This window comes from Akebia trifoliata, chromosome 13 (genome assembly GCF_017979445.1).
Source record: "Akebia trifoliata isolate Shusen 1 chromosome 13, ASM1797944v1, whole genome shotgun sequence".
Lineage (NCBI taxonomy): Eukaryota > Viridiplantae > Streptophyta > Magnoliopsida > Ranunculales > Lardizabalaceae > Akebia > Akebia trifoliata.
The window spans coordinates 3146790-3210095 of NC_141387.1; the positions used below are offsets into that span (position 1 = coordinate 3146790).

The window sequence follows — 63306 nt, forward strand, 5'->3', positions numbered from 1 at the left end:
TAATTTTGGAGGGGGTGTGATTTACGGGTAACCGATGTTGAAATGGCTGCAGTCAAGCAAGTGAAGGAGCTTTTGCCAGAGACCATAGGAGACTTCCACAACAATGAGGAATTTCATTAATCCTGATTCGACTGTTATGTTATTTCTTTGAAAGAATGCAAGTTTGGGTTATATTTATATAACTGACGGAATTAAGTTGTAATGTATTACTATTTTATTTTTAGATGGACTTAGAAGTTCACATCTTTTGATGCTTCAATGTTTATCATGAATATTGCTGTGCAAGACTTTGAGATCCCCCGGAATGAAAAGTTTACCTATCCCATCCTAAGTTAATTTGTTTCTATATTGATTGAATTGGTACAAAGCGAACAAGTGAACAATACAGTTCATTTTGGGTTCATGAAATACAACGAACCATGTACCAACTAATTTGCGAACCCAATTGTTGTTCTTCTCAGAAATTTTAAATTGGACTCGATGAACTGCTGAACTCAGTAAAACAATTGGGGGAGAACCGAAATACAATGTATTTTCTCGAGAAATTTGATTACATCTCTTTGCCATCTTTTATATATATATGAGAAGCAACGAAATAACTCTACATCATATTCAAGTGCCCATGGAAATTTATATACACTGTCCTATTCAGTCCCAACTTGGTGGAATAAAGGGGAACAACCTTACAAGAATCCCCAAGACTTCTATTCAGTGGTTCAACGGTGTCTTGGAACAACTGGAATGTGATCTAACTATCCAATTGTACCATGTACAATCCCTAGACATGTAACATAAGTGAAAATAATGAAAATCAAGCACTAATACAACAACCGAAGCTCTTTTAATTTGTTAAACTTCCAATTTGATTACAAACAAGCACAATAATCTTGGAATTGCCCATGGGATTAAGCCCCAAGAATTACAAAATTTCTATACGCCTTATCTAAAAGTCCAAGATCTAAGGAATTGTTATGAAGCTAGGGGATGTTGTCTCAATGGACTCTATTCTTGCTTCCTGAGATGCCAATATGTTGCTTAAACTGGCAAAAAAAAAAAACCTCAAAATCTGTTCTAAACTTTCAATTTCCACTTATAACATATCCACATTCTTCAATATTTCTTGCAATATAAATGAAAATCATAACTTGCAAACTCAATTGGATAAGCTAGTAAAAATAATTAAAAACAGTATAAAACAAATGATAGCACACAATATGAAAATGAATAGTAACAAACGGACTTATGATTGTATCAGATCAAGGAGCTAAATAAAAACAGGAATTGAAGTCTTTTGTTGAACAGAAAAATAAAAAGCGAAAACCCATTTCTATCATTGCCCATAAAGGACATTTTACTTATCAAAATGGATTTGACTTACAAGAGCTAACATGAACAAAATAGCAATTTCACTCTGCATCAGAAGGCATTTTTAAGCTCGAACGACCGTAACTTTTCGACCTTGCAAGTCCTACAAGCTCTTTGGCTTCCTCAACTTTCGACTCCTTCACCAACCCATCGACCACTACCTGCAACAACCCTGCATCAATAAAGCATCGATGACTCAAACTCTCTTTGCACATCTTAAGAGCCAAATCAAACTCCCCCTTCTCACAAAGACAAGGAACAAGTGTCTCATAAGTCGGTCGAATGGGGATGCAATCATTTTTCGATAATTCACTATAAATCTTCTTTGCTTCCTCCAAATTTCCATCATTGCAGTACCCTTTAATCAAAGCATTAAAACTAAAACTATCGGGTTTCAATTCTCGAGTCCTGATCTCTTCAACTAACTTAACTGCCTTTAATGTCTTCCCTCCATGAACCAATCCACGCAACTTCGCATTATAAGTTCGAATATCAGGGGTAATGTCACTCTTTTCCATTCTAGCCCAAATCTTCTCACCATCCGAAAACCGCCCACTGTCATAAATCGCATTTAGAATCGTATTATAAGTAATCAAATTGGGTTTCAATCCATTCTTCTCCATCTCATCCAACATCGAAACGGCAGAATCCAAAGAACCCATTTCACAGAAAGCTTTAATAATGATATTATATGAATACAAGTCTGGGGTTATCGACAAATTCGATGGGATTTCTCGAAATAGCTTCTCAATTTTATCAAAATTCTTCGATTCAACACAAGCAGTGAGAAGGGCATTGAAAGATTTTACCGTACGATCGCATTTTAAGTCAGGCAATTCGTCGAACGTCTTTGAAGCATTATCAAACATACCCGCTTTTCCATAAAGAGTGATGATTCGAACAGCAAAACCTTCAACAGAGATCTCACTATACTTTTTATGGCCTTCGAGGATTTCTTCGATCGATGAGAAGTGCTTGGCGGAGGCGAGACGACGAACTGTGACTTGGTAGATGCGATGTTTGCAACGAAATCGATAGGATTCAGAGGATTTCTTGAAGTTCTCCACAAGTTTAGTTAGATTTCTCTCTTTGAAGAGGCTGTCGACAATGGTGTTGAGAGGGGAAGACTTTGGGTTTGTGGTAGAGAGAGAAGTGCAGAAGCTGCGGTAGAGAAGGCGAGAGAGAGAAGACATGGTTGTTCAAGTTTGCTCACAAATAAAGTTTGGAACTTTTTTTTTCCTGTTTGGAAGAAAAGGGGGGTTTAGGGTTTTAGACAAACGAGGGCTTTGGGTCTTGAGGGTGTTTGGTAATGGGTTTGGAGTTGTTGGATTACTAGACCAACCGAGATGCATAATTATGCAATGGACAACTTCATATTTGCAACCAAACAACCTCCTTGTGGATTTAGAGTTGGGTATTGGGAGGGGGTGGTGTGTTAGTGATGTTAATGGATGGTCGTAATTCAAATTCATAAAAATCAGATATTATCTGAAAATTTCGAATACATGATTAGAAGTTGGATATGAGTCATGATGATTTGACTCACTTTGGACATCCCCTTCACATAACTGCGAATCCTTTGTTTCGGGATACGCGAGAAAGACAAATATTTATGATTTGTCCGGTGATGTGTGAAGGAAAGTTCGAAGTAAGTCAGACTATTAGTATTCTTTAGATATCTTTTACTTTAGGATATGGATTTGAATGTTGGTACATCTAATATAATATGATCTGATTCGAAATATTATTTTAATATAACAATTATATTTTTGTTATAAATAATGACAGAGATGTCACAATCATCTTGAATGATTTTTTTTATTTTATATATATATAGGTAAATAATCATTTCATTAGGTGGTCGAGAAAATCGATAAAGAAATAGTACAAGGCAAACAAGGAAAAAAAAAGGGAGTCAAGGGGGATCAATACAACAAATTTGTTGTCACCTAACCAAGAAATCTTCAACCCCTTTAAACTCCTTAAAAACCTAGCACCATAAAAATAGAAAATGCAACACCATTAGAATGATGTTGTCCCCTGCCTCGAAAACACCTTCAAAATCCGTTTATTATGTTTCTTCCAAGTCCCCAACAAATGGTGAAGGGGATAAAACTCCACAAGAGTCTCTTTGAATTTTTAATCGATTGCCCTCAAGAAGCCCAAACCTCAAAGACTTCTTTGATTGACCATGGAAGGCATCCATTTACCCCAAATAGGCTCAAGAAGTAGCTCCACACCCGACTTGCCAATGGACAATGAAGCAGGACACGGTTCGCGTACTCATCACTCCGCAACACACGAAAGACAAATACTGGGCCCCATACCCCCCCCCCCCCCCCATTGTTTCTTATATTCGTCGATAGTTAAAATTCTCCCTAACGAGGCACACCAAATAAAAGATGCCACACTTGACAAGACTCTAAGGCCCCAAATTGCAGGTGATGGGAATTTCAGTAATAGGTGATTTACTAACAAACCATAAAACAATCTCACTTAGAAGGTCTCATCCCTTGCACTTTACCAAACGTTTTTGTCCTGCACCCCGTTTCTCAGCTCAACACCTTCCAGTCCCTTAAGTAGGCTAGCAACAAATCAGTGCTACTCTGATCTGATTCCAATTTTTTAAAGATGTAACTGATCCGAACAAATCAATGAATATGTGAATTGAATCTAATTCGTTTCATTTCATCTTTAATCCAAAATTGGTTCAATTTTATCCAAACATATGCTTTATTTTCAAATTATTAATGTTCAAAATTTTAAAAAATCTACTTTCTTATTACAAATATATAGGGGGAAAAAAAACTAAAATGTTTTATCTATATGTATTTATATGAAATCAAGAATAATAAAAAAAATTATTAAATCAGATTGGGGTAGATTCGAATCCAATCCAAAAATTTGATTTTTCATGTTTTTTTGGTGAGGACAAATTTGATAGATTCAGACATCGAGTATATTTCGAATCATTGTCAGTCCTACCCTGAAGCATAGAAATAATTAAAGTTAGTTCCTAATCATTGAAGTTTCTTCTAAAGCCGAAATTCCAAGTCCACACATTCCTTTCCACTTAAAAAAAGAAGCCACCTGTAAACCCTTTCTCTAGGATAACCCAAACAACTCGGGAAACTATAAGGCTCAAGTTTGAGTTTACCATTAACTCTAGTTTGCCCCACCCACCCAGTAGTAAATCCTAGCTATACCCTAGTAAGATACAATACTCCAAGAGTCTTGTTGCTTCGCCCTTACTAATTGAGCCTATAGGTCTGGAACCCTCGTTGTAAAAAAATCTATCTATAGTAATATAAACTATAAAAAAAAACTAATTTTATTTATTAAAAAAAAAAAAAAATTACAAGTAACAAAATATGCAAGAACCTATAATTTTGAAGAGTTTTTACAACAGTAGCACAAGATACAAATATTATAAAAGTAGACTATTTGCTTGAAAATTTTAAACTAAATTGCCCACCCATTATAATGATAGAATGATGATGAATAGTGTTGATAAAAATTCTTATTAGTTAACTTTAAAAAATTTAAAATACCCTTTACTTATTGTAATATATTCTTACAAGGGAAGCTTTCGAAGGCCCTAAAAAGGGCCAAACATTTTGAAAAATAGGGGTTACAAGTTTTGGAATGGGTTGATTTCTTGTGAGGATGATCTCTATGGTTAAAAGTTTAGGAATAGGCTGATTTTTTGTTAGGATGATCTCCTCATCATAGAGACAATCCTCACAAAAAATCAGCTTGTTACGAAACTTCTTACTTATGCATTGAAAAAATGTTTGGCACAATGTTTGGCTTTCTTTAGGGCCTCCGAACGCCACCCTTCTTACAATTATAACGCAACAAGGGGGTGAGTCTTACAACGAAAATCCAATTAAATAATATTTTAACTAACAAAAGTCTTGTCGAATCTTAGGACTAGCTATATCACAAGGAATTAAAAGGCCTTAACATACTAATGTATCCTTACTTTTAATTTTTTTTTTATTTTAAATAAAGATAAAAAGGTTCTATACTACTTATCTAACATGACAGTTGCATTCTATATGGAAAAAATTACTTAAATGACCCTAACAAAGGGATTTATCTCTAAATAGTCCTTAAGTTTTGCATGAGCATGATAGGATATTTAGTAAAAAAATTTATTTCTTAATGGTCCCTTCTAATTGATGAATTCACTGTTTTTGTATTTACTATCTAGTTCACCACTTTTTATTTATTGTAGAACTAGACATTTTTTTTTTATATAGTGTCAAGTTCACAATTTTTTACTGTCGAACTCACCACTGGTAAAATCCACTCATTTTCAATTTTTAAGGTTTTTTTTAAAAAAAAATACTAAAATACATGGAAAGATTAACTAAAAACTTAAGATAACGAGTTGTTTAGATGATTTTAACCCAAAAGAACCATTATTGATCAATTTTCATCTAAAAATTAAGAAAAAATTTGAAAAAATCCTAATTTTTTACATACATCTTCAAAATGTTTGAAAAAAATCATTGAAAATGATTTCTTCTTCTTTCTTAAATCCTTTCCGATGGAGTGGAATCCCAAAATTCGATTGAGATGCTAAAAATCCAATTCTTTTTTGGATGAAAACAATGAGTTTGTCCAATTAGGACATTCAATCGTGAGAAAAGTGGGAGATGAGGTCCAAGAACTATTATGAAAAGAAAATTTTATTTAATTCATGGACTATTAAGAGACCACTCAAAAGTCAGAGAATATTTAAAAGAAGTGTCCATCCGCCAGGGTGATTTAAGTAATTTTCCCTTCTATTTGTCACATCTAAAGATGAGGACTTCGTTTTAAATGATTTTACCATTTTTTTTTTTCATCTAAAGCCAATTGGTTCCATGATTATATACTAGTTTTTAATTGAGAGCTCCTATTGGCACCCCCAACTTTACTTATTACACCCTATTTTTTTAAATTATTTATCACACCCTATTAAAGATTCATGCATTACACAAGTTTAGTTAAAGTTAAAACACCATAACACATTCAAACAACAAGAGTTGTTTACTATTGAGATTAGACTCATATAAAATCATAAATCTAACAAATAATAAAAAAAATAAAATAAAAAGAAAACTGCTATTGGCACTCCAACTTTTACTTTTTACAAAGTCTTAGGGGTTGGCTGTTCGTGAGCCTATTGCTATGTCTGTGGTTAGTGATAATGGGTGGCGTCCCGCATCCATCGAGACCAAGTTAATCAAACATGTTTCAAGTTCATGCATGATGAAGAATCGTCTAAGCAAAATTATCAGAAAATCTCTCTTATTCCCTACCCTTAGTCTCTTATCCCACCAAAAAGGAAGATTCATTGGTCACTCTATCGATTGGTCTTGTGATTAGACGGAGAAAAGATAGCATTAACATCAATTATAATTATTTGAAGAAAAATAAAGGTGATGTAGACATTATCCTTCACGATTGATTTTGTCAATATTAGAGACACCCTTATTAATAGTTGAAATATCTTTTTTATCTTCAACTTCTGAAAATATATGATAATTTCAAAGTTGTTGGGTTTTTCCCTAAATCAATCTTTAAACTCTTCAATCTCAGAGAAATTATCTTTAAACTCTTCATTCTTGTCTTTAATCAATTATTTTCAATCTCACCTTTCCATCTTATAGAAAAATCTAGAATTTTTCTATACAAAATCAGTCATCATTTATTATTTTCCCCAAAATTACATTTGTTCTTGAAAGTTTTAAGTTGAAGTAGGTAGAATTTTCAGGTCGAAGATAATGATAAGAGATTTGACCCAATATGATGACTTTCTTTTTGAAAAATCCATTCCCGTACTTATCCAACATTCTATCTTGTTATAAAGATTTTAAGATTGAGTGAGGATAAAAAAATATTACCTTATTGTAGATGACACATTTTGAGAAGAAATTCAAAGGATTTTTCGCTATAGATTAAATTTGAGTGTTGTAGATGCGGATTTTCGCTCTACTTTGAGATATGTGTCGCGACCTCGCGATCCCCTCCCCTTGTTCTCCTAGGTGCGCCTGCAATAACACCACTCCGACGTCCAAGTCAGAGATTTAGTACAAAAAATAAGTGAAGTTTGGAGAGGGGAGAAAATCATACCTTTTAGTTCATTTGTCCATCTATATATAAAGATGGATCCTAGGATTCATTTTAAATCACATTACCAATTTTACCCTTCTCCAACTTAGAAGGAGATTTTGGGGCGTACCTCGTAAATATTTTGTATTTTCCATCGAGCTTACCCTCGTATATCCATACCAAACTCGAATCCCTAAGTGCCACGTGTCACCCCTCGGTTTCTAGCGAGAGATATCCTCCACAATACCCCCTCTCGGGGGTTTGGACTTTTAGTCCGATCACCCGAGAATAAATGAATGGTACTATGTGACACGTGGTCACGCACCCCATAAATTGTCATTTTCTGATTATTGACTACGCTTGGTGCCATCATAAACCCGATCTCCAAAACCAATAGATATAACCCCCTGTGGTCAGGTTTGGAACATAAATCAATTTAACCTACCCCCAATGTATGGACTTGCCTCCCTTATGAATCAATTGTTATATATATATATATATAAACACAGATGAGTTAACCCGACCCTCATTGATCGGGCTTGGTTCCCTTCACTAGTCAAGATTTTCATTGTGTGCCGACCCCCTTACGGTCGAGATTTGCTCTTCTCACGAGCCATGATTTTCGTTAAATAATAGAAGAACCGACCGAAGTCCCAGATCGAATTTGGATCCTAAAATAATCCAAGACTTTGATGAATGATAGAATAACCGATCGAAGTTCGAGATTGGGCTCGATTCCCCTGATAGGCCAAGGCTTTGATAAATGATAGAATGACCGATCGAAATCTTAGATCGGGCTCGACTCTTAGGTTTTGATAAATAATAGATAAACCGATTGAAATCCTAGATCGGACTTGGATCACAGAATGATCCAAGACTTTGATAAATAATAGAATAACCGATCGAAGTCCCAGATCGAGCTCGACTCCCCTGATGGGCCAAGGCTTTGATAAATGATAGAATGACTGATCGAAGTCCCAGATCGGGCTTGGCTCCTAGGCTTTGATAAATAATAGATAAACTGACTGAAATCCCAGATCGGGCTTGGATCACAGAACGATCAAAGACTTTGATAAATAATAGAATAACCGATCGAAGTCCCAGATCGAGCTCAACTCCCCTGATGGGCCAAAGCTTTGATAAATGATAGAATGATCGATCGAAGTCCCAGATCGAGCTCGACTCCCCTGATAGGCCAAGGCTTTGATAAATGATAGAATAACCGATCAAAGTCCCAGATCGAGCTCGACTCCCCTGATAGGTCAAGGCTTTGATAAATGATAGAATAACCGATCGAAATCTCAAATTGGGCTCGGCTCCCTTGATGGGCCAAGGCTTTCCTTGTAGGCCAACCCCCAACAGTCGGATTTTGCATTAATTAGTCCCGCATGACCGACTTAGGATATGGACCACACTCCCTATATGAGTCGAGTGTGGCACTAAATGGTCTCGTACGACTGACTTAGGATATGGATCGGACTCCCCATATAGCACTAAGTGGTCCCGTACGACCGACTTAGGATATGGACCGGACTCCCCATATGAGTCGAGTGTGGCATTAAGTGGTCCCGTACGACCGACTTAGGATATGGACCGAACTCCCCATATGAGTCGGGTGTGGCATTAAGTGGTCCTGTACGATTGACTTAGGATATGGACCGGATTCCCCATATGAGTCGGGTGTGTGTCAAGTTCTTCTGCTTCTTGCATCTTTAAAGTAACAGTAGACATGCAACAATAATAATTACACAAACTAATAAGGCAATTAGTTCTCAATCCAATGTTGTCGATCTACGTCATTGCTTAAAACAATGTGGTTTGACCGAATCTAATTTATAAATCAATCTCTTAAGTCAAACTTACTCGGTTCGTTGAGTTGAGGTTAGTGAGTTGGGGTTGGTTTCCCATATGACTCGGTTAGTCGGGGTTAAATTGAATTCCCACACAGATTTTCCCATAATCCATTGAACTATTTGACTCGGATGAATTCCTAATTACTCGTTACACTATTCGACGGAGTCACCTTATCTCAATAAAAAATTTGAATTACAAACTTAGTAGCTCGACTTAGTGGAGTCCCTCAACTCATCGAGTTTCTAATTAATAAATTCAATTCATTGGAATCTAGTGACTCGGCATGTCTGGCTTAGTTAAGCCCTCAATTTATACCATTTACTAACTTAATTGGGTCCTGACGACCATCAACATAACATTTGATGCAAACCCCTTACCTTTATATTACGACTCTACTTATACCATACGATTTGGTAAGTCGGATTCGGGTTAAGTCTTCAAATTACATCACTCTGCTCGATCAAAGTCCTAAAATTTGACTCTTGAGTCGAGCTTGCACTTAACCCCCCGAGTCACTCATATGTTGAATTAACTCGAGAGATAAATTGAGTCACGTGGCGCCTTACTATGGGCGGCACAATACGTTGATTGACTTGATTGAGTCAACAATTAAGTAACTCAATGCGATTTGGTGGGAATTAGGAGTCCTATCCCCCCCTTTTTTTATTATAGAAAATGTGCCCACACCCCAATATTCTTTAACCACTGACCTCACTTTCCTCTTCCAATATTAAGAACAGATTTCCATACAAAAATGATGTATAATCAATGCACCAAATCCAAACCCAATTCCCACTTTAAGCCATTTTTTATACTTCTGCTTGATTTGCTAAATGGTTGCTGATTTTAAAGAACATCAACAATTGATGTGGATGCATCACAGCATCACTCATCAACTCTTGATGAGCTGTATACATCAAACCGACTTCCACTCTTTTTTTTTGTTTTCTACTTACCATTCAAAATGCTTTAAATAAGAGGTAAGTAAAAGTACCTGCATGTCATTGATTCACTGTACCACTCCTTAACACATTTCCTATAATTTGATCATAAATCCTGACGATATCATTGCTTCAGCTTTTCTTGTAGATGAAGTCACCAAGGTTGGAAACCGCTATTAATGGCTACCTCTTCTATAGTAGGCAGATCTTATAGATAGAAGAAACAAAATGCCGATGCTTACGTCTTCCACCTCTCAAGTTGAAGCTCCATGATAAGGTCCCAATTATTCGATTTTGGGACCGTAATTGCATTAAGATTACCATTGCATAAATGTTAGTTCTTTTAAATAATTACAAAATTATTTTATTTATCCAAATTAATAAAGCTAATGATATATTAGTGTTAATTGTAGCGCACGTGGAAGTCAACAAATCGCGAAACAATTACGGTTACAATACACGAGTCGAAGGGAAGTTTCCAGAAAAATCTCGGTCGATTTGGGCGCCACGTCACCGCGCCGCGGCTAGGCATGACCGCGCCGCGGTCATTTCGAGGAATTTAACCTCGAGATTTTTACAGAAGCTTCGGTGGTTGTAACTGATTGGGTAGTTCGAAGCAAATCATCCGAAAAGTTAACCCGATTGCCCGAATACGAACATTATAAATTTGAGGGTTGATTTTAGAGAAGGGCTCTCCTTGCTCTCTTCTTCTCCAATTTTTGATTGTTCCTCTCTTTAATTTGCTGTAATTTTCTATTGAGAGATCTCTTGAGTGTAGTGAGAACATCAAGAGTGTTCAATTCTTTTTCTTTGTAAATTGTTGGGAGAGCTATAAAAGAAGAATTCGGATCGATCATCATCTTCATCTTCTTCACCTATTCTCTCTTTTCTCTTTTATTATTTTTCTGCAATTACAATGCTTGCAATGATTGGCTAAATTCTCATTAGAGAAGTTAAGGAAGCCATAGCAAATTAATCCCTCTAGTGTAGATTTAAATTCTTGCTTGCTTACATGTTTTAATTCCGAAAATTCTATTATGATTAAGGTAATCCAACTTATAATTTTGATCCAACTTAGATAGCCATTACTTAGATAAGTTCAAGAATGGCTATGCTATGTGAATAATCAGAATATAAATTGGGCAATCTCCATCATATTAGGATTTTCATGAATAGCTTCTATTTTCTTTCAAAAATTTAATTGATCCATCTTCCGATCTTCTATTTTCATGAGCAATGACTTGCTCCATGGATTGAGTTAATTTCAGAATTTATCTACACTATGGATTACTTGCAAAGGTTTACTTGACCTCTCTAATCCCTCTCTCTTAGAATTTTAATCTTTATTTTCTGTTTAGATTGCAATTTAGTTTCTACTACAACTTTGCTTTGTTTTTAAAACTAATCTGTTTTTGTTTCTAAATTCTGTTTTGGCATTTTTATCCGAATGAATCCTTGAATTCTCATTGTCCCTGTGGAACGAATTCGACTTGCCCAAAGTCTATTTCTTAATCTTAATCTCTGCATTTATATTGCAAGCTTTACAACCGATCACTCCACAAGAAGTCTGAAGGTTAGTCTGCCAACGTGTTTGATTCATCGTTTGCAGCACTACCAACGATGGGGTTGGGATAAATCATCCTCCATCATTACCCATTGATTTGTAATTCGGTATTAAATCCTATTCCAATATGTTGGTTGCAAATCGATTCTAGTCGATTCGGTCCAAAACCGACTAACTTAATAGCAGATTATAACATTACAGAAAGCAGTTCAAGTACCTCTAACAGATAAAACTTCCTCAATTTGGATAATTACATTCCAACAATAATAATAAAAAAATATTGCACTCCTTTACTTCTTCTTCCCCAACCATGCTCACATAAATTATTGTTTCTTTCACTTTTGTATAGTCTAATTTATGTGCAAACATCACAAATTCTTTGTAATCACCATGTATCCGGAGTGATAAATCGAGGAATGACTAGTTTTAACAATTTTAAGGTCATTGTGAGACTTAAGAAATTCAATGGAATCCATGTCGACACTTCGGGCTGACCAATGACGATAGAATTCCAAGGGATAAGATCCAAGCATAATTAGCTTTTATCAATCACAAGAAAAATAGAGCACGATGGAAGAAGCCATGGGAAGATGAATAATCCCCTAAATTATAAGATTAGCATATCGATTAAAAACAAGTTTAAAAAAAAATAAAGATAAACATGGTAGTGTGCAACTATTCAGTCCCTTTTTTTATATGGAGGGAAATCTTTGGATTTGTTTGATAGTATTCCTCAAAACAGTATTTCAATAGATAAACCTAAAAGAGAATGATCAAAACATCATAGTAAAATTGAAATATTACCAAAATGGCACACTATCAATTTTAATCCTGAAAATGGTATTACTGTTTTTGGAATTAAAATATTTTGCCAAAACGGTAAATTTGCGAAATGAATAAGAATTCTTTTTTCCTATTAAACAAAAAATTAAATATATACTTTCCTTGTTTTAATTTCAGTAAAACAGTTAAAGAAGTTATGTTTTATAAAACAATGAATTTTTTTCCCACTTTAACAAATATATTTTAATTTGAAAATGATAAATCAGTGGGAAGATTATAAATAATCTCCTTATTTACTATAAACGTTTACACACACACACACACACACACACACACACACACACACACACACACACACACACACACACACACACACACACACACACCACACACACACACACACACACACACACACACACACACACACACACACACACACACACACACACACACACACAAAGAGAGTATTAGCATGATGTAACATATAAAGGTTCCAAGTGGGGAAGATGGTTAAGTGCATGGGTTTTGATAGAACCTGGGTTCGAAACCTGCCATCACCCACTATAATCTCGTTTTCCTAGTGAAGAAAAAGAAAAGAAAGGTAGGGGTGTCAGTGTAGGCGTTGTAGGTCTGAATTTGAATTGTAGATCAGGCCTACTTAAACATTGACAAGAGCCAAGCCCTGGCATGCCCCATAGAATGATTTTCATGTTCTAATTTGGAACTCCATCAAACGACTAACACATCCATACAAAGAAAGCTTGAAATATTTTAAAAACTTCGGAGGTCTTCTAATTTGACCAATAAGAGTAATTGGTTGAAGCCAAAAAATTCCCATTTTTTTAATATTATTATTTCTACTATAATTAATGGTCATAACCAGAGTTTTTCTTTTCACTTAGGAAAAGAAGGATGATTTAAACCGATCGAATCAATGAAACCAAAACAGTAGGATAAAGAACGTACTAGGAAGTATTCTACTCCAAGAAATGGAGAATCTGTAAACATCCATTCCCATGTGCTTCAGCAACCTCACATCTTCCTGTAATTATAATAAGTTGATCAATGTCGTTATTTAATACAATTTATCTCAAATATATATAACAAAAGCGGTTTCTTTGTGACATTTGGTTATTTTGTCCACTTTTTCATTTGAAAAATCCTTTATATTATCAACTAAATATCTTACTATGATCCATGGTAGCTTTTATCTCAAATGACCTAAAGAGTGTACTTGCTATATATGAATTTACTTAATTAATTTTACTTTTATCCACTTAACATGAAAATTGCATTTGAAGTGGAAAGTATCGAATAAAAATAAATTTAAATGAATAAATTACAATAAGCAACCAGTTTGGTTAAAAAGAATTTCATACAAGATATTCTCCATCTTCATTATAACTCTAAATGTTAACAGTGTTCAATATAATGAATAGAAATAAGTTATTGTAACACAAAATTTGAACTCTGCCATTTATAAGGGGATTTAAGGCTTTAATTAATAGGGTAAATACTGTAGCAAAGTGGACCCAACAATTGTGTTTTATGTATATAATATTGGTTCATTGGACAGCCAATGTTAAGGAGCCAACGCTTTGTCCTATATTAGTTAGAAGTTTCTCTATGCTTTGGAGATCATCCTCACAAAAAATCAGTCCAACTTGAAACTTTCAATCCCAAAAAGCAGTTTACAAATTAATGGTAAAAGTTGATAATCCATGATTCTTCAACTTGTAAACTAGGGTTAGAAGTTTCGGAATGGGTTGATTTTTTTGTGAGAATGATCTTCTCACCATGCAGATCATCCTGTCAAAAAATCAGTACATTTCGAAACTTCTAACAGATATAGGACAAATTTTGACTTTCGTTGACTATTTTTCTTTTCTTCTTACCGTGGGTATCCTCTCCCTTCAGGTGAGACTACTCCCACGAACATTGGCTCTCTAATATATATGGTCAGGTTTTGGTGAGTCATGAGAAAATACATGAACCCAATTGTGTAAATACGAAATCCAATGATTTATGTTTATAAATATACTAATAACACACATCTTGAGGATGCTTATCACGAGGATACATTTTTAGAAATATTAGATCCACTTCATATTTTCTTTTAAATATTGGATTTCTTTTGAAAATGATTCTATTGCTTAAAAAATGTCATTATTAGACAAGAAGGTACTTACTTCATACTTGCGATAGGAAAGAGTTGCTAAGTCATATTTACTTCGTATTCCTCTGAACTCTAAACAAAGGATATTCCAAGTTAGCCCAAATGTAGATGGAATTAGAACACATGTTTTCTAATGATTAGTACAATTTTGAGTCTTTTACTAGGCAGACCACAAACCTAAGTAATATTTGTATATTCTCTCCAAAAGCTTAAAAAACTATCTACAAACCTTACTTTTTAAATTAGTTACAATCTATCATTTTAATAAATTAATTTAATTTACTAATCTTCAATTTATTATTTTGAACCTCACCTTAATCCCTTCTAGAAAATCTTAGGGATGTCAAAACGTCGTTGCTCTCTTTTTGCGTTGTTTTAGGGGGCAATGGTGAAATAAGAAAAGAAAAGAAAATAACCAATCATGATATTTCAGATTTACAATAAAAAAAAAAATTATTATCTTAATGATCCATCGAGAATGAGATGCATGTTCATCTTTTAAAATAAATAAGGGTTGTTTTAATTAATTTTAAGGGAGAATATGTAAATAGTGCCTCCTTAGCATTTGAAAAAAAAGAGTAAATGGTGCCTGGGTTCGAGGTCCGACTAAAAGGCTATAATTTCCTCACCGATACATTTTCTAGGAAATTCCCATCTCAGCCATACTTAGAATCAAAGGAACGAATGTAAGCATAGCTTGTGACTAATGTGTACTACATATAAAAACTAAAGGAAATAGGATAGCACGCAACCTCTTTTAGTAGTAATCATAGAATCCCAGGTGCTGGATCCTCTGTTTCCAATGTGAGCTGGTCCTTCTGTCTGCACAATCCCCCAAAACCACTCGTTTGAGTCATAATATGGTTTAAAAATTATGTTACCTGATTCGTGGGTTCACTCAGTTCAAATTCGGGTTCAAGTTCGAGGTTCAGGGTTCATAGTTCATCACTCGAGAATGAACCTGATTCATACGGGTAGACAGAGATAAGGGCATTTGAAGGTAGAAGTGATGAATAGAGGTAAAAAGGAGATAAAGATGGCAGATTATAGTAAAGTAAAAATAAAGTGTGTTCGGTTATTTTTCATTAGTCTATCAATAAAGACCAAGGCCAAAGGGGTATATTATTATTTTGAAATTTTATGGAGATATCTCAAATATTAAAGACATGTAGAGGGTGTTGTTAAAAGTTAAGTAGAAAGGTATCAAATTTTCCCGTTTTTAGTCCTTTCATCTCTTTCACTCATTATAGTTTAACCTAAAAATTTACGCCTGCGTATGATCGTTACACCTTACACTTGATTTAACAAGCACGTACGCTTAGGTTCGCTACACATTTTGATAACTTAAAGACCTCGTGATACTAGAAAAATGTGGCCTCGAGACTTATAAATAATCACATTGGGACTGAAAGTAACCTCATGCCGAAATTCATAAAATTTGTAAAAATTAACAAAATAACAAAAATACCCCTCATGAATCTCGTACCTCCGAAAAGTTATAAAAATATCTTCATCGCATTTAAATTTAACGGGACTCAAATTGGTGAGAACAAAAAATTTTACGAGAAATCACAAAAATGATTGAAATACCCTTCGATGTCTAATTTTTACCTAGAGACCTGGATTACTAGAAAAACATGATTGACCTTCAATTTTCAACAAATTTACGCGCATCAAGAATCTAGAAAATTCACACTTAGGAAATTTGAAAATTTTCACATGCAATGATGAAAACTAAATTGGAAATTTTAACCTTAATTAAATGATCGAATTGGACAATTTTAATTTCAATTAAACGATCAAGTTGAAAATTTTAAAGGAACCAAATTGGAAAATTAACCTTGATTGACCATTAAAAATAAATAAATAAATAAATAAATAACAATTGAAATCAAATAAAAATCTTGAAATCAACCAATCAAATTAATTTTTTTTTAACCAACAAATATTCAAATTTAATTTAAATCCACCAATCAAAGAAACTAAATCGGTCAATCAAATCGAGCATTAAATTGTTAATTACATAAATCGAACGATCAAATCAAACCAATACTTAAATTTTAATCTTAATCGTCCAATCAAATTGAAAATTAAAATTAAACTTAATTTATCAATAGAGGACCACCGAAATGTGAATAACATATGATCAATACCCATCTTGTTTCACAAAAAATGTGGAAAAAAAAAATTAGAAAGTGAAAAAAAAAAAAAGAAACAAAAAAATTATAAAAATGAGGGTTCTCTATGTTTTGGAGAACCCTGACGTTTTCTCTTTTTCTCTCTTTCTCTTTTACTCTCCGCGCTCTTTCTCCTCTACACGTTCCTTCTCCCCAACCCCTTAGCTCGCTTTCTCTCTCTCTCCCCTCTTCTACAATCTCTCTTCCTTTACATTTTTCTTTCTTGTTCCTTCAAAGATATAAAAGAAAACAAAAGAAAAAGAAGAAAAATAGAATAACAAAAAATAATAATATAGAAGAAGAAGAAGCTCCAAGGACCTATATTCTTCATCTTGTCCTCCCATCATGCCTTTCGTAATTACCTCGGATCGCATTTGAAGGAATCTTGCACAACCATTTTTTTATATGAGTTTAGCTTCTTTGCTATACTTCGGTTTTTTTTTTTTTTTTTTATCTTGAATGTTATTTTTTTATTATTTATTCTTCTTTTTCTTTCCCTTATTTTTTTTTTCTAAATTGATATTCTTGAGTTTCTTTTATCATTTTAATTCAAGTGGTTATTCATATTGATTTCCATCAATTTTATAATTTATGAATGTTTATAATTTTCAAATTTTATAATTTTTATATGATATTGATTTTCATCAATTTTGTGATTTATGAATGTTTATAATTTCCAGATTTGATAATTTTAATATGATATTGATTTTCATCAATTTTGTAATTTATGAATATTCATATTTTTTAGATTTGATAATTTTTATATGATATTGATTTTCATCAATTTTGTGATTTATCAATATTCATAGTTTCCAAATTTGATATTTTTATATGATATTGAGTTTTATCAATTTTGTGATTTATAAATGTTCATATATTTTTAAGATCAGATAATTTTTTATGACATTGATTTTCTCCAATCTTGTGATTTATGTATATTCATATTTTATTTATTTGTTAGTTTTGTGCGATATTGAAATTTGCAAATTCATGGAGTTATCGAATATTTATAACCTTCTAATTGGAAAATTCATATTCATAACTTTCTAATTTTAAAATTTTCATATTCATAAACTTTTAATTTTGAAAGTTCATGCTCATAATTTCTATTTAGAAAAGTTTATATTCATAAATTTCTAATTTTGACAGTTCATATTCGTAGTTTTTTAATTTGAAAATTTCATATTTATAATTTCCTAATTTGGAAGTTCATTTTTAATTCGGAAATTTTATATTCATTACTTTCTAATTTGAAGTTTCATTCATAATTTTCCTAATTTATGAATTTAATCAAAATCAATGGTTTCCAATTTAGAAAATTCATATACATTCATATATTCTTAATTCAATATTTTTTTTTTACTCAAAGTGCTTATATCTTATCAATTTGGTAATTTGGATTCATTATTTTTCACACTAGATTTTAGAATATAGGATATGATTAGGACATTTTCATTTTATGCAAAATTCAAGGAATTATATTATGTTTAGAAAAATTTTAGCTGTATGATCCATTTAACAAATTCCGCATAAATTGATGATGATTCGATTTTAGCTCGACTCTAGTCTTTGCCCGTTGACCATATGATAGTTTTGGATCACAATAGAGACCGATCATCTCGATCGAGAGGGTTTAGTGCCTAACACATTTCAAAAATTGTAATCTATCTTCTTATTCGTGGATTGATCTGGATTCGTTTCAAAGTTATTTTTGGTTCCTAAACCTAAACTAGGTGATGATTCACAATTCTAAGAAAATCCCCTATTTATCAATTGAATACCATTTTACTATTTGGTGAAAAAAGGTCGAGGCGATTTTGACATCTTCAAATATTTGACAAAATCCTTGAAAATGATTTCTTCTTTTTTCTTAAATTCTTTCCAATAGAATAGAGTCTCCGGAATTTGATTGAGATGTCAAAAATCCAAAAAAAAATTTAATAAAAAGGATGAGTTTGAACTATTAGAACATTCAATCGTGACAAATGTGGGAAATGAAGTCCAAGAAGTGTTATAAAAAGAAAAGTTTACTTAATTCATGGACTATTAAGAGACCACCCAAAAGTCAGAGACTATTTAGAAAAAGAGTCCATCCGTCAGGGTCCTTGAAGTAATTTTTCCTTTTATTTGTCACATTAAAGATGAGGACTTCGCTTTAAATGATTTTACCAAAAAAAAAATTCATTTAAAGCTTAATTGGTTCCATGATTATATACTAATTCTAAATGGGAGCTGCTACTGGCACCTTAACTTACTTATTACACCTTGATTTTTTTAATTATTTATCACACCCTATTAAAGATTAAAACAGACCATTCATACATTACTCAAGTTTAGTTCAAGTTATTACCATTACAAAGCACCGTAACACATTCAAACAAGAACATTTGTTTGCTATTGAGATTAGACTCATATAAAATCCTAAATCTAACAAATAATAAAATAAAATAAAATAAAAATAAAAAGAAAATTGCTATTGGCACTCCAACTTTTAATTGTTACAAAGTCTTATGGGTTGGTTGTTCGTGGGGCCTATTGCCATGTTTGTGGTTAGTGATAATGGGTGGCATCCCATCCATTGAGACCAAGTTAATCAAATCTGTTTCAAGTTCATGCATATTGAAGAATCGTCTACGAAAAATTACCAGAAAATCCCTCTTATTCCCTACCCTTAGTCTCTTACCCCACCAAAAAGGAAGACTCATTGGTCACTTTGTTGATTGGTCTTGTGATTAGACGGGGAAAAGATAGCATTAGCATCAATTATAATTATTTGAAGAAAAAATAAAGGTGATTTAGACATTATCCTTCACAATTGATTTTGTCGATATTAGAGACATCCTTTTCAACAGTTGAAATGTCTTTTTATCTTCAACTACTAGTGAAAATATATGCCAACTTTAAAGTTGTTGGGTTTTTCCCTAAATCAATTTTCAATCTCAGATAAACTATTTTTTAAACTCTTCATTCTCGTCTTTAATCCAACATTTACAAACTGACCTTTACATCTTATAGAAAAATCTAAAAGTTTCTATCCAAAATCAGTCATCATTTTTTATTTCCCCCAGAATGACATCTCATTATTGAAAGTTTTTAGTTTAAAGTAGGTAGAATTTTCAAGTTGTAGATAATACTAAGAGATCTAACCCAACAGGATGACTTTCTTTTTGGGCTCGCACTTATCCAAAATCCTACCTTGTTATAAAGATTTTAAGATTGAGTGAGGATCAAAAAATATTACTCTATTGTAGATGACACATTTTGAGAAGTAAATAAAGGATTTTTCGATACAGATTAAATTTGAGTGTATTTAGGTAACTTGCTCATGAATCTCCAAATAGATGTTTAACTTATTTATTTTTTAGTTATTGCACAGATAATATATAATCCACTAACCCTTGAATGTTTAGTCCACGGTACACCTCTTGACAAATTGATATATCAAAATTCATCATCATTAATTAATGACTTTAATCCTTGGATTTAAAGTAGTACTCATTGATAATCTTTAGTAATATTGGACTTGACTAGCTTTTCTATGTCACATAAATTTTCATCGATTAATCGATAAACAATTTGATAGTAAAGTTTATGGGTGATAATACCATAGACGTGGTTCAATTCCTACCCACTACCGAGTTACTAACAAATCTTATTAAAAATAGGTGTACCTATACTCACCACTCCCAACCCTTTCCCCCTCAAAAAAATAAAAATAAAAATAAATAAATATAAAGGGTTTCTTTGACAAGGAGGGCCATTTAAAAGAGTAAATTATTAAACTTAAAAAAAAAAGAAGACATAAATAAAAAGTAGGAGGGCTTTCTATCTTAATATTTTGAAACAATTCATCTTAATCCTTTACTAATTTTCCTACTTTCGCCATCTCCAACACTCTTTTGGGGTCTACTAATGTCTTAAATCATTTTAACACACAAAAACTTGGAGTTTGATAGCAATCTAACTCTTGAAGCACAGGATATGACTCTATCTGATAAATGAGAATCTCCAAGTTTGGCCACTAACACACTTTCCCAAGCACAGACAACACCACTTCCCCATAAAGCGCTGATCAGACCGCACGTAAATCATTAAACACAATTACACAATTATCCCTTAAAAATATCTACTTATTAGCAATCATATGCAGGGGAAGTAGTGTTGTAACTTTACCATAATTAATCCCCATTTATATCGCATTTGCCTTTTTCAGCTGGCACGTGGCGTCAGCTAAGTAAAACCAAACAAAAAAAAACGAACAGTTTCCAATTCCAGCTAAGGCTACATCTTTAATCATCGAGATCTGCAATCTTACGTGGATAATGAAGTGGCCTTACTTGGGCTATAAAATGCTGAACTAGTCTTCGCAGAATATTTGCAATTGCAGAATAGAAGCTTCGGCTAAGCTTAGAGCTTGAAGCCGAGTGTCTCTTTCTTTGAAGCTCTCTCTCAGTAATGGCGGCTTCATTACCTTCTTCGTCTGTAAAGTTTCTATTTTTGAGCTTCTTTGTGTTTGTTTTCGTGGGTTTAGTGAGTACGGCTAGGTTCGATGAGCTGTTCCACCCAAGCTGGGCTTTAGATCATGTAATCTACGAGGGAGAGCAGCTTAAGCTCAAGCTCGATAGCTACTCTGGTAAATCATTACAAGATGACTTGTTTTGTTGTTTCTCTTATCCCCTGTTTTTATGGAAAATTTGAAACTATCTTGTCGATTTTACAGGAGCTGGGTTTGCTTCAAAAAGCAAATATTTGTTTGGAAAAACAACAATTCAAATCAAGCTTATACAAGGAGACTCTGCTGGAACTGTTACTGCCTTCTATGTAAGAAAAATCTCCTTTATTTTTTTTAAAGATAGATTATATTGGCACACCAACTTTTACTTACAACACAGCAATCCTTAATAATTGGGCGTTGTTAACATGTGCCCTTGGGCACACGCTAAAGCAGGGGTAAACCACATTTTTTGATAAAAAATAAATAATAAACAAATTATTTTATATAATAAATCATTAATAGAATGATAAAAAAAATTATTAATTTATCTCTAAAGAAGTCATTAATATATGTCTTATTCTTAAAATAATTCATAATAGATAAATAAATTTATTTATTTATTATATAAGGTTTGGTTCGATTGTATAAAAGCCTTTTCTAAAACCATAACAGAAACCGCAACTTGTTCCAAATCGTACCAAACCGACCCAAAACTATCGGTTTGGTTCGATTCTTAATTTGAACCGGACCAAGTTGCACCCTTACATTAAAGTGCAATAAATGCCCTTAAAAATCTAATTTTTATTGAAGTACCCTCATATTCCAATTTTCAAAGTGTATTTGTTGCACTTTAACACGTACTCTAAGGGCACACGTTATTAGAATCTTATAATTAAATACATATAGGAGTTAGCACGAATATCGTTTTGGATTAAAGGGTAAACGTGGAAAGATATTATAGGTAGAAGGGTATAAATTGGAGAGAGATTGTTGAAAGTGTGGTGGTGGGGGCAGATGAAAGAGAATGAGTTGAAGGGGGATGATTTTTGAGTTGTGATTTCCGAATTCACCCTTTCACCCTCTAACAAACCCCCCCCCCCCCCCCACGCTCCCAAAAAAAAAACCTCTCTTGAGATGGTTGTGCATAGAATCGTAGATTTTTCCTTGGGATACACAATCGCACATCCCGATAAAATATGTACAATTGTGTATCTTGAGAAAATCCATGGTTCTATGCACAATCATGTTAGTATAGTTTTTCAAAAGGGGAGGGGGTCATTTTATCATTATTCATGATTTTTTGCTCATAGCCCACCAACTGTTTGATATGTGGCACAAATTATATCACCAATAGAGAGAAACTTTCCAATCTCCTAGCAAGTCTGCCCATAAATTTCAATTTTAAGATTTAAGATCTTAAAATGGGTCATTGAGCCCACATTGATTATCACAAATTTTATGAAAAAACTTATGTTAAAAATATGGCTTTTCGAGCTTAATATAGGGAATTGAAAATAGATGGCCACTGAGTACCCAAACTTAAAATGAAAAGTCAATTGTGAAAAATAAAGGGTTTTTTTTTTTTTTCTCCATTTTTTAAAAATTCGTAGAATTTCGTCCTCTACAGTCTTATGACATCAAATCATGTGTTTGAATGCCAAAAAGTAATCCAATAAAATAAATTTCATTTTCCACCAAGAGCAAGAGAGACATTTCCTCTCTTATTAGTGATATCATTTGCACCAGATGTCAAATGATTATTTGATTGTGAGAAAAAAAAATACTTATTAAAAAAGTGAAGAGGGAAGACAATAAAGTGGATAATGTGAGCTCCACTATAGTTGAGTAGTGGACTAATATGGACCCTACACCATTATAGCTCGAGTGGAACATACATACCCTACAAAATTTTAATTGGAATGGGATCCATTATTGTCTTTTTAATGTAAGAGCACATGTTAAAGCGAAATAAATATATTTTCAAAATTGAATTTCCTATATAAAAAAAATACCCTAAAAAGATTTTATTTTATCAAAAATACCCTCAAATGCTTATTTGCAATGTATTTAATGCAGTTTAACTTGTGCTTTTAGAGCACATGTTAAACAAAAGGGTCTCGTTCGCCACCCTTAGTTTTACCACACACTTTAACAAACGCGTTTTGTCTTACATGGGTTAGAAGTTTCGGAATGAGCTGATTTTTGGTGAGGATGACCTCTATGGTGAGGAGATCATCCTCACCAAAAATCAGCTCATTCCAAAACTTCTAACCCCATCAAAATTGATTTACAAAAAATGGACGATCCACGATTTTTCAACGTGTAAACATGGGGCTAAACATTTCGGAATGGGCTGATTTTTGGGGAGGATGATCTTCTAATCATAGAGATCATACTCACCAAAAATCAACTCATTCCAATACTTCTAACCCATGTAGGACAAAAAAACGTTTGTTAAAGTGTGTGGTAAAACTTAGGGTGCTGAACATTTCCCTAAACAAAATCCTTTAGCCTCTGGAGATAGTTTGATGTGTTATTAGTAAAAATTGGTATGTTAATAGTAGACTTTAAAAAAGAAAAAACTTATTAATAGTTTCATTGTGAAAAACATATATTTTGATTTATTTATTTCTTTGTTTGGGTTTTAAATGTGGAGGTACAGATGTCATCTGAGGGTCCAAATCACAACGAATTCGACTTTGAGTTCTTGGGGAACACAACGGGTGAGCCATATCTGGTGCAGACAAACGTGTACATTAATGGAATAGGAAACAGGGAGCAAAGACTGAGTCTCTGGTTCGACCCAACGAAGGATTTCCACTCATACTCTATCCTCTGGAACCAGCATCATGTCGTGTGCGTAATAAACAAACCCCTTCCTCTGCCCTTGGCTTTCTTCGCTCTCGTGTTTTTGCTATTTTGCGCTAGTACAAGCATACCAGCGCATTTTAGAATTTCAGTACGTTTTTATTAGTGGAATTTAGACATATTCCTCGTTTTGGTGAATATATACTCCCTGACCATGGTCTTCCGTAGAAGACTAATTCAAACTGACTTAAATACCATTGCCTTTTAAACACTTATCTAAACAGCTTGATATTTAGGATTGACCATCAATTGGGCCTACTAACCCGGTATGATCTTGCCCATTGAGAAAATTAAGGATCCACAAAATTTGTCTTGGGCTAGAAAATTTTCAAGCCATTATATTCCTGTTGGGTTGTATTCTTGTCACTAAGGGTATCCCTAAGTTACCCTTCTATTACCTTTTAGAGTTGTGTCGAGGTGACACATGCAAAGGGGGACACGGGTGATACAATGACGTGGTGGCGAGCACATAATTGTAGATGCTTTTAGTGAGATACGAGTTAAAAGCATCTACAGTTATGTGCGCGCCATCACTTATTTTGTGTCATCCTTGTGTCTATCTTTGTGTCATTCTAGCATTAGTGTACTTTTTAAGTCAAGAGGCTAAGGGTCCGTTTGTTTGAGCTTCAGTGGCTAGTTTTGTTTTTGTTTTTTTTTTTTTTTGGCTTTTAAGTCAAAAAAGCTAAATAATGAGGTTCATTTGAATTTTTTTTGCTCCCATGGATTTCAAATGAAGTCCAAAATAACTCTTAATGGAAGTTGTCCAAAATGGACTTCTTCAAATGGCTTTTACGCGAAGTTAAAAATGTAAGACGGCTCAAATATAGTTACCAAAATATCCTTCATCTTTCAAAATGGGATTACTACCAAAATACCTTTCATCTTTACTATCAAGACTAAAAGTCATTCATCATCACTACTTTATTATTAAAACACCATTTATAATTATGTGAAGGGTAGATTGTGTATTATGCATGTGTTTTTTTTAGTAAGAAAATTTTATGTCTATTTTTAAGAGGAGATATTATCAAAATTTTGATAGAATTATAAAATTTATAAATTTATTTAAATTGAAAATAATTATTTCTATAATTTTTTAATATAAATTATATATATATTTATTAAGGTATTCTACCCATTTTTGGTGTATTATCAACATTAAGGATATTTTGGTCATTTATCAGAATCTAATAATAAAAAATTTTAAACGAATATCAATTTCTAGCTTATGTGCTTCTACAACGAACAAGCTTTTTCTGGATGTAGCTTTTCAAGCTCTGAATTTCTACTTCTTCCAGAAGACAGCTTATGAAACTAGAGTTGGCTCTGTAAAGATTAGATCCTAAGCCGCTAAGTTGAGCGGATGTGCCCACAACCAATTTAGTACAACAAAAGAAATTTAGGGAGAGAAATTAGATTTTTGCAATATCTCACTCAAATCAATACTTGGTTTCTTACTTCAATTTGTAATTTGGTACTCTTTACAGCTTTCTAGTGGACGAGACACCCATACGGGTGTTCACAAACAAGAAGAAACAAGTGGTGCCATTTCCAAAGGACCAAGCAATGGGTGTGTACAGCTCCATATGGAATGCCGACGATTGGGCCACGCAGGGTGGTCGGGTCAAGACAAATTGGAACCATGCCCCCTTCTTATCATCCTACAAGGGGTTTGAGATCGATGGCTGTGAGTGTCCCATCACGATCACAATGGTGGAAAATTCACGGAGATGTAGCGGCATTGAGAGGAAATACTGGTGGGACCAGCCCATGATGTCAGAGTTGAGCCTGCACCAGAGACATCAGCTCCTATGGGTTCGGGCCAACCATCTCATTTATGATTATTGTACTGACTCGACTAGGTTTCTTGTTGCTCCACCAGAATGTGACCACCACAAGTGATGAAGCACGATATTAAGAGGTGGTGTGGAGTGGGAGATTTTTTGCTCACAAAAAAGTTAATCTAGGGTTTAATAGAATCCCAGATGAACAATCGTATGAAACCTAGCTAATAGGATAGTTTTGTAAATTGGGGATACCCTCAATTCATATGGGTTCATCTGGATCCTGTGAAATCCTGATTTGACTTTTCTGTGAGTAAAATTTTATTTTCCGTGTGGAGTGGTGTATATTGTGTACAAAAAATATGAATAAGTTTTTCTTTGGATCTTCTCACCTAATTTATTATAGATGTAAGAAATCATGATGGATTAATATTATGTTTGAGCTTTTCTATTAAGCTACTCTGATCAAATTATGGCTATTGTGCTGGTGCACCAATCAGTCTCATTTTGTGGGGTTATAGTTGTTAATCCCACATAATAGGATGCATGGCTCACCATATACTAGTGACTACTATGTTTTGATTAATTCGCTTTTACTTTCTCAAAGATTAGTCTTGTAACTTTATTTTTATTTCTTAGCAAATTATCCATTGTATCATATTCCAATAATCAAGTCATTAATAATTTTAGTAGAGTAAAGGACTTTACGCAATGTCATTTAGGTAAGTTTTTTGAGTTGACTTGGATGACATCATTTCTAGTTACCTATAATTACATCAAGTCAACTTGTTTGTGATTCCAATCAATTAAAGGAAATTGTATACCATGCCATAACAAGTGTGAAATATTGCAGTTGATCTAATTCTCTCTTTTGTTTCCTTGTAATCTGTTTTGGATAAGACTTCCTTAATTAGAATCCTTGTTGAGGATAGCATAGGGAAGATAGTGATTATTCTATTTTTGGAGAGAAAAATGTGTTTTGTAAATAAAGATTTCTAGGGCTGTAAAATTCGAGAGAAAATAGTCGTGGTTCTTGTTTTATTATGTAGACGTAAGCACACTGCCAAATCACAAAAATCCTTGTGTTTATTCATTTTTTTGTCTTCTTTGCTGTTTCGATTATTTCACAACTAAACCATACCTCATGACAACTTGCTTGGTTAGTTCGTAAGTCATTGTCCTTGTACAGCTTAACATTGCCACCTAACAACAACAAACTTGGTCCCACCCATCATAATGAGTCAGTCCCTCCCACATGAAATACCTATCACTAGATGCTTGCCCTGACATGTTTTGTTCGCTAGAAAACGATTGTGTCCTCCAGATTGAAAAAACACTAAGCCACCGAGAACTCTACAAACTTAAATTACTACATAGTGTCAATATTAACAACATTCCCCCCACCCCACCCACTATTTGGTGAGATTATGTGAGACATCTATCAATAACATTTAAAGATATTAATGTAGATGCATGCCCAACAAACCATGGTGATCACTGTTATTTTTTATGGAGCTTGATGGTACTGGTTAGCAACGAGTACTATTCATCATTTAACATATTATTCTTTTTTTTGAAAGAGTGTAATATATAATTATGAATTTTCTATTTATAATGGAATTGGTGTTATTCGTGAATATACCTTAAAAATAAAATTCTCCGCACCATCTCCTTCAATATATCATCCATCCACAACAACAGGGAAAATCAGTCTCATCAGATTCTTAGGAGGCAGTTAAATATTTTGTGAATTGGTTGCGGATATTTTAGCTGCTTTTGCATTTTTTGACAGATATATCAAAATGCATCCTCAATTGTTACCTTCAAGCTCTCGAAAATTGCAAATGATGATGCTAACTAGTATGAGTCATTTGTAATATAAATTGTAAATATTTCTCCAAATCAAGTAATTTGATTGGGATTTGCTATTAAATATTATCTAATCTTACTATGAAAACCACCTCTGTTTTTTTTATTCGAGATCTAAGACTACCAACTCCATCGAACAATTGTGCACAATGATAATTAATACCAGCAAATGCACATTCAGTCACTTATCACGACCAACTAGTTAAAAGAAATAAATTATAACATTAAACTCTTATCAAAATCTCAGTAGTAATGATTTTACTTATTGAGGAATGATTTTCATTTTTATTTGATTGATATACGTTCTCTGCCACACCCGGTAATTTTCTTGGATTCCCAAATGTTGATTTGGCTGTCTGTTGAGTGTATTTTACTTACATGGCTTTATCAATACTAAGTCAACCAAGATTTGTTATTAGCAAAAATCTGTCCTAAGTTAATGACCCAATAGCATGACACCACATGTGTAAAAAAGAAGGATAAAATCCCAACACTTAAACCACTTGAAATTTTTTTGCTCTGGCAATTTTCTTGAAAATTTTTTGCTCATAGAAAAGTTAATTCGAGATTTCGAAGAACCTGAATTTGAACAACCGTGCGCAATCATTTGTGTTGAGGGCTTCCTCAATTCACAAAAATAACCATGTTAAGGAAGTCCTCAATACATATAATTGGTCAATCCGAGATTCTGTAATGTCTTGGATTGACTTTTGTATGCCTAAATTTTTTCTCTACAACTAACCCATCACTCTTTCTATTTTTGATACACATGGCATCATACCATTGGATAATCAATTCATCATAATTTTTTAACAACAAATATATGTTCCCAACTCCAAATTGAAAGTAAGCAAAGATATGATCAATCTTGAGTATTTTTTGTGCATGGCACAACTGACATGTGGCGCAAATGACGTAAGTCATAGAGAGAGTTTCTCTCTCCTGTCCCGTGTGTCATTTGCCCACAAATTTTAATTGTATGATTTCAAATCTTAAAATGAGTTGTTGGGCCCACCTGGATTATCACATTGGCAATCTAAGACAAGCTTTCATGAAAAAATTAAAAAAAAAATAACAATAATAAATTTTTTTTGAGCTTGATCCAAGTGTTAGAAATGGATGGCTACCGTGCACCCAAATTTAAAATTAAAATTCAATGGTGTAAAATAATCTTTTTATTATTATTTTAAAATTCATAGAATTTTGTCCTTTACAACCTCGTGGTATAAGATCTTGTTTTCAAATGCCACAAAGTGATCTTATCAGGAAATTTCATTTTTTCCACCATGGCCAAGAGAGAGAAATTTGTTTTTTTTATCTCATTTGCACCACTTGTCAAAACGATTGTTAGTCTGTGAGCAATTTGGCTTACAGTACTTTGAGTAAAAAATCACTAGATCAATCTTACCCTCATCTTAACTTAGGATTAGATAAGTGAAGAGTGATTTTTTGCTCAGCACTGTGAGCAAATCTACTATGCCCCAACACTGATTTGACATGTGGTACAGATGATATAAGTAATAAAAGAGAAATTTCAAGATTAAAACACCTTTTGGCATTTAAAAACATGATCAATACCACAATATTATAGAGGAGTAAAATTCTATTAATTTTTTTTTTAAAAAAAAAAAAAGTTATTTTTCACCATTGAAATTTAATCTTAAATTTAAGTGTTTGGAAGCCGTTCATTTTCAACAATTTGGATTAAGGTTAGAAAATCTTTTTTTTTACCATGACTTTTTTTGTGAATTCTGAAAGATTGTAGTATTCAAGATTTTCTTATTAGAAAATTTTCACTCGATGGATGGGACAAGTGTAAAGAACCATATGTCTTTTTCTTTGGGATACACAAGGAAAGATCTACGGTTTTGTGCACTTGCCGAGTGAAAAATTTTCAAGTTTCATGATCAGAGGATCTTCGCCACATGTCAAAGACAAATCAATGTTGGGCTGTGAGAACAAAAAATAAATAAAAAAAAAAAAAAAAAAAATGCACTCAGTCAATCTTACCCTCGTGTTAGCTTACATTTAAGATGAGCGGAATATTCAAGACAACAAGACATTGCGTTACAAGCCAAAACACGAGTGCAATTTACAAAATTTACCCATAAAATGTCATATGGCTGTTTTGCACTTGTTTACTCCCAGCAACAGCTGTAACTGTAACCGCGTCCCTTTATTTTCAAACAAGTATTACTGTGTCGGTTCTTTCCACGAAAATCAACGTCAGTCAGCTTACTCTGTCTTTATGACAAGAATAATAATAAAACACCCATTAGAGTTTCAATGATGATGTTATCTACATCCTTTCATAAACACGTGGACATAATTTTTATATATCTTGGACCAATATGTATAAACTAGATCACTATTGAGTCAAATTTCACTTGTGATTAGTTTTCTTCGACTTGTTGCAAGCCTCTTATTTTGAGGGTCACCACATGCAATAGTTCTCCTCCTAATTAGAGATATGAATCAGGCCATAGATTCTATCCATTCTTATAACTCAAGATCCAGATCGAATATTTGGATTCCAATAAGGATTTGGGTCTGATCAAGAATGTATCTAAATTATATTTAGAGCTGGAATCATCTCATATTGTAATTCTTGACGTGAAAGTGGAGAAATCTCAATGAAACGCATATATGATTTTTATACACTTTCACGTTAAGAAATGCGATATGAGATTTCAACGTAAAGTCACTTCAGCATAACTCTTATATTTAACTTAAATATATAAAATTTGGTTTAGATTTTGCAAGAGTTGGATCCAATTATTATTGGGTCATGATTCTAATGTTGAGATCCTATAAAAATCCAATTTATGTCGGATTAGTCCCATGTCAGATCCAGACTCAATCTATTGACAGCCTTGCTCCTGACATATGTAGGAAGCACCAATTTAAATGCTCCATGGAAGCACAATAACATCTCTCTAACCAGATTAAAATGGAACGACCAGGTGTCCTCTCATCACATGGTCACACTTAGGTGTGGATTTGACTCACATAGAAAGAAGTGTGAAGATCCTTTACAGAAAGTTGCTGTCTCCCAACACCACCGTCCTCAGTTCATACCCTTTTTTTAATTACAAAAACCCCAAAAGCCTTCAAACTTGGAAACTTCTTTCCACTTTCAACACAAATCTCATGGGTATTTTAGTAAGAAAACTTTCAAAACCCCAAAAAGCCCTCAAACTTGGAAACTTCTTTCAACTTTCAACCACTAATCTCATGGGTATTTTAGTAATAAAACTTTCAAACCCCAAAAGGCCTTCAAACTTGGAAACTTCTTTCAACTTTCAACCACAAATCTCATGGATATTTGAGTAATAAAACTTACAAAACCCCCAAACGTTATACTTAATTACATAAAAGACCTCATCTACCTTTCCTCTATATATAATGAACCACATTTGATTGGATTTCTTTCTTAAACAGATGACTTGGAGAGTCCAAGCAAGCAAACGATATAAACAAGACCAACAAATGGCTCGGATTTTTCTCCTTTGTTTGATCTTAGCTGAGGTTTTGATGGTCCTGGCAATGGGCCGTGGACTTGAAGACTCTGAACCGAATGCACCACCAAAGGTTGGGACCGTGGTCGAGCCTCAAAGGGGTGGTGTTGGTTTTGGGGCGGAGTCACCTGGTTCAAGTGAAAGAACATCAGAAGATGGAGAAGAAATTGCAAAAGCGCCTGGGATCGGACGGTCGGAAACGCATCATCATTCGTCTGATAAATCAGTTGCTGGTGGAGGTGTCATCATTGGAGGCCTTGTGACTACGATTTTTGCTGCGGTTTTTTGCTATATTCGGGTCACAAGAAAAAAAAAATACTGAGGGAATGGTTTGAGTTCCAAAGATTTTTTATTTTTTGGTATTATTTGAAAGGAATTATAATACAGAACGCATTATTAGATCATTAGATCTTAGAGACATTTATAATTTATTTATTGTGAATAAAAGTTTTTTTTTTTCTTTTAATTTTAATTTTAATTGAGTAATTACCATCCCAAAGATTTGACGGAGTGAAATTTAGTTCTCTCTCTCTCTCTCTCTCTGTCTCTCTTTCACTTAATTGGCTCAGTGGATCTTCAATATTTGGGAAGAACACTACAGTTCAAGCTCAGGAGGGTAAAACCGACGAATCTACCCAATTCCTTTTTCAACACAACGAGATACCTTACCACTAATTCATCCTTTGTCTGATACTCCCTGTTATACTGGTTGACTATCAGCTGGGAGTTAGTGAACACTAACAGCTTGTTGAACTTCAGCTCCCTTGACATTTTTAGCCCATTTATGACTACCTCATACTCCATCTCATCGTTTGAAGCCCCATCCCGAGCTTCAACATCCTCTCCAATCTGTCACTGGTTGGTGTCACAAAAACTATCCCGATTCCTGAGCTGTTGTAGTTTGAAGACCTATCTATAAGTATTCTTTACCTCGAGTATGCATCATATGCGCTAAGATCCCCTACTTCCTCTATACTGTATCCTCATCTTCTTCCCTATTCAGATCTTTGATTGGGAAGTCTGCCATGAAGTTTGTTAGCACTTGTCCCTTTAGTGTCGTTCGCCTTTCAAACTACAAGTCATGCTTTTCTTAATCACTACCCATTTCGTTATTCTCTTAGACTTGTTCGTTCTTTGCAACACATTCCCCAGGGGATAATCCATTACTACTCGAAATCAGTGACTGAAAATACGGACAGAGCTTCTAAGCTGAGTAAACTAAGGCAAACTTGACTTTCTCTTTCTATTATATTTTACCTTTGACTGATCGAGGTTGTCCTAATGAAGTACATGGGATACTCTCGTACCAAATCCACTTGAAATAATATTGAGCTAACTGAGAGTAATGTAACCGCCAGATAGATCCCGAACTCCTCACATTCCTTAGTTGTACTGATTATGGGTGGGGCTCCCCTATGTACTTCTTTAGGTTTTGGAATGCTATTTCACATTCCCGAACTAGTCACAACTCTTTTCCTTCTTTAGTAATCTAAACAATGGTTTAGAGCCTTGAAATGAACCTGTTCAGAGCCACGATCCTTCCTACAGGAGTTTGTACCTACTTTAAACTTCTTAGGCTCGGTATCTCGATTAGGAATCGTATTTGGTCTGGGTTTGCCTCTATTCCCCTTTGTGTGACCATATAATAGAGAAATTTCCCTTATGAGACAACGAATTTGCATTTCTTCGAGTTTAGCTTCCTAAGCCGTACAAACGTTTTCTTGAAGACCCTGAGATGATCTCTTCCTTGCCTGTTCTTCACCAACATGTCATCAATGTAGACCTTTATCGTTCTCCTGATTAGGTATTTGAACATCTTAGTGACTAGACTCTAATAGGTCGTCCATGCATTTTCAGTTCGAACAACATGAGTTGGCAATAAAATAACATTTGCTTTATTATGAAAGACATCTTCTCTTGATCATTGGGGGCTAGAGGTATCAAGTTGTATCTTGAATAACCATCTATAAAAGACATTTTCTTGTTTCCTGAGGTGGCATCTACTACCTTATCGATCCTCTGCAATGGAAACATGTCTTTTGGACAAACCTTGTTTAGGTTAGTGAGGGCTATGCAAACTTTGACTCTTCTGTCTTTCCTTAGTACTACCACTATCTTCGTTATCCATTCTGGATACTCGACTTCTCGAATAAATCCAACCTTTATCAATTCATCGATTTCTTCATTTACCCCTTACCTTAAGAGTGGGGATGGTCTCCTCAATTTCTGCCAGATTGGTCGGGTTGTTGGATCCACATTTAGTTGATGACTCATCATACGAGGATCTGCACTTGGCATATCTTTGAATGACCATGCGAAAACATTTTTGTTGGCCCTTAGATATTGTAATAACTCCTCTCCTTCATCTTTAGATAAAGAGGTTTCGATATTGGTTGTTTGTTGTTCATCTTTCTCAAGGCCAACCTATTTTACTTTTTCGATCAGAGATACCTACTCTTATTGCGGCTCCCTCTATAATTGCTATTGTTGGGGGTTCTATAGAGGGACCGTCCATCCTTTTCACCCCTGACACTACTTCAGATACCTACCTTGCCTTCTATGTTGTTGTAAGACACCTTTGTGACATTTCCTGGTCCCTTTTGATGTCCATTTGCCCCTTTTTGCTCGAAAACTATATCACCTGATGGTACATTAACAGGACTATATCCACATTCTTTCTAGTATCGTATTGTAAGCTGAGTCTACTTCTATTACTATGAATCTTGCCATAACTACCTTGGGCCCCGTAGTGACTGGTAGTGTTATTTCTCTGACTGGAATGGTCGGAGCTCTGTTGAATCCGAACACAGTTGCTTGTGCTGGCTCGAGGCTTTTATATTACTCCCATTTTTTCGTAGCTTCCAGAAAGGGATATCAATCACATTCCCAGCATCCACAAAAATCCTCCTTAGATCTAAATTTCTTACCTCTAACATCACTACCAGGGCCTTATAATGCAGTGTAGTGACTCGTAAAAAATTGTATTATGTGAATGCAATTGATTAACAGATTTTTTACCTCCTTGATTTTTTGATCCCTACAAGTTTTTTGGCAACTTTGCAGTCCCTTTTGAAATGATCATTCTTTCCACAATTCCACAACCATCTCTTTTTGCCAATGATGTTCTAGACTTGCCTTTTTTTTAATTTGATCGGCATTTCCTTGGTTTTCCTTATTAGACTTCCTTTTTCTTTCCTTAGCACTCAAGGTATTCCCTGAAGTATCAGTTGATCTCGAAATTTTTCTACAAGATTCATCGTTTAAGATGACACCAACAATACCATCAAACTTCAATTTACCAAAACCAGAAGAATTGCATCACAACCATTACCAGACTATCCCAACTTTCTAGTCATCCAGATAAAATAGTAGGACCCAGATTTCTGGGGAATCTTCTCCGCTTCAACGATCAACTCCAAGATTTGGTGCTATTTTGTCGATTTCGGAAAAAATACAGACAAGGAAAGATTTGCTGGCTAAAGGTTCTTAGCCGTTGATCCTTAAGAACCAGTTTCCTACTGTTGAGGCAGAGGAAGAAGATGAATCAGAAGAGGAAGAGGATGACGATGATATTTCTACTTCTAATCCTACAGAACCAGATTATTCTTCTGATCTTGGAAGTGCTAGAACTAAGAAATTGAAAAATCGAAGACGTCGATCGTGGTCCAATCTCGGTCCTCCTAAACGGACTAGATCAAAGAGAAACCTCTAAACATATTTTTATGTCAGCTTTAATCTGGAATATTAGAGGAATTAATAATTCCTCATCACTCCTTAGACTAAAAAATATGTTAAAAAGTTTTAAACCTCTTTTGTTGGCTGTGCTGGAACCAATGTCTAGAAAAGACATAAAATTTGAACGAATGCAGTTAATTCTGAAATCCCGAATAGCAACCTCCAATGACGTTAATAACTGTGGGTCTATTTGGGTGTTTTGGTTCGGAGATCCCTCAAAATTTCGAGTAGTGCATCAGTCGTCTCAATTTATCCTTATTGATGCTGAAGTGGAGCAGAAAAAATGTGTTTTTTGTATTCTTAGAGCTTCCTGGTTAATTGAAGAACGTCGTAAATTATGGAATGATTTAAAAGAGTTGCTGAAAGATGTTGAGAGTCTACTCATTGTAGGGGACTTTAACTCTATTCTATTTCCTGATGAAAAGAAAGGTGGGAGGTTTCCAAATCGTGTATCTATGGAAGACTTAGGAGAACTCATGGGGCTCTGCAATTAGTTGACGCTGGTTTCTCGGGTAATAGATTCACATGGTGTAATAATAGGCAAGGAATTAATCGAATTTGGGCAAGATTGGATAGGGTCTTAGTGTTTCCTCCCTGGATTTCAGAATTGGGTACACCTTTGGTATCGCATCTACCAAGACTGTCATCCGATCATTGTCCTCTTCTTATTCAATTTTTTAAACCATTACAGGGATGAGAGGGAAGACTTCTTGCAAATTGTGAGGGAGTCTTGGTCTCCTAGAGCGGAAGGGTCTCCTTTGTATCGTTTCTTTTCAAAACTCAAAAGGCTGAAGGGTGCTCTAAAAGTATGGAATAAGGAGGTTGTGGGCAACGTACAAAAAAGACTGAAGTTAGCAGAAACTAAGGTCCAAGAATATGAAAACCTACTTGCCACTCAAGGTTGGGATCAAAATATCTATTTAGAGTGTCAAAGATCCAAGTTGGAGTATGCTACTTGGGCAAATAATGAGGAGTCGTTTTGGAAGCAAAAATCAAGAGTTTCTTGGCTCAAGGAAGGTGACAGAAACACTAAATTCTTTCACCTTTCTACTAAGATTCATACATTGAGAAACTCGATTAGACGAATTAGAAAATCTGATGGGACATTTATAGAAGACTAAGAAGAAATTGGTAGAGAGGCAGTCCATTCTTTTAAAGAACTACTTAACTCTTCTCAAAGATGCTCTTATAGAAATTTGCTGGAAGGGCTGAATTGTAAAGTTACCGCTCAGCAGAATGATCGGTTGTGTGCTCTTCCTAATGAAATTGAGGTTTTGCAAGTTGTACAAAGTATGAATGCTCAAGGAGCAGCAGGTCCGGGTGGTTTCTCGGGGATTTTCTACGTTAAATGTTGGGATATCATCAAGCATGACTTGATGAAGGCAGTCATTAATTTTTTTCAGGAAGGCGTTATCCCAAAATCTATCAATGCCACGTCTATTGCCTTGATCCCTAAGATTAAGGTACCTCTATCCTTTTCTGATTTTAGGCCTATTAGTTTATGCAATTTTTTGTATAAAATTTTATCTAAAATCTTGGCCTCGAGATTAGGAGAGCTTCTACCTTCCTTAATCTCTCCTGAACAAGGTGCTTTTGTTAAGGGTAGGAATATCTATGATAATATTGTGTTGGCTCATGAAGTGCTAGATGATCTTAATCTGAAAGTTAGAGGGAATAATGTGGCAATGAAGATCGATATGAAGAAAGCTTATGACAGGCTTGAGTGGCCGTTCTTAAGGGCAGTACTTTTCAAGTTGGGGTTCTCGGAAGAATTTCTGAAATTGATTAACGGGTGTTTGGAAAGTGTATCTTATTCGGTGATAGTCAATGGGTGCTCATATGGATTTTTCGGAGGAAGTCGTGGTCTAAGACAAGGAGATCCTTTATCTCCTAGTCTTTTCATTCTCGCGGAGGAAGCACTTAGTGTGGGTCTGAATCATTTAGCACAATCAGGACAAATGGAGAGATTTGCAGTTTCAAAAAAAGGGGTAGCCCCTAGCCACCTCTTATTTGCGGACGATTTGATCATTTTTTCTAAAGCTACTACGAAGTCTCTAAAAGTTATCAAAGATTTTCTGGAATTTTATGAGAAGGCATCAGGTCAGCAAGTCAGCTTAGAAAAAAGTTATTTTTTTGTGGCTAATCATATGGAAGGAAGGAGAATAGATCTTGTTAAAACAATTCTGGGCTTTCCTAAGGGCTCTCTACCAACCAATTATTTGGGTGTTCCGCTGTTTACTGGAAGAGTTATGAGAGAAATGTGTAGGGGCTTGGTTTCCAAGATCTCGAGGAAGATGATGGGTTGGAAGTCCAATCTTCTATCTGAAGGTGGTCGTTTAACCTTGCTTTCACATGTACTCACTTCCATTCCAGTGTATCTAATTTCAATTCTATCCATTCCAAAGTATATTTCAGATTCTTTGGAGTCGAGCTTTGCTAAATTCTTTTGGGGTAGTACTGAGGGTAAAAGGAAAAATCATCTTGTTGCTTGGCATTAAGTATGTAAACCTAAGCTAGAAGGTGGGCTAGGTATTAAAACTCTTGCTGAGATCCATAAAACAGGTTTAACGAAAACATGCTGGAAATTGGTAAATGAGAAAGGGTTGTGGATAGACTACCTTAAGAAAAAGTATGTCAAGGATGGAAATTGGTGGAATCCGTCAAAAATAAGGGGCTCCAAGATTTGGAGAACTTTGCGAAATTTTCTTCATCCAACAATTAGACTTTCAAAAAATTTGATTGGAGATGGTGCAACGACTTCTCTCTTCCTACACAACTGGAGAGGTTCAGTTCCGTTGATCGATTCTTATCCGGATGAAAATAAACAAATTATGGTGAAAGAGGTATGGAGTCAAGTGGGCTGGAATGTTTCTAAACTTAGAGACCTAATTCAAGATGGCAATGCAGTGGAAGAGATTATTGCTTCTAATCTTCAGCAATCAAGTTTTGATAGAACAATTTGGAAGCCGTCAAAATCTGGTTTGTTTTCGTCCTGTTCGGCATGGGAATCAGTGAGACAAAGGGGTAATGTATCTCATATCTGCAAGGCAATCTGGAAGGCTCAGGTACCCACCAAGATGAAGACTTTGGCATGGAAGATCTATCATAAAGCATGTCCGGTGGATCGGATCCGAAAAAAATGGGGGTTCTCCATGGCGTCAAGATGTCCATGTTGTGAAGATGATGAAGAAACTGTTGAACACCTTTTCTATAAATGTTCTTTTTCTATAAAGGTGTGGAATTTTTTTAGCTGCCACCTTCTAGATGAGCAAGTCAGAATTATGACGCCTGGATTACTTCTTAATTGGGGCCTATCGAAAAATTCTCAATTTGGAAATGTCAATGGAATGATTTCATGGGTAGTATGCTGGAACATTTGGATCACTAGGAATAAATGTATCTTTGAGAACAAGAAGGCCTCTGTCCAGGGAGTTATATTCAGCTGTCTGAAATGGCTAAAAGAACTAGAAGATCATCAGATTTTCAAATATCCTTCCTCAGATGATGAAATCAAAAAGCTTCAAGCTATAGGTATACATAGGAGAACGATTCCTCAAAGACGTATAGTCAAAGTCTGTTGGGAAAAACGCCAGCTGGCTGGTTTAAACTTAATACTAACAGTGCAGCAAGAGGTAACCCAGGTATTTCAGGAGGTGGTGCTATCCTACGTGATGATCATGGAGAACTTGTGGCAGCAGGGCACTGGGTTTTCGGAGAAGCGACAAACAATGTAGCTGAAATCCGTGCATTGGTAGTTGCATTAGAGAGCTTTGATTTAATTGGTAAAAATCTTATTGTTGAAATGGATTCAGCTATCATAGTGAGGGGTCTTGCAAGTCATGTAGTCTCTTGGAAACTAGATGAATGGATATATAAGGCATGGACAATGCTATCGAAAATCGAAGTCAGAGTAACTCATGTTTGGAGAGAGGCAAATGTTGTTGCAAATGCCCTTGCTGCAGCACCAATTCATAGTCAACAGTCGATGAAATTCATGCGAGTAATGGAGTTACCTATTAATGTTAAACATGCTTATACTGGAGATAAGCTTGAATTGCCTCAATTTCGAATTGTAAATCGTTAGGGTCTGCCATATGTACAAATTTTCCCATATATAATATAAATCATCTTGCTTGCTTAGCAAAAAAAAAAAAAGAAAAAGAAAAAAGTAGAACCCTGATTTTATCTTCAAATATAATCCTAACAATTGCATTTGCGATTGTATTGAATTCGTTCAGATGCTCATCTACGCTACTATCATCAACCATCTTCATATTGAATAACATTTTCATCAAGAAAATGTTTTTTGAGGTGGAGGGTTTCTCATACATTCTTGACAAAGCAACCATCAAATCAGGTGTAGTCTTCTCCTTAGAGATATTGAAAACCATAGACGAAGCGAGAGATATCGAATGGTACACAGGGTTTTTTTGTCGAGAATTTCTCAGTCTTCATTTGTTATGTTCATGAATTTTTTCAATTTTCCTCCAGAGGATGATAAAGGTCATTTTGATAAAGAACATCCTCGATTCGCATCTTCCATGTCTGAAATTCAAACCATTGAACTTCTCGATTCTACCCTTCTATTCGGTTATTGTTTCCACTTGAACTAAAAAACTTACCTCTGATACCAATTGTTAAGAAAATAGGTGCAAACCAACGAAGAAATCAAATTGAAAAATAAACAAAAGATAAGATGCAATCACACAAAGAAGCACAAAGATTTTACTTGGATCCCTCAAGATTGAGGTTCGTCCACTGATCACACCTATTGCACTATGAAAAGAGAACTTGCAATTACATATTGCAACCTTTCACCAGAAACGAGAAATGTAAATACCCCATGAAGTCTAGCTAGGATTTTACATCATATTAGTGAAATCACGAAAATACTGGTATTGATTTACAGTACCTCTTTGTTGACCAGTACTATTAGGCTCCACAAACCACAACAAGCTTTCATCTTTTATTTGGTAGGTGAAACATATTTGGAGGGAGAAAAATATGGTGGCAGATTCATACCCAAGTATGCAGTTTATGAGCTATAGTTCAACATTGTATTCGGATCTTATTAGTGTATCTTTGATTTCTAGAAAGTGTGTCCTAGGAGATAGGCTTGCTCGTCAATTCCTCAGCTTCGTCTTGTAAATTAAGGGTTTAACCCTTTGTACATTTTCTTACAATCAATACATTATTGCTCATTTAGCGAAAAAAGCTATATTCACTGCAATACCAATTATCATTTGGACAACTTAGAAGATTTATATTCTATTACGATGGATAAGAGTGGCGGAATTCTTGCTTGCCAATCAGAGAGAGAGAGAGAGAGAGAGAGAGAGAGCTGATTGGTGTCATAGGATTCGATGTACTTCATCAAGAACTCTGAGAACCACTTGGCGGCTAATAACCAAAGCCAGTTTCATTCTAAATAATTAACAAACAGAGAATAACGAACCTGAGTCACACTTTTGCTTGAACCCATAGACTTTAAGTTCATTGGTTCAGTACACACATACCGAGTACACCTTATTACATTATCACTACTATAACAGCCTAAGAGAGAGAAAGAGCTAATTGGTGTTGTTGGCATGGATGGACTTCTTCAAGAACTTGGAGAACCACATAGCAGAATTTTTGGGGGTTCTAATGAAGGTTTCGTAATTTGTGTGATTAAGCCCCAAGCGGACAGTATAGTGGCCGGACAATTCCACAACATCAATTAGAGACCATACCATGTATGATTTCACGTTTACACCCTCCCTATTATACAAAATTGAAACTTGGATTAATAATTTTAAGGAGCTTTTATTGGCACACCAACTTCACTTACAACATACCAACCCTTTTGATATAGGGTGAATCTCCATTTCGTGCACCCAATATATGACAGAATTCTGGTTTCAGTATACTGTTCATGTTATTTCCCAAAAAATGCTTTTACAGTGAATTTGTCACTTTTATAATCTATGAATTCGTAGATTTCTCACTTTTATAATCTACGAACTCATTGCTAAAATACCAATGATTTTGCCTTATCAACGACCTCACTTGTAATTTATCAATGATTTCGCTGAATATAAAAGTGATGAATTCAAGTGAAAAGCATGTTTTGATAATTAAAATGAATTGTGTACTGAAACCAGAATTTGGACATAAGTTGCGCATGTTTTGGGACAAATCCTTTTGATTTATAGATTAGTGTGTGTTAATTGAAGCTCTCTAATTTTATCCTCAACATAAGGAGAATAATAGAGATGATGTCTCTTTTATTGCATTATTAATGGCCCATCTGAAAGGTTCAAACTTACCTCAATGCTTCTTGAACTGCTTTGAGATGGTGACCAATGAACTTGATTCGATGATCATCCTCTATTAGTTTGTCATCATCAATTTCTATTGTAGCACCCGGTTCTCTGTGAACATCAACGCACCCTACATTTACCATACCATTGAAAATTAGATAGTCAGAAACATAAATTTGTCCTAATCAAGACTGGTGATTATTAGATCAACAAATCATCATCAAAGTGTGTATCACATTGAGACTTCATGGAGATATCTTGAGATGGTGAAGGAAATTCAAACCATGGTTTCGAGTTTTATTGGACGGAAGCCAACAGAGCTGTCGACATTTCAGCAAAAATGGCATCTTATGGAGATGATTTGAGGTATCGTCTTGTATTCCACAGGAGTTATAAAGAATCTTATTAGAAGATCTTTGCTGTAATTATTCTCAATGATGTAATGTTCTAGGGAGGGGCCCTTTAACCCCAACTTATCAATCAAAAAAAGAAAAAAGAAAAAAAAAAAGAAAAAAAAGAGTTTATCACATTGTGCTCAACTTAAACTAACCATTCTCAGTGATGTAGATGTCAGGGTTAAGGTAGTCTTGCTTCAGAACAGTCAGTCCATCTCTTAGCCCATCTGGTACCATGAAAATGCCTTCATGGACCTACGTACATGTATAATGAGATAATTGAAATTACCAAATATAGAAACTAATTATTTTCATATTAATTTTCTCATTGAAGGTTATTCTATAGTGAAAGAATTTAGAACTTTGAAAATGTTATGAAACAGTGATCGGCCTTACTTCCTCGCCTATGGGTTTTCCATCTTTGTCCGCTGTGGGAAAGACACACACACAGAGATTAAGAAAAAATAGAAGATAATCTCAATTGAGCAACCAATGCGAAACCAAGCACACCAACCAAATTATAAGATAAAAAATCAACCAATAATTTTTTTAAAGCAATCTTCTTGTTCTTCTTTCACAAAAAGATAAAATAGAAAATATTTTCTGGAAATTTCCCAAAATGTGATCAACTTTTGAGGAAATTCCGATTCTGGCTCACTAATCATTTTAATTCCCAAAACATGAACAACTAGATTGCAGATTTTCAAGTGGCAATCTCAGAGGTTTACTACTTTTACCCAGATTTTCACTCTGGAAAAAAAAAATATCACCAAGATTGTCACTTTAGAAAAAGCAAATTTTGCATGATTCCTAAGAAAAAAGAAAAAGTAAATTAATTAGCATACCTCTGACATCCACATAACTGTCAAAATGCACACTCACTGGTTCACTATCTGCAGTTATTGGTAGGGATTTCGCATATCTTGAAGTATAGTAATTGACACCAAAAAAATCATAAGCCCCTTTAACCAATTCTTTCTCTGCTGTTGTGAATTCTGGAAGTCTATCCCTCACCAAACTTTTCATAATAAATGGGTAATCTCCGTACACTAATGGCTCCAGAAACCTAATTAAAATTATTAATAAATGAAAAACTCATTAGATTTGGCATTAGTGTTAGAATATGACCCATTAGAGTAAGCATGAAATGTGATAATCCGAAATATTCAGTTATAAGTTTGATCAGAGAGTCACTAACCATTCTGCATGAAAAGCAAAGGCTCTCCTTGCAGCTTCTCTATCTTGCTTAGAATCCGTATATGGTTCATACCATAAAAGGCTCATTGAAATACCAATTTTTCCACCTTGAGTAGCCTGAAAATAATTGGTAACGGCATGACTAATATAGAGACACAAGAAATCATTATGACTGCAATGATCCATAATTAGTAGTTTTTCTTTTCTTTTATTGGTGGGGTTCAGACCACTATACTCTTGGGTAATTGTCTTGTATTATGTTTCCCTTTTAGGGTTACTAAAAAGGGAATTATGTAATATTTTCTTATGAGTTTTTTTTATTTTATTTTTAGGGCGATTGACATATTTTTACAACTCCCGATTTTATAAATAAAAAATGTAGGCTACTAGGTTATCTTTAAAATATCTTTATGGTTATTAGAATGTCAATTGGAGTATGAATAAGTTGAATAAATAGAGCTGTAGGTCATATTAGAATATCAGGACAGGATGCATTGTAATAGCGTCCAACATTACGAAACCAGGTCATTGTTAATTATTGGATGTGTTCCGTTATTGTTGTTAAATTAATCTGTTATGAGTTGGAGTTTATTTCATGTCAAAGATTGTATCTATTGTTATCTAAAATACCCTTAAATTTCTATAAAAAATAAAAGCAATATGATTGTTGTATCATATTTAATTTGTTACCTGATAATTTTCTTTGTAATGTCTAGCAACGGTGGCATGGGCTAATAAGATGTTATGAGCACAGATGTAAGGAAGTCTTGCTTCATCATTCTCTATTGAAATTCCCTCTACATATCCATATTTTGCATAAACATCTGGCTCATTGATTGTGCCCCAAAATTTGACCCTGTCTCCAAAAGTTTTGAAGCATAGGTCGCAATAACTTTTGAAATCTTCCCTAGAAGCAGAAAAAGGAAAATACACAACAATCGTGAATTTAAAATAATCAATAGAAATAAATTATCAAAGATGAACAAATAAGAAAAGGAGACACTTACACAATCTTTCTATCCAAAAATCCATTATACTCCTTCTTCAAAGCTTGGGGTAAATCGAAATGGAACAATGTCACGAAGGGCTGTATTCCTAAAAAAATAAATTTAAAAAGCTTTATTAGTCATAACAAAGGTAGAAAATACATGTAAAATTACTTGAAACAAAGAAGAATTTGTTCTTACCATTTGCGAGCAATTCGTTTATGAGATTGTTGTAGAATTTAATACCCTCTTCATTTATCTCTCCCTTACCCTCTGCAAGCCCCAAAGTCAAATATACTGAGTAATGGAGGATATTTTTTCCATTAATTCTATGATAGTAAGGCTATAGTATTCTACATTTACAAATATTATTTAAATAAATGTATATATTTTTTTCAATCCAATTTCCCATTTGTTGGGGTTGATTATGATTTCCAGGACCCATACCTGCCTGCCTTTAGAAATGTAAATATTTTACCATTTTTAAACCCTCTTAGCATCTGGTTTCAACATTTCTAGACAGGTTTAATCGACATAAATGAGACTGTTAACTAATCCTTAATTAGCTAAATTATTTGCTGATGTGAACCAAATATTCATAGAACACATTATTCTTGCCTCTTAAAATACGATTGTTTAAAAAATCCAAACATCTCTTGTAATGGGGCAATCATGGATGACCCTGAACCAGTTAAAAATAGGTTGACACCTATAAATTTAAGTCTTCTCTAGGGTCTAGTCAATATGTTTAAAAGCAATTCTTTGGTGATTTACATTGGAATTCGTGTGGCCTTATCAAAATTTGGTGTGGCAATAGTATCTCTCAAAAAACCCATCATCAACATATACTATGCCTATGCTTTGTATTCTTTTTGCAAAAGGTACTGTACACTGAACCAACTCTTCCTTTTCAGGTTACTTTTTTTATCCAATTTCACAATTATTATTTTTCTAGGGGAAACTATAATATTTTGGGAAAAAAAACGAGTTGGTTATGGTTTAACATGTCTGGAGCTGAAAATCTTAAATAACAAGTATTTAATGTAATTTTCTAATTTGACCAATAAAGAAATTGGGTGACGCTGAAATTTATTATTTAATTATAATATTTCCAGTCATGATCATTACCATAGTATTGCTTGAAAGGTTATGAATTTCATCACACCAAATTAAATAGTAGGTTGAAAAACATACTAGGAAGTATTCTGCTCCAAGAAATGGAGAATCTGTAAAAATCCATTCCCATTTTCTTCAGCAACTGCACATCATCCTGCAATTATGATAAAGTAATAAATGATAATTTAGTTGGATGCAAACTTTTTTTTGATAATGGACCATTCTTGAAGACAGCAGACCAGGCCCGTATATGGGCTTTTGCCCAATCCATAGATCATGGTCTTGTCCAAGGATTAGTCCTGGGGCATGCGCAACGTCCGCACATCACACACACCAAGTGAGGGGTGGCCCTTGAGGAATTAATGCTCATACTGAGTATCACACTCATGACCTACAAGCATTAACTGCTTATTAGTCTGAAATTGCCATTGAGCCAACCCCTTAGGGTTATTAATGGAAGGAATCAATTTGATTGATTTGTCCGGCTTGAATGTTATCCTTGATCTAGACTCCTTGTTGCTTGTTCTACGATTAAGGGCTTCCATTTTGTGCTCTATTTTTTAAATATCCATATAATAAAACTTTCCCCAATGTTTATCCCCAATATAGAATGATTCAGATTTTTTCGTGCATGTATCTCGAGGGATATTTTAATTTTATTATATTCTCTCTTCCTTTTTCAACAATATCCTATCAACTTTGTTGACTTATCTCTTCTATCCATTTTCCAATAATATCCCTCTAACTTATTCTCTTTCCCCTTCTCTTCTTTTTTCAATGGTATCTCTTGAATTTTATTGCCTTTACATTTCTACTCCTTTTCCAATAGTACCTTTCTAATTTTTTTTTTTCTTCTTTTACCACCTTAACCCAAAAAAGGATGACCACGTCTATGACATGGGAACTAGTAGAAAAAAAATGACATATTCAAGAAAAATGTCCTTATGACATCCGTGTCAAGTGTAATTAATGACTATTTTCTTTTGGATGGAAGGGTTTGATCCATCAACAAAGGTATAAGGATCTAATGAATATTCATGGTAATTTTGTAATTTATTTGAAAGAGCATCACCCCAGTCTTTATATTCTTTTATGATCATAAAATTTTCTAACCTTCACAGGATGATAATCCTTATTTCATTCTTCCGCACCTATAAATACTAGAGCTGATGTAATGGCTAAGGCTTAAGCAGCATATGAACAATTTTTTTTTCGGGATATATCAACCTTCAAGTTGTCTAAAGATAAAAGGTTATCATACCACTTTACTGCAAGCAACCACACCATGGGGGCTCCCAAAGGGATCTGACTCGGACCTAATTGGGGACATTTTGGAACCTATATATCTTGCAAGATTTGATGGATTAAGTTCTTTTATATTCTAATTTATGATCTTTAAAATAATTTAATCCTAATTTAGTTGTGGTTTGCAATAAAAACAGCCCTGTTAAAAAGTTTCTATTGATATTTTTACCACATTTTCCATTGGTAAATATTTTATTTAAATATTAAATTTTGTTTTCTTTTTATATAAAATTTATTGTAAAGCATATCGATTTTTTTTTTTTTTGCAACTAATGATGATGTAGACAAAAATTAGATGTGATACTGCATGATTATAACAACACCATATACATATGAGAGATATTTACAAAAAAGTGATCAACTTTTGACGAATTTACAATTCTCACTCAATGTTCATCTTAATATCAAAACGTGAATGATAACAAATTCAGAGGTTTTTAAAGTGACTATTTCACAGGTTTAAAGTGATAATTTCTTTTTAAAGTTGCGAAATTGTCACTTTAAACCTGTGAAATAGTCACTTCGATCTGAATTTTTTTAAAGAAAATATGATTGTTCATGATTTGGTAATTAAAATAAACAGTGAGCTGGAATCGTAAATAACTCATTTTTGCTCACATAATAGTAATTCACCATATATATTGATAAGAACTCTCTGTTATTTCTCTAGTGAACACAAAAGGAGTTAGAAGAAATAGTTCTTCTTATTATCCAATTAAGTTACTGAACTGGCTATATATAGCCTTACAAAAATAACAGAACAGAGAAAATCTGCAGCCCACCTAATAACTAGGAAACAAACAACTTCTCCCTAAGAATAGGGATTATTCAATCCACTAAGCAACTAACAAAAGCAGATCCTAAAGACTCGATCAACACTAACAACTAATAGTTTCAACATCCTCCCTTAAACTGAATACCAATTTATTCAGTTTATACTTGGATCTGTGCAGACCCCCAATAAACCTATCATCTTTACAAACATCTCAAGCTTCAATGGTTTGGTCATTATGTCTGCAACCTGTTCTTGAGTGTGACAATGGACCAACTTTACAACTCCATCTTTTGTAAGCTCACGCAGAAAATGAAACTTGACATCTATATGCTTGCTTCGACCATGTAATACAGGATTCTTCGAAAGCTCAATAGCTGAGCTGTTGTCACAAAAGACCATTGTACTATCATTTTGAACATGATTAAAACCCTTCAAAATCCTCCTTACCCAAACTGCTTGACAAGCACATGAAGCTGCTGCAACGAACTCAGCTTCAGTGGTAGACAAAGTGACTATTGGTTGTTTCTTTGAAGACTAAGAAACAGCTCCTGAACTTAACAAAAAAACATAACCTGAAGTACTCCTTCTGTCATCTAAATCTCCAGCGTAGTCACTATCTGTATAGACAACCAGCTTCTCATCTCCTCTATTTTTATAAAGTATCCCAAAATCAAAAGTCCCTTTTAGATATCTCAACACTCTCTTGGCTGCTTGAAAATGAAGTTCTGTGGGGCGATCCATATATCTACTTAGAAAACTCACCACAAACATAATGTCGGGCCGAGTAGCAGTCAAATACATTAGACTGCCAACTACTTGTTTGTAGTGACTACTATCCACCCTTACTCCATTCTCATCTCTCATAAGTCTGCAACCTGGAACAATTGGGTTATGGACTGAATTGCATTTATCCATATCAAACCTTTTCAGCACCTCCTGTGAATACTTCCTTTGACAGATAAAAATACCCTCCGGTCTTTGCATTACTTCTATACCAAGGAAATATCTCATTTTTCCAAGGTCTGTCATGCCGAACTCATGCATCATAGAATTTTTAAATTCAACAATCATATGCTCATCATTGCTTGTAAAAATCAAGTCATCAACATAGAGACAGACAATTAGAATTTTACCTCCTTCTCCCGCTTTGATGAACAAAGTATGCTCATAAGGACACCTCTCGAAATCTTCCTTAGCAAAATATGACTCTATCCGACTATACCAAGCTCGTGGAGCTTGTTTTAGTCCGTATAAAGCCTTCTTTAACCTGTACACTTTCTGTTCATTACCTTTCTTTTCATAACCAAGAGGTTGCTCGACGAAAACCTCTTCACTAAGTTCTCCATGAAGAAAGGCTGACTTGACATCTAGTTGATAAATTGTCCACCTTTTCTGAGCTGCAAGAGAAATTATCAATCAAACTGTCTCCAATCGTGCTACAGGTGCAAAAACCTCAGTGTAGTCAACACCATGTTTTTGAGTGTAACCTTTTGCGACTAAACGGGCTTTGTACTTCTCCACCTCACCATTTTCATTGAGTTTCGTCTTATACACCCATTTCACACCAACTTTCTTTGCCCCAATACGCAAATTCGTCAACTCCCAAGTATCATTTTTTTCTATAGCTTCAATCTCCACATTCATCGCTGATCTCCACTTTGCATCTTTTAGTGCCTCTTCGAATAAAACTGGATCATTTGCTGCAAACATAGCTAAATATGCCATGTCTTCTCCCTCAGATAAATCTTCTTTACTTACATAATCCCTCATCCAACTTGGTTGCCTTCTTGACCTTTGTTCAAGAGATTCAAGGGAAGGATCTTCACCTAAGCTAGATGAATTGCCTTCATTTGACCTATTTGAACCATCAATTTCAGTTTCTTCAGTATGCTCATCAGTTCCAACTTCACCTCCATTTCCAACAGCTGCATCCCCAATTCAAGTCAATCAAAATACTTTCCTCATGGCTTTTATCCCAATCCCAAATGTTGTCTTCTTCAAACACCACATCTCTACTTATTATAATCTTCTGAGACATGGGATCATACAACCTATATGCCTTTGACTCCTCACTTACTCCAAGTAAAACGCATCTTACACTCTTGTCATCGAGCTTTGTCCTTTTGCAATCAGGAATATGAACATGAGATACACACCCAAATACCTTGAAGTGATCCACTGATGGTTTGAATCCGCTCCAAGCTTCTTCTGGAGTTTTATTCTTTACTGCAAGAGTTGGACTCCTATTGAGAACATGAACTGTCCAATTCACAGCTTCAGGCCAAAATGCTTTGGGAATCTTCTTTCCTGAAAGCATACTCCGAACCATATTCATGATAGTTCGATTCTTCCTCTCCGCAACACCATTTTGTTGAGGGGTGTATGCAACTGCCAGTTGCCTTCAAATACCATTCTCACTGCAAAAATTAGTGAATTCAAGTGATGTGAACTCACCCCCACGATCAGTACGAAGACATTTTATACTCAAACCAGTCTCTTTTTCAACACGATTCTTATATTTCTTGAAGGTAATAAATGCTTCTAACTTCTCAACCAAGAAATAAACCCATGCTTTTCGACTGTAGTCATCAATAAAAACTAATCATGTACCTTTTATTGCTGTTGGATATAGGGCTGATTGGTCCACATATATCGGCATGCACCAGTTCAAGAATTTGAGAAGCTCTCCAAGTGCCTTCCCTAGGAAATGGGTGAAAGCGCCCTCGATCCGCGGGGTGCGCGGATCCGCTTTTGACCCTTGAGGTTTGGGAGTCGCCACCTAGTTGTTAAGGTCTAGGAACCAAACTGACTCTAAAAAAGGCAAACTAATCTACGAAAGAGAAAAAGAGTCCGGGGATCACGTTACGGGGTTGGAAGGTGTTAGGCACCAACTCCGCCCGGCTAAAGCCGGTCTCTACTAACTTTCCAAGTAAATCACATTGCTAAAAACCTAGATAGAAATAAAAATAATAATAATAAAAAACTGATACCTTTCCGATAGCAAGGATTTTGCTCCCTCAGATCTGACCAAAAGAGTTCCTTGTACTGTACTCCCTTGCTTCGTTCTGTCTCCGGATTTGACTTCGGATATCCTAGATCAAGGTATCTCCTTGTTTTTGAATCTGAACTCTTCAAGTTTGTTGCGGATTTTAGGTGTTTTCTAGACTAAAATTGAAGGAAGGATGTTAGGTAAGGAGTTGGGACTCCAAAACTAGGGTTTATGGGGGGCTAGGAGAGCTTCTAGACCTACTTCTCCTAGGGTTTTTGATTTGATACGAAAATAGGATGTGAGCACCTCTATTTATAGATATTTTTAGGGGTTGATTTGGATAGAGTTAGTGTTTAATTAGAGATCTTTTAATTAGAGTTGTGTTTTAGTTAGACTTATTTTAGGTAGAATTGTGTTTTAATTAAAATTGTTTTAAGTAGAATTGTGTTTTAATTAAAATTGTTTTAGGTAGAATTGTTTTTAAGTTAGAACTCTATTAGATAGAGTTATTATTTAATTAGAGTTCTATTATGACTTTTGGTCTTATTTGATTGACTTTTAATATTTTGACTTTAGTCTTAATTGATTGACTTTTAATATCTTGACTTCAGTCTTGCTTGATTGACTTTAATTTTGACTTCAGTTTTACTTGATTGACTTTAATACCTTGACTTCAGTCTTGCTTAATTGACTTTTAATTTTTGGAGATCCCCCTCTAAATATATTTAATTCTTTGGACCCCCAAATGGAGGGGTCCTTAAAGAAATATCCCACGAACCCTCAACAATTTTACCCGATTGATCGATTTTTCAGGTTCAAAATTTTAAATTAATTTCATTAATGTTTCACTTTAATTATTTAATATTTTATTTATTAATTTCGAAATTTTTAATTATGAAAATTGTGAAATTACTGTTTTGCCCCCGGAGAGGACTTTTCATGTTTTAAGTCGGTTTTTAATGTTCTAGGATGTTTTAGAATCGATTTTTTGTAAGGAATCAAATGGAAATATTAGTTTGTGTCATTTATGAAATTTTTTGTGTGAAATAGTCATGAACTTAATGAGGGGCATTTTCGTAATTTTGTCAAATTCTGTTAAAATTGGCGAAATGATTTATTTGATTTCAATTTGTTGTTTTATGTGTTTGAAAGGGTTTTTCTTAGCGTAATGTAGGCTATAGGGTTGTTTTGATGTTAGGGGTATTTTGGTAATTTGATAGTTTTTTAGTGATTTTTATCGTGAAGCTTCTTTTTGTCTGAAAAATGATGATTTCTATGTTTCTGGAGTCGTATTTTCCTAGCGTAGCGTGGTTTCTAAGGTTTTGTTAGTTTGAGATACCTCATCCGGATTTCTGAAACACATCTAGTAACAAAATAAAGCAATGGAATACACATTCATCATTGGGAATCATTGCGATCGGGTTGACGAGTTGATTAATCAGGCGGATGCAAAAATGGGGTGTCTACAATGGGTCTCTCCGTTGCTTCCCCACCAAGCAATCTTTACATACCTTCGACGAAGTTTCAAGACAAGGCAGTCCTTTTACCATTCCCTTTTGTTGAAGAATTTTCAGACCACTGAAGCTTAGATGACCATATCTGCAGTGCCAAAGTTGAGTTGGATCTTCCATGAAAGAATTGAAACATGCTTCCTCCTTCAGTTGTGTTTGAGCAAACATCTTGAACATTCGATTCGAGGACATTGTAATCTTCATAATTATCCCTCTCTCAGGATGATAAATTTTGCATGTCCCTTGTTGTATGAGAATTGAAAGTCCCTTCTCAGCTAGCTGACCAATGCTTATCAAGCTATTCTTTAATCCTGGAACATAGAATACGCCAGTAATAATTTGTACAAAATCATTCACCAGCATTCGCACATTGCCTTTACCCATCACATCCATGCTTGAATTATCTCCCAATTTCACCTTCTCCCTGAAATTTCTTCAAAATCTGAGAAAAACCCTCTCTTGCCACACATGTGATTGCTGCATCCAAAATCGAGGAACCACAGTTCTTCTTTATTGGCTTCTTTATCATCCACGTACGCCATCAACAACATTTCTTCACCACTTTCCACATAACTTGCTCTTGCTTCTGTCTCCTTCTTTGGATATTCATATTGAAAGTATCCAAGCTTATGACAGTTATAGCATTCGACAAATGATTTGTCAAAGCTCCGTCTGCCTCCTCCTCTTCCTCGTCATCGAATTCCACCACGACCTCGTCCTCTTTCTGCTGAAGACTCCAAGAGTAATCTTTAATGCTTGCTCTTCCACAACATGAGCTTTCATATGCTGCTCATGTACTAGAAGACTACTTTGTAATTCATCAATGGTAAGAACATCCAAATCATTTGACTCCTCAATAGAACACACCACGTTATCGAACTTGGGTGTCATGGATCTCAAAATCTTCTCGATGACTGCTACATCATCCATCTTTCCCTTATTGGCTCTCAACTTGTTGACCACAGTAAGAGTACGAGCAAAGTACTGATTCACAGACTCTCCCACCTTCATGTTCAGCATCTCAAACTCCTTTTGGAGAGCTTGTCGTTACGCTCGCTGCACTCGTGTTGTCCCCTGAAACTTATGCTTTAAGGAATCCCAAATGTTTTTGGCTGTATCCTTGTTCAAAATGGTTTCTAGGAGTGATCGATCTATGGCTTGGAAGAGATAATTCTTTGCCTTCATATCCTTCAGCCTTGCATCATCAATCACCTTCTTCTGTGCTTCAGTGAGTTGAACTCCTTCTGCTGTTGCAGGAATCCCATCTTCTACTACACTCCAATATTCTTTCGATCTCATGAAATTCTCTATGAGCATACACCAATGATCATAATGCCCATCGAATTTCGGGATTGCTGGTTGCACAAATCCATTCTCTGTCGCCATATTCTTGTTACTAAATACCTTAGAAGACTGCTGCTTCTTAATTTCAACCAGGCCCTTGTAACGGGGCTCTGATACCACTTGATAAGAACTCTCTGTTGTTTCTCTAGTGAACACAAAAGAATTTAGAAGAAATAGTTCTTCTTATTATTCAATTAAGTTACTGAACTGGCTATATATAGCCTTACAAAAATAACAGAACAGAGAAAGATCTGCAGCCCACCTAATGACTAGGAAACAAACAACTTCTCCCTAAGAATAGGGATTATTCATTCAATCCACTAAGCAACTAACAAAAACAGATCCTAAAGACTTGATCAACACTAACAACTAATAGTTTCAACATATATAGGGTAGCGTTCATTTGCCAAATTCCTTTTGTCGTGTGTGACAAGTGCACATGTTGAATAATGTTGTGATGTTTGTGCCTTGTATAATGTTGGGCATAATGGATGAGAGCAACTCCGTTGGTCCTCAAATTACATTTTCTTTTTGTAGAGGAAATTACATCTTTGTACAGGTAATAAATTAATAATAAACTCGTTTTACAGTTTTTATCAAGGAGATTTTCAATTTTACTGGGAGGAAGTAAGATTGAGAGATTGTAACTATGTTTTGCACGAAATATTGAAGGGATCTCATCATTGTTCGTGGAAGTACACAATCTTATTGAACCATGCATTTTTTATGTTGTGTTCTCATTAATTACAGTGGTCGATCTCTACATATATTTACAATAGAGCAGAACAATATGGTAATTTAGCCATTTCCCGACTGGTGCATTATTTATCCTTTTGCTTCAATAAAAATAAATAAAATGGGTATTTATTGTGCATCTCATGTTCTTTTATAGAGTAATATGGGGATGGAAACTAAATTGTTTATCAACTACAAAAATTCTTATTCCTATTTTATTCTTTTACTTAAACGAGAAGTTCTTACCTACACCCTTAATCAAATAATCTAATTTGATGTCTCCCTAACTCTAAAATAATGGGAATAGAATGCAAGTAATAGACATCAATCAAATAGTTAAAAAAATATTTTTACTTTTTATTATTTATTAAAAAAAAAAAAAAAACATATATTGCCTATCAAGTAGGTGTTGTTGGTTAGAGATAACGTACTAAACTAAGACCAACTCTAATGGTAATGCTATATTTGTCTCTCTCTCTCTCAGTTTTAGTTTTTGATATAATAAAATGAAAAAATATAATATTTTGCACATGCCACTTCAATGTTTGGTCTCAAAAAAATGCCATTGCTATGCTTTAGATGACAATTTGGCAAAAATAAGTAAATCCAAAGGACACTGTTTTATGCTTTGAATGATGGTTTGGTAGAAAAAATAATATAAATGATAATTTTCTAACCTGAAAGATACTTTTCTATATTTTTAGATATGTTAAATCAAATGTCAAATTTGACATAGGATATAACATATTTCATATTTGAGACAGCTTTTAGAGCTTGTGTTAGAGCATGGTTTTGGTTGGTCATGCCAAAATTTGACATTACTATCCGCCTGAAATAACATGCATTGGAGATGCTCTAATGTACGTTATCTTCGGATAGCTAGTGTATTTGTCACTTACTTTATAGTGGACGTACGAAAGAGCGGCGCTCTCAACTGTATACAAGGAAATCAAAGTTAGATAATTAGGCACATATTTCATAAAAATAAGATGAAAGAGAGAGTTGGAATAGGGGTTATGCGGCACATTTTGAGTCCTCTGGAGTAATAAAATGATCCCATGTGCTAGGTCCCCTTCCTCCTATATCAGCAGGCCCTTCCGACTGCATCACATAAAAAAGAAAAGACAATAAATCAAAATATCTCCACTCAAAATGTATATATATATATATATATATATATATATATATATATATATATATATATATATAGAGAGAGAGAGAGAGAGAGAGAGAGAGAGAGAGAGAGGCTCGCAAGGAGTTTATTGGAGATAAATAGTGTCTCCCAATATTGTCCTACATGGAAATATTGAGACTTCGTAAGAAAAATTCAACTTTTCTCGTCTTTGTTTGATTCATGCACTTTTGATTTTCACTTGAGAGAAACCAACAGAGTAGTAGATTTCCTAGTCCATTTGGGATCAACTATTAGAGACTATGTAATGATTGAGGATAACTTTTCTATTTCTCAAGAGCTGTCGAGAATTATGTATGATGACTTAAGATGTAATTATTCTTGTTAATCTATTAAAAAGGGGGTTCAGCCAATCCCAGCTTACCGATAAAAAAAGTACAATACTTTGCTTGATAAACATGCGCACGCACACACACACACTCACTCACTGCTCCGTACGTTTTGCCCTACGTGTTTTGTGTAATATGGGTTAGAAGTTTTGCAATGGACTGATTTTTAGTGAGGATGATCTCTATGGTGAGGAGATCATTCTCACCAAAGATCAGCCCATTCTTAAACTTCTAACCCCACGTTTACAAGTTGAATAATTGTGGACCGTCGATTTTTTGCAAATCACTTTTGATGGGATTAGAAGTTTTAGAATGGAATTGATTTTTGGTAAGGATGATCTCCTCACCATAGAGAGATCTTAATTTCGAGTCAAAGCCTTAGAATGGTAAAAGGGAGTTGGATGATGGATGTTATTAGTATGAACCCATGATGGAGGATTGAAATCTCTTCTGACACCTCAACACATTCCACGTAAGCCACAATCTAAGGAGTTAATGCCTTAAATATCTTTTGTTCCTAGAGGGTTTCAATCCTCCACTGTAGGCGTATATGATCCGGACTCCATAAACTAATGTACGAGAGGACAAAAACAGATTTCCTAAAGATTAGTTTTGTTCTTCTAGGATTGGTACGACATTTCATGTAATTATTCTAAAACAGAGTCCCACTTTGAAGTTGGCAGCTGCTTCAAAATTTGAAGGAACCCTCCTTGATACAAGACACATAGCCTTTTGAATTAATTTCAATTTTGCCAAAAATTGAAATCCCTCTTGAAAATGCCACGTGTAATTCAATGGAGAGGGGTTTCATAAAATTTTTGTAGCGGGCTGCCCGTTTCAAAGTTATTTCCTTTAAAACATGAGTGTTATTACTAAGTTTAAAACGATGGATTGAAGATAATTAAGTTTGATTTGAATGGATTAAAAACAAATGACTCCTTCTAAATGACTTGCTAGGTGGCATACTGAATCGACTCACTGACATGGACAAGTTTGGAAACCATAGATCTTTCCACCTCAGGATACCTGCCTCCCTCGGGATACACTTTTTTTTATGGGGAAGTGCAATTGTGATATCGAGGCGTAAAGATCTACGGTTCCTGAACTTGTCACGCCATTGAGTCTGTTGAGTATGCCACCTAGCGAGTCATTTTATCAAGACTCAAAATTATTTACCGCATACAAGTTGAAGAGCTTGAAGATCGAGGACAATTTTGGAAAAAAAAAATCAAATAAGATTTTCTTTTTGGAAGTCCAAAACAATGAAATTTTACAAAGAAAGATCTAAAATTTTCTTCAAAGGGTTAAAATATATGTGATAGATTCAAGATAAGGTTGAATTGATCAAAAATATTGACAGAGGTTGAAGAGCTTGAAGATCCAATTTTAGAGCGAACAAAACTGATTTTTGTGAGAATTATTTATTTATTTTTTGGACTGGAAGATAAGAACATGGGTTTTAGGTCATTTAGAACGAAAGATCGAGTAGTGGAATGCACGCATGACTTCACATAATCTCTTGAAGCCTTCCCATCAAACACGGCTTCATTTCATTATATTATAGCCCACAATAACTGCCCCGTAAAGTGCTAGAGTAACATTGAAATTGTCACGTTTGGGACATTGGTGTGCGCAGAACCATATATAATTCTCATTCATATCTCAATGAAAAGCTATCTATGGTTCTGTAGACACATCCACATCAGCAATGTCCGAAACTATTTCCACAGAATAAAAGGAAGAGTTGGACGCGATTTTTAGTACACGGGCTGGCATAGCAAGGGCACAAAAGTATAGATCTAAAAAGAAATAAAGAAAGGGTCAAGGGAAACAGCATTTATATCCGTTGTTTTAATGTTTGAACCATGAGATGATGAATGCAAACCTGAAAAGCAGAAGTAGAGGCCCCAAACTTAAAATCAATTGGAAAATCACTTCTTCGTATCAAAGGATAATCAGCAGGAGCAATGGTTGCACCGTCGGTAGTAACTGCAGTCTCACATCTTATAATAAGACGTTCTCTCCTCTTTGGGAGAGAAGGTACTCTCACATTATGGTCTCCATGAACGAGGCTAAGCTTTCCTTTGTTTGAGAAAGACGAGGGAGAAAAAGGTAAAGAACAGTGTGGGAAGAGAATGGCCATGTTAAGAGACACTACGATGAGCTGATGAGCTTTCGATTAATTCAGATACGATAACTGAGTTAATAGTTAGAAGGGGGTCATCTTATATAGATGAGGGGTGAATTACTATTTGGTGAGATGAAAACGAGTTATTTACGATTCTGGTAATTGTTCATTTTAATTACGGAAATGTGAACAATCATGTTTTCGTTAAAATTAAATTCAGAACAAAGTGACTATTTCTTAGGTTTAAAGCGAAATAGTCACTTTAAAAATCTCCGAATTCGTTATCTTTCACGTTTTGGTAATTAAAATGAACAGTGAGTCAGATGGTATGCACCTGCATGGTGAAGGACAGAAAATTTTACTACAAACAGGTGAATCTTTGAAACTTTCTAATTCATCTGTAGTATGTAAGTCTTGTCGAGAAGGCGACTGGTTAATTATTCGGTCAAGGTGTGATTATTTCGAGTGGCTACACTTCAATCTTATCGCTCACAGAGGGGTCTACTCATGCAAGTTACTCTGAATATGAAGTCAATAATAATATTTTTTTTCCATCCATCAACATCCAACATTCAACAAATCCATGTGATTGAGGTTCAATTATTTATTTCATGTGTCGTTTAGCAATCAGATCTCAAGTGCTATTTACACATACTTAAAACCCCTTCCCCACACCCCAACCCCCCCCCCCCAACATCCAACATTTAACAAATCCATGTGATTGACGTTCAGATCTCAAGTGCTATTTACAAATACTTAAAACCCCTTCCCCACACCCAAATAATTGATGTTCAATTATTTGTTTCATGAATCGTTAAGCAATCAGGTCTCAAGTGCTATTTACACCTACTTAAAACCTTCCCCCCACCCCCAACAACCCACCCACGTGAAAGGTGTTGTTAACATAAAGATGTTTGATTTGCCGGCCTTGGTCTAGAGCAATGGAAAGGATTGTTCGTATAGTAGTTGGTTTGACAATTGGCTCATAAAAAGGGAAGGATTTCACTTCTCTCCCCCTCTAACAATTTTGCTTTTTCAAGTTAATAATTACGAGTCCGACTCTAAAGCGGGCAGCCCACTTCAAAAGTAGAACCCTCTTCTACAATTTAATATGGGTTGGATGTGAGTATGTCCATTTTCATATCTGAATCCGAATTAGATCATACTAGTTAAAATTATATCTGAACCATTTTACTTTTATTAAAACTATATCTAGATTTAATCCAATCGAATTTATTGATTCAAGTTAGATAATATCAAATGGTTTAAGATTGTTTTAAATAAAATTGCAGATAATATCAAACTATTTAAGATTATTTTAAATAAAATTACTAAAATTTATAACTTAAACTCTATACCTCTCCATTTTAGAGAGAGATTCATTGACCACTACACCCAACAATTCCTGATTGGTAAAAGATGATTTGATAGATATAAGGATGGAACCATATTTGACCCAGATCCAACTCGGGTCAAGGGACATCAACTCATATCTGAACCATATTTTAATTTAGATATACTTGATGAAACCAATCCCACTAAATTTGGATTCGGATAGGAATAAGAAAATTGTAGAACTATTGACTTTATTAGTAAAACTCTTTAGTCTCACACCGGATAAGAATAAGAAAATTGTCTAGTTCTTATATAAAACTTCTCATGTCACTTAAGTAAATATGAGAGAGAGACTTGAATAAATCCATGCACGCGCACAAGGGACATATGAACTCAAGAAGGATTTAATACATTGGTCCAAAAAATCCTTAATGCATGTGCGGGCACATGATGCACACTCAGAGGGCTGTATATTTTGACAATTTGACATCACATGGGTGTGCGCGACAGACCCTTTTGCTAATTTATGTGTTGGGCTTTGACTTAGTTCTTTTGAAGGGGCATGCCCCTTAATTCCGATCACCGTTCAATTAGAACACTTCTTGATTTCCTATAATGTTCATCTTTTTAGGACACATCTTTTGATTTTAGATCGTCTCTTAAGAGACATCTTTCCTTTTCCAAAAGACATTATGTCTCTTAGAACCTTCTTTTCCAAGAGACACCATGTCTCTTAATATTCTATAAATAGGTCATTTCGACATTAATTTTTCTCATTCAAAAATTTTCTCTTTTCTATTATTTTAACTTGCTTGTATTCTGATTTCTCGTCTATATTCTTTGAGAGTACAAACTTAGCAATCGGTTCGCTAGATGTGTAGATTGAAGTGCTGCATTTGCATGTGTGATCTTTGTATCTTGGAAAACAATGGTTCATTGATCTGTGGGCACCAAGTTACGGGAACAAAATTGTCTTAAGGACATTGTGTTCAACACAAGCCTCGGTCAATCTTTATTTTGTTCAATTCTCGGGTATCTACTAGATAACATAGAGATCTATATATGTAGACAATCATGAATAAATCAAAGTTATGAGAATATTTATATATATGTAGATAAGACAAAGATATGATGAGATCTACATTAGTAAACAATTATGAATAACCAAAATTATGAGATCTAAAATGTTACTCATGTTCTTCCAATAAAAAAATGAGGGGACAAGACTAAATTTTCCAAGTAAAAAATTATAATAATAAAAAAAAAAAAAGTGAGAAAAAGAGAGAGTCGCCTCTTTTACTGATTTTGGAGAAGAAAGAAAGAAAAATGTCAGTCGTCTCTTTTACTCGTTTTGGAGAAGAAAGAAATAAAAATGGGGGACGATTAGTTGGTACAGCACATTTCCTTATCTCGCACCAAATTTCTTTCTCTTTAATTTTTTTTAACAAATTTAAAGAGGGGCATGTTCGGCACCCTACTATTTACCCTACGTGTTTTGTCCTACATGAGTTAGAAGTTTTGGAATTGGCTAATTTTTGATGAGGAGATCGTCCTCATAGAATATCAGCCCATTTCAAAACGTCTAACCTCATCAAAAATGGATTACAAAAAATAGATGGTCAACGATTCTTCAAATTGCAAACATGGGGCTAGAAGTATCAAAATGCGTTGATTTTTTATGAGGATGATCTCTAACCCATGTAGGACAAAATGTAGGGTAAATATTAGGGTGCTGAACATTTCCATTTAAAAAAATCTCTTTTAATTAGTGTTTGATTTCTACATGTGATTCCCTTAATTTTGCTTCTAACTTTTGCTTGATTTTTTTGACTATTGAAGGAAGACATATTATGGTTCAATTAGAGAGAGAAAGAGTATATATCTAAATCCGGAACGATGACTTCCCATCACTTTCATCTTGGGGCAATCTTATTTTGGAAAATTTGGTTGGCTAGAAACAAGAAACTATTTTCATACATTAAGTCAGATTGCAAGTAAGTTATTCTCTTGACCCCAAACTTGGCAAATGAAAGGAGCAGTCGAGTGGGGATGTTCTTGAAAATGTCAAGTTTTCTCTTTAAGAATCCAGTGATGAATCAAAATCTTTTTCTATTGGAAAATAAAATAAGGGTGTTATGTGATGGTTCAACAAAGACGGATAACAATCATGTGGGAATTGGAATAGTGGCTCTTCTTCTAGATAATAAGGTGATCAGTAGACTTGGAAAAAAAACTTTCAGGTGATTCAGCTCTTTTTACAGAAGCTTTGGCGATTGAAGAAGTTATCCTTATGGCAATTCAAAGTTGTTGGATGAATGTGATCTTTTTAAGTGATTCTTTGCCATTCGAAATCCCATAGCAACTTATCCTTGGGCAGTTCACGTGCCTATTGCAAATATAAGATCTTACCTCAGTCCATGAGATGACTTCAGCTTTCAATTTATCAGGAGAAAGTTCAATAACCAAGCATATCTATTAGCTTCTCGTAGTCTCCTTTGTAACCCTGTCGAGAGGAACTCATCTACTTGTCTAAGGGTTTTGAATTCTACTCATGAATAAAATCTAGTATCTTTCCACACAAAATGTGAACACATTTTGTTGAATATTATTTTGATGAATATTTGAGTTAACTCTGTGTATTCTAACTAATTACATGCCTCCTTTAACAACCAACCCCCCCCCCCCCCCCCCCCCCAACACACACAAAAAAATAATTTTAGATGATTTAGGTACCCCCATTTTCAAATTGGTGATATTCACCCTTTGAACTTATTATTCTTTTTTAGAACCCCCCCCCCCCCTTCAAAAAGAAAAAAAAAATTTCTAACCTTAACCAAATATCTTTTATTTTTCTTCCTAAAACAAGTCATCTCCAAGCTCATCAATTATTGGACTAAATTAAATTTAATATGTTAAACCACATCTTCAATTTGTTATTTTGAACTCGTCTTAATCCCTTGAGAAAATTCTAAAATTTTCTATCAAAAAATTTGATCTTCAATCTACTTCAAAAATATTATATTAATTTATAAGTTTAAACTAGTTTAAGTAGATTAATATTAAGGTTGAAGACTAAGGTAAAAAAAAAATTCTACACAACATTAAATATTGTTGGTATTAGAAAGAAAAATCAAAGGGTTTTTTTATTTCAAGTTAAAGATGACTTAGGGTAAGAAGGTCATTTTGCATTAATCTAACTACTAGAGAGGACTGTATAAAAGACATAGGTCAAGGAGACATGTTGGCCTTTCGGGGTATATTTGAGGTACCCTATACCTTTAAATTGATGACATTGTTTCCTTGACTTAGTTCTTCTCTCATAGGCTAATGAGAAATGATTTAATAGACTCAACATTAGAGATTGATGGTTTTAGAAAGAGAAGTCAGAAGGGTTTCTGGTTTCAGGTTGAAGATGAGTTAGGGTCAAGAGGTCATTTTGCATTAATCTTGGTACTATAGGTCGAAGGGGCATGTAGGCATTCAGGGTGTATTTGAGATACCCAATGCCTTTAAATTGATGACATTGCTTCCTTGACTTAGTTCTTTTCTCATAGATTAATGAGAAATGACCTAAATCTCCATTTTAAAATTTCTAGTAAAAAACTCCTCCCCAAAATAAATCATCTTCAAGATTTTCTAAATGAGTTAGTTTTTGGTACTTATAGGCTTAGGGTGGATTGACTTTCTAGTTACGTTTCTAATTTAATAGGCTTTAGTCAATGGCGTAAAGAAATGTATTAAAAATCGAGCCAATAATCAAACCAAAATTTTGCTCAACTGGTTGGACTGGGGTTCGACCAAGGTTCAATTCGATCGAGTCGATTTTTATATATACACTGATTATGTGTTTTCTCATTACATTTTTATAAAATATTCACGTCGAATAAATAAAATATAAGATTTTAAAATTAAATTTCAATTTGTAAATCTACATGAATACTAAAACAGTAACATATTTTGTCAACAAATATTGATGAACAACTTCCATCAAATCAAAGTAAAATATAAATAAAAATTTTCAACTTCTTGATGTTGAAATCAACAAAATAAATAATTAAGAAACAAATATATGAAATTTTCTTTTTCCCCAAATCTTTCATTTTCGTCAATGCTTCAAAGTATTTCATTGTCCTATCTATATTTTATAAAAAAATAAAAAATGTTAAAGTTTTGATTTAGTTAAGGATATTTTTCAGTTATTTAAAGATCTCTAATATTTGGTTTAGTTGATTGATAGATTTTATTTGTTAAAATTTAAGTCATAGTAGGTTTCTATATTTATTTGGTATTAAAAAATCTAGATTTTATTTGTTAGTATTTTAGTTATGATAAATTTCTATATGTAGTACTAAAAATCTAAACATGTCAACTAGGGACTAGATTTTCTAATTTTGCAAGAGAGAATCAATTGAAAATTTTCAATTTTTCAAGAA

The 63306-nt window shown here is 34.4% G+C and overlaps 3 protein-coding genes across 3 annotated transcripts; 2 read left to right on the plus strand and 1 right to left on the minus strand.

The window, feature by feature from the left end:
* The first annotated feature begins 21142 nt into the window (after positions 1 to 21142).
* Positions 21143 to 26445, plus strand: LOC147387341 (xyloglucan endotransglucosylase protein 6-like). Its single transcript, XM_086421866.1, has 4 exons — positions 21143 to 21598; positions 21686 to 21786; positions 24123 to 24316; positions 25816 to 26445. The coding sequence occupies exons 1-4, from the start codon at positions 21421 to 21423 to the stop codon at positions 26228 to 26230; spliced, it is 888 nt and encodes a 295-aa protein (XP_086277992.1). The 5' UTR covers positions 21143 to 21420; the 3' UTR covers positions 26231 to 26445.
* A 4977-nt stretch (positions 26446 to 31422) lies between these two features.
* On the plus strand, positions 31423 to 39318 carry LOC147387342 (uncharacterized). The gene is made up of 7 exons (XM_086421562.1): positions 31423 to 31779; positions 35005 to 35119; positions 35559 to 35670; positions 35926 to 36251; positions 36441 to 37697; positions 37797 to 38765; positions 38861 to 39318. The coding sequence occupies exons 1-7, from the start codon at positions 31423 to 31425 to the stop codon at positions 39316 to 39318; spliced, it is 3594 nt and encodes a 1197-aa protein (XP_086277688.1).
* Positions 39319 to 40627: 1309 nt separating this feature from the next.
* On the minus strand, positions 40628 to 57618 carry LOC147387343 (furostanol glycoside 26-O-beta-glucosidase-like). The gene is made up of 13 exons (XM_086421867.1): positions 57296 to 57618; positions 54915 to 54990; positions 54789 to 54823; positions 45309 to 45384; positions 44316 to 44387; positions 44136 to 44223; positions 43819 to 44035; positions 43130 to 43245; positions 42777 to 42997; positions 42328 to 42359; positions 42087 to 42186; positions 41543 to 41666; positions 40628 to 40994 (listed from the first exon to the last, which is right to left on the minus strand). Exons 1-13 carry the CDS (start codon positions 57551 to 57553, stop codon positions 40805 to 40807), a joined length of 1605 nt encoding a protein of 534 aa, XP_086277993.1. The 5' UTR covers positions 57554 to 57618; the 3' UTR covers positions 40628 to 40804.
* Between the last annotated feature and the right edge of the window lie 5688 nt (positions 57619 to 63306).

Bases quoted from the DNA above. Each gene is read 5' to 3' on its own strand.
- LOC147387342 (XM_086421562.1), top strand. From the start codon at position 31,423: ATGACTTGGAGAGTCCAAGCAAGCAAACGATATAAACAAGACCAACAA. The intron at 31,780-35,004 runs GTTTTTTGCTAT...TTGATCCTTAAG, and splicing joins TGACTACGATTTTTGCTGCG to AACCAGTTTCCTACTGTTGA. The intron at 38,766-38,860 runs GTATACATAGGA...CTAACAGTGCAG, and splicing joins CAAAAAGCTTCAAGCTATAG to CAAGAGGTAACCCAGGTATT.
- LOC147387343 (XM_086421867.1), bottom strand. From the start codon at position 57,553: ATGGCCATTCTCTTCCCACACTGTTCTTTACCTTTTTCTCCCTCGTCT. The intron at 42,998-43,129 runs GTTAGTGACTCT...AATTTTAATTAG, and splicing joins TTTGCTTTTCATGCAGAATG to GTTTCTGGAGCCATTAGTGT. The intron at 42,187-42,327 runs GTAAGGCCGATC...ACATGTACGTAG, and splicing joins GAAAACCCATAGGCGAGGAA to GTCCATGAAGGCATTTTCAT.
- LOC147387341 (XM_086421866.1), top strand. From the start codon at position 21,421: ATGGCGGCTTCATTACCTTCTTCGTCTGTAAAGTTTCTATTTTTGAGC. The intron at 21,787-24,122 runs GTAAGAAAAATC...GTGGAGGTACAG, and splicing joins GAACTGTTACTGCCTTCTAT to ATGTCATCTGAGGGTCCAAA. The intron at 24,317-25,815 runs GTGCGTAATAAA...TACTCTTTACAG, and splicing joins TGGAACCAGCATCATGTCGT to CTTTCTAGTGGACGAGACAC.